Source organism: Dama dama, chromosome 5, assembly GCF_033118175.1.
Source record: "Dama dama isolate Ldn47 chromosome 5, ASM3311817v1, whole genome shotgun sequence".
NCBI classification, from domain to species: domain Eukaryota; kingdom Metazoa; phylum Chordata; class Mammalia; order Artiodactyla; family Cervidae; genus Dama; species Dama dama.
Window position 1 is genome coordinate 57,615,582 of NC_083685.1, and position 72,089 is coordinate 57,687,670.

Sequence of the window (72,089 nt, forward strand, 5' to 3'; positions counted from 1 at the left end):
ACCTGCAATGCAGGAGACCCCGGTTCAATTCCTGGGTTGAGAAGATCCCCTGGAGAAGGGATAGGCTACCCACTCCAGTATTCTTGCGCTTCCCTGGTAGCTCAGAAGGTCCACCTGCAATGCAGGAGATGTGGGTTCAATCCCGGGGATGGGAAGATTCCCAGGGGGAGGGAGGGCATGGCAACCCACTCCAGTATTCTTGGCTGGAGAATCCCCATAGACAGAGGAGCCTGCAAGCTACAGTCCATGGGGTCGCAAAGAGTCAGACACGACTGAGCAACCAAGCATAGCATAGCATAGAAATGAATTTTTCATTTTCTTATAAATAAGCAGAACCAATGCATTTTTAAAAGGTAAGTGCTAGCTACATTTTTTCCCAACTGTTTAAGTGTTAAAAAAAATTTCAAACCTATAGAAAATTTGAAAGAAAGAACCACAATAATTAACATAATGCCGTATTTTCTCCCTGGGCTTCCCTGGTGGCTCAGATGGTAAACAATCTGCCTGCAATTCGGGAGACAGGAGTTTGATCCCTGGGACCGGAAGGTCCCCTGGGGAAGTAATGGCTACCCACTCCAGTATTCTTGCCTGGAGAATTCCATGGACAGAGGAGCTTGGCAGGCTAGTGAATAAAAAAATCCATACTCCTATCCAAATCACAGTTGCCCACTAATGCAGACAAGTACTTCTGTCTTGCTTGTCTTTCATGATACTGACATTATGGAAAAGTCCAAACAAATCACATTCTGAATTAAACTGTTTCTTCACAGATTCAAGCTGTGTTTCTAAATGTTAGAACATCAGAACAGATTCTAAATGTTCTGACAAGAATGCTACACCACTGTACTTCCAATAATTTGTGTTTTACTCAGTATTGATGCTAGAGTTTTTTTTCCATGAAGTAATTATTAACGTTTTGCAAAGTACTAATGTTCCATGAAATATGCTTCAGGGAAAACTTAGATAAGGGAAAAAAAAACTGAAATGCACTAAAATATTTTAGAGTTTGAAGTGAAAAAGCAGGTAAGGATTAAAAATCATTTTAAAATTACAAACTTCATTTCCTTACGGTATGCAAACTGAGCTTTCATAAAGTTTTCCAAAACCCACCACAAAACACTGTCCTAATGCTCAGCTCCTGGCTTAAAGAAAGAAGCTTCTCCCAAATTCTATCGTTATTTTATTCAGTGTGTTCAGGAGCTAAGATCTAAAACCAGATCTGACTGCTTACATGTTCTTTCCATCAGCCTCTCTGCCTTAGCCTTCAGTTTTAGTTTCTGTAATTGACTTTTCTTGGATCTACAATTACTCTGGGATAAAAGTGGCTGTCTTTTAGTCTAAATAAGAATAATAAAAATGATAAGGAAGATTTAACTCATTTTTTATTGTTCCATATTCAGTAAGAATCAACATCAAGTAACAGAGGAAGGTCTAATCCCTCCCACAGACATGCAATTATGCAAATCATATGCGAGGCCTGGGGTCTCGGCTCCAGACGCTAATTATAATATTATAATTAGGAACCTATTTACAACTATTTTTATTCACTGTAATTTGATCCCTGCTATTGCCTAATGATTGTCTTTACTACATTACAGCAAACATATGGGAGATACCAGTATTTCCTAAAAGTCCTAGAACTCAAGCTCAGGTTTTACTACTCTTCCTCCTGAAAGTGAAAAGTGAAAGTCATTCAGTCGAGTCCGACTCTTTGGGACCCCATGGACTATACAGCCCATGGAATTCTCCAGGCCAGAATACTGGAGTGGGTAGCCTTTCCTTTCTCCAGGGGATCTTCCCAACCTAGGGATCAAACCCAGGTCTTCCGCAATGCTGGCAGATTCTTTACCAGCTGAGCCACAAGGGAAGCTCAGTGGTACAGACCCACCTGGCAACGTCAGAAACCAGAGGGAGAAACCAGACCAGAAGGCAGAAACCAGGAGGAGTTCAATCTCTGGGCAGCAAAGATCCCCTGGAGAAGGGAATGGCAGCCCACTCCAGTATTCTTGCCTGGGAAATCCCATGGACAGAGGAGGCTGACAGACTACGATCCATGGGTCCCAGAGTCCACCACGATTTAGCTACTAAACAATAACAACAACAAAGGATCTAACAGGTTTCCAAAAAACTTAGTTACTATTCTGACTCGCAGTGAGGTCGCAAATATTAAGCATGTTCATTTTCACCCCCATTTTAGGCAAGAGCCTTCCCTCTTCGGGTGACTTTCCAGCAGCGGTGAGTGTGGGTCCTTGGTTTTGGCACAAATTAGGAAATAGTAATCCATAATTAAAAGATGCTTACTCCTTGGAAGGGAAGTTATGACCAACCTAGATAGCATATTAAAAAGCAGAGACATTACTTTGCCAACATCTGGTCAAGGCTATGGTTTTTCCAGTGGTCATGTATGGATGTGAGAGTTGGACTGTGAAGAAAGCTGAGCACCGAAAAATTGATGCTTTTGAACTGTGGTGTTGGAGAAGACTCTTGAGAGTCCCTTGGACTGCAAGGAGATCTAACCTGTCCATCCTGAAGGAGATCAGTCCTGGGTGTTCATTGGAAGGACTGATGCTGAAGCTGAAACTCCAATACTTTGGCCACCTGATGCAAAGAGTTGACTCATTGGAAAAGACCTGATGCTGGGAGGGATTGGGGGCAGGAGGAGAAGGGGACGACAAAGGATGAGATGGCTGGATGGCATCACTGACTCGATGGGCATGAGTTTGAGTAAACTCCAGGGGTTTGTGATGGACAGGGAGGCCTGGCGTGCTGCGATTCACGCGGTCGGAAAGAGTCGGACACGACTGAGCAACTGAGCTGAACTGAATCAGTACAAATGGGTAACTTGTAAGAGAAAAAACTGAGAGCCCTTCAGCTGTTACAAACCACGCCATGCTTTAAAAACTCGAGTTCTATTTCAACTAAACACTGAGCATTTACTCCTACAGGTTGGAAATTGTTTGCCGAGCTTTAGTTCCCTGAATTTCACCAGATTATCAAAAGACCCATATCTCACCCTCCACCCATATACTTATTTTTTAATTAGAGGATAATTGCTTTACAATGTTGTCTTAGCCTCTGCCATACATCAATATGAATCAGCCATAGGTGTGTATATATACATATATATATATATATATATATATATATGAATACATATATATATGGGGGAACATATGTACACCCATATACGTTTAAGCTTCCAGGAAGCGTTAGGAAAAGATCTGTGGCTGGGACCGCCGCTGGCTGCACGGATCCGGACCGGATTAGACCTCCATCTCCCCGGCTTCGCGAAGCGCCGAGGCCGGGAGAGGAAGGACTTTACTTTCCGCCTTTGGAGCCGACGGAGAAGGCAATGGCACCCCACTCCAGTACTCTTGTCTGGAAAATCCCATGGGTGGAGGAGCCTGGTAGGCTGCATTCCATGGGGTCGCTAAGAGTCCGACACGACAGAGCGACTTCACTTTCATTTTTCACTTTCATGCATTGGAGATGGAAATGGCAACCCACTCCGGTATTCTTGCCTGGAGAATCCCAGGGACGGGGGAGCCTGGTGGGCTGCCGTCTATGGGGCCGCACAGAGTCGGACACGACTGAAGTGACAGCAGCAGCAGTTTGGAGCCGATGTGAACCTACAGGAGGGCAAAAGCTATCCGTAAAGACCGTCAACCCCCCTTCTCTGCTGCACTTCTCAGACAGATGTCCGACGCCCCATGGGGAGCCCCGCGGACCTCCCCACCCTCGACTACGCCGCCAGGGCTTCAGGCTCCCTGGACCAGCGTCACACACCGGAATCCCGCGGCCACGCCCGCCGGGACCCAGGTCACGCCCCTCGTCACCGCCCGGCCCTGGGTCGCTCCCCGGGGCGCGACACCCGGCAGTGCTGCGCCTGCGCGCGGGAGAGCGCGGGGCGGGGCGAAGCGGCCCGCCGGAAGGGGCGGGGCAGGAGGGCCCTGCACTTTTACGGCCGCGGGCGGGTGAGTACGGGGCGGGGGTTGCGCGCGGCGTCCGGGTTGGGGCCAGGCTCGTGCCTCAGGCCGCCGGGGGCTCAGCTCTGCGTCTGGGGCGCCCCCTGGAGAATTCGGGGAGGGGAAAGGAAGAGGAGACTGGGATTGAGTCCGATGATGATAGGGGTGCGGGAAACGTGTGAACGAGCAAGCGTCGGCAAAATGGATTCACAGGGAAGGTTGGTTGGTTTTCTCCTGAAAAAGGGAGATTCTCTGTGAACAGCGTGTTAAATTTTTCATTAGTTTGGACAAGCTTGTGATTTTACCGTTGTGCCGCGGTAAGACAGTTTTTATAAAGTGACTCCTACTTCGCCGCTGGCAAATGGTTAACCAGACGGTGGCCTCTAAAAAGGCACTGTAGTTCAGTGTAGCAACTACCCAAGAGGGAGGTTAAAACTCGTCTTTAACGGAATAAAAATCAGTAAATAAAAATAGGGCTTAGATGGGAAGTCACAGCATCGAGGTTCGGTGAAATACCGTGCTGGGCGTGGGCTAGATCTCTTCCAGCAGACAGACTGTATTCAAGTAATTTGTGTTTATCATTATGAAAGATAAATACAAATTGTTATTATGAAAGACAGTCTAAGCCAAAATGGCATGAAAATTTTTAATTACCTTGAGAGTTGTGCCCTAACATACTTTGGAAAACAAACACTACTATAGCTTTTCCAAATTGGTAGAAAATCAAGAGTTTCCCAAAAGCCTGTGGACATTTCTGCTTGTTTGGGGGTCTATAATGTCCAGAATATTCTTTTGTATAGTGAAAACCTCACATCGTTTTGTGTTCAAGGTAATGAAAGCCAGGACAGTTCAGTTCCTTTAAGGGCTGTATTCTATTAAGAGAGCCAAAAAACAACACACAAAAAGTTGCATAAGAAATGTAAGTTATGGTTTAAGATATTTGAAGATGTCTAAAAACCTATATTTGGCATGGAAAGAGCTGGTGAGTACTGGAAACATTTGCTCCTCCGCTGATTGTTGCCATGTGGGAATGTGGGTCCCTCATGCACAGATCTGACTTTCCCCATCTCAGGCCAAAAATCTCTATCTTTGTAATATTTCTTGATTTTTATTGTTATTGGCAACCAATTCGTTATGCACTCACATACCCTCTATGGGCCAGGAACAGCCAGTTTGTGACATCTGCAGATTATCACCTGAGTACTCAGAAATAATTGGAATTAAAAGAGAAAAAAGTTCCTGGAAACTGTCAGGAAGGGATTTAAGAAAACAGTGGGATTTAAGCTGGGTTGAGGAGAGGCGTCATGGAGGAGAAGAATGTAACCAGTGAAGACTTCCCTGTTGGTCTAGTGGCTAGGACTCTGGATTCCCAATGTAGGGGTCCCTTGGATTCAATTCCTTGGTGGGGGAACTAAGATCTCACAACTAAAGATTCTGCATGCTGCAGAATCAATGTGACGCAGCTAAGTAAATAAATATTTCAAGAAAGAAAGAAAAGAGAATGTAACCAGTGAGTAAAATCTCAGTTGGGAAAGTGAATAGGAGGTTTGGAAGACATAAGTAAACTCTTCTTAGTAGAAGTCTGAGAAGGCAAGTACAGTAAATGGAGGAAAACTAGTTTGGGAGACCCTTCAATACCAGACTAGACTTTATCCTCAGGCACTGGGTTCTCAAATTTGAGCTTACATCATAATCACCTGGCAGGTTTGTGAGAGAGTGGCAGGCATGGCCCCCACCTCCAGAGTTCTTGCTTCAGAAGTTCTGGGGTGGGGCTTGAGAATTTCGCTCTTATCCATTCTTAGTTGCTGGAGTTGCTGTTGGTTTGGGGACCACACTGAGAACTACTGTCCTAGCATGGGGGAAGCTATTGGAGGAATTTGAGGTGGATTAGTAAGGAGATCACATTCATAGTTCACTATAAGTCTTGCTGTGTCATCCAAGATGGAGGATTGGGGAAGGGAGGAAAGAGAGAGAAGAAAAGACGATTCCTTACAGTTGGTTAACACCTGTTGGTGCCAGGCCCTCTCATGCACACAATTTCATTTCATAGTCTGGCTCTGATGTGTAAGTCTTAATATTTTCATATGGAGAGTAGTAGAGATTGCCCAGGTCCTATAGCTAGTCTCAGAGCCCCTTAAGACTAGTTCAGATTTGAACTAGGGTAATAGCAGTGGAAATGAATCAAAACATTGGCTGGTGATAGAATTTAGAAAAATCGAGACTTCTCCAGAAGACAAACCTTAAAGTAGAAGTTGGGAAATCAGTCCCACCTGGAAAAGTGATAAAAGGTAAAGTGGACAGAGAACTTTTAGAATATTCCCTGCATGAGTTCAGTGCATGTTCTGTATGACTCTTCTATAACAATGACCTAGTTAAAAGTTGCTTATTTAAAAAGCCATTCTGTTCTACCCAGATTTTTCTGAAAATTATTTGAAAAGGAGAAAGTAAAGCCTCCAATGGGGGTGGTGATGGTGGTTTAGTCGCTAAGTCATGTCCAACTTGCAATCCCATGACCTGAGCCCTCCAGGCTCCTCTGTCCATGGAATTCTTAAAGCAAGAATACTGGAATGGGTTGCCATTTCTTTCTCCAGGGGATCTTCCCAACCCAGGGATTGAACCTGGCTCTCCTGCATGAGCGTGGTGGGAGATGGTAAACAGATTGATGGCATCTGATAGCCTAGCTTCACATTAAAAGTAATTAGCATGGAGAAATGGAAACACATGGTGTAACACCACTTTGCCTGTATGAACTGTTGTGCCGCAGACACTGACCTAATGTATTGATTTTGGAAATCCTCTCTGCTTTTTCTTGCCAGAGTAGTTATTGAAATTAAGAATATTCATTGGATCAATTTCAAGACAAATAATCCAAGTCAGACTGGCTGCTGCTGAACAAATTTTTAATGAAGGAAAACATCCATATATTGAAATCAGACTTTAAGAAGGAAGTCCTAAAAATATATTTATACAGTGAAATCTAGAAAAATGTAAGTTTTCAAACATCAATCAACTGAGTAATCAACATAATGGAGTTATACATACAAAATTATAGCATACATTCATTCATTTATTCTGTGACTGATAAACTATGTTGTGGATCCCAATGATAACTCAGCCTAGGAAGACTGACATTTTTTAAAAAATGGTCACAAAATGATGTGATCAGCATTGTAATGCTGATTTCAAGAGTTAGAAATGGTGACTGAAGGAGTGTAGAAAGGAGGCCACAGAAATGTTTTTAGAGGAGACCCTTTTAAGTTAATCTTGAAGGCTGAGGAGGAATTGGTGAGGTGATTAAGGCATTCCAGTTAGAATGGACATCAAGGACAATGGCCACAATGTATAAAAGACTGAATTTTTCTGGGACCTTCTTGAAGATCAGGATAGTTATAGCAATATGATAAGAGTGGAGGAGGGGGATGAATTCAGTTGGAGAGGTGGATAAGAGCACTCATAAAGAATATGAAACTTATTTAATGACTGTCCGGGCTGGATTGTAAACTTCATGTTAGGAGCCATGTTGGATCCGTATACCGGTGTATGCTGAGGCCTTAAAAGGGCACCTAGCATATGGTAGACTCAATAAATAGTTGCTCAATGAATGAGTGGCTAAATCACAGGGAAAAAAAATTTAACAGGTAATACACAACTTTTAAAGTATTTTAAGCATTTTAAAGTATTTTAAGTGAAGTAATATAGTCAGTTTTACATTTTATGAGGATAAGTGGTAGTATGGAAGATGAATTAATAATGGCCATAATTAGCAGTCATTCTAATGGGTGTGGGGTGGTATCTCATTGTAGTTTTAAATTGCATTGTCTTTATGATTGATGATGGTGAATATCTTTTCATGCGCTTATTGATCATTTGTGTATCTTCTTGGAGAATTGTCTGTTCAAGCCCTTGGCACATTTTTGATTTGGGTTGTTTCTGTTGTTGAGTTCCAGAAGTTCTTTATATATTCTGGATATTAATCTCATGTTGGGTATATGATTTGCAAGTATTTTCTCCCATCCTGTGGGTTGCTTTCTACTCTGTTGACATTGTCTTTTGATGCACAAATTTTTAAAATTTCCATAAAGACAAGTTTGTTAAAAATACTGGCCATAGCAATGGATATAATAGGTTGTGCCCATTGGTAGATTACAATCTTCATTTTAAGAAAAATTTGAAAAGTATTAGCATATAGCACATGTAATAGGAATTAAAAGTTTTGTGAAGCTTGTTTCAAGTATATGTCTGTGTATTGACTGGCATAAGTGTGTTTCTTTCTATGAACTTCTATTAAAGTTTGAAAGCCATTATAATAGAGAAATCTGGGCATGATGGTAAGAGAATGGGATGGATGTAAAAGATATTTAGAGGAAAACAAGTGTGAAACCACGCACCTTAAAATTGTGCTGTCCATGTGAACCCTCTTGGAGGCGAGGGGATGTACTTACCCAACCTCTTTCAGTATTTTTGCCTACTTGATGCTTTCATTATATATTAATAAGTAGACTTTCTGGTTTATTAGGAATAGTGGTGCTTTGAGGTATCTTACTGAGTGTTGTAAGTGCTAGAAAATTTCTTTTATTTTCCTGGTGCTCAGTGTAAAATTGTAGGATGAAACCATACTCTTAGGAATTGTGAAAATTCATTCCAACAGTTTGATTATTGGCCAGGGTCTTTGATTTCTTTCCATAAGAAAGCAGGAAAAGGTGCTTAGATACATGAGCAGGTGAGAAGCCCTTTTCCCTGTTTTTGCTTAGTTGCTAAGTCGTGTCAGACTGTTCTGCAACCCTGTGGACTGTAGCCCACCAGGCTTCTCTGTCCATGGGATTTCCCAGGCAAGAATACTGGCGTGGGTTGCCATTCCCTCTTCAGTGGATCTTCCCAGACCAGGATTGAACCCAGGTCTCCTGCATTGGCAGACAGATTCTTTACCCCTGAGCCCCCTGGGCCTGCATGATTTTGCCGCTCTAGTAGACTTAGTCTATTCTGCCTATGACATGTACATACAGGAAGAAGGGTGCTCATAGAAGGCTGAATCATATTGGTGCTTTTTTAAAAATGTGAGCAAGAGCCTTTATTGTGACTTATTTATGTATTATTATTTTTTGATTGCACTTAATCTTCATTGCTGTGTGCGGGCTTTTTAGTTGCAGTGAGCACGGGTTACTCTTCATTGTGGTGCCCAAGCTTCTCATTGCGGTGGCTTCTCTTGTTGCAGAGCTCAGGCTCTATGGCTTGCAGGCTTTGATAGTAATGGCACACGGGCTTTATTTGCTCTAAGGCATGTGGAATCTTTTGGGCTAGGGATTGTTGAACCCATGTCCCTTGTATTGGCAGGCAGATTCTTAACCACTGGACCAATACAGAGGGAAATCCTCTATATTGGCTTTTTAAAAGTTTATGGACTTTAAAATCTGCTTGGTTTTGTGAACTTAATGGGTTTAAGTATATTATGCATTTAGTTATCAAGTGGAATTATTCTGTGTAGAACAAGAAAACATTAAAAATTTTAGAAATTTGGTCTATTCTTTCACCTAATACATTATTAGGATCTCCTACTGATAAGGTTTGCCCAGAAAATGTAAATTAAGTTTTCCTTTTGGCCTAAGCCAAAGAGAGAGAAAGAAAGGAACAACACAAAGATAAACAGCCTGGGCCATAACCAGATAGGATTATTTAGTGTTCCCTTAATGCGACATGACACCACTCCTCTTTTTATACGAGAATCTAGAGTGAATACTCTATAGATCTGGCTCAATGAAATCTGTAGTTTCTCCAGATTCTGCCACTAGTTGTGAGGCATTGGTCAGTCAGCCTTGGCTTACCAGCCTCACCTGTGAAACGGACTCTCGTCTGCTGTTCTGAGGCTTAGCTGAGGGAATGCATACTCAATAGCTCACACATCATCAACATTCAGTAAAAGGTAGCAGCAGCTGCTGCTCTGCCTTTCAGAAGGTCCAGAGAGTTTGGAAGCACCAAGAAAATTAGCCCTCGGGGAGAGAGTTGAAAGTATAAAATTCTGGAATTATATACACGTGGATAGCTTTCTAGTTTTGGCAAAGAATGAACGACCTAAAATGTTATCCTCTTCCTGGCTCTTTCTTTTCATTTAAAGACCTTTTCAGATTTCTGTTGGCATGAAAGGACAGGGAACTTTACAATCCCAAATTGTGATAAATCCTACAATATAAGCCATAAGCTTGTCAGGTAGCTGGCATGGATTTTCTGAGAAAAACTACAGATAGATTGCTGTAAGAAATCACTATTCTAAATGTTAGAGCAAAAAATCTATATTCTATTGATATTTATTATTGTCGTTCAGTCACAAGTTGTGTCCGACTCTTTGCCACCCCATGAACATCAGATCAGGCTTTCCTGTCCTTCACTGTCCTTCCCTGTCTCCTGGAGTTTGCTCAAACTCATGTCCACTGAGTCAGTGATGCCATCCAACCTTGTCATCCTCTGTTGCGCCCTTCTCCTCCTGCCTTCAATCTTTCCCGGCATCAGAGTCAGAGTGAGTCAACTCTTGGCATCAGGTGGCCAAGAATTGGAGCTTCAGCTTCAGCACCAGTCCTTCCAATGAATATTCAGGGGTGATTTCCTTTAGAATTGACTGGTTTGATCTCCTTGCTGTCCAAGAGACTCACAAGAGCCCTTTCCAGCATCACAATTCAAAATCATTAATTCTTCGGTGCTCAGCCCCCTTAATGGTCCAACTCTCACATCCATACATGACTGCTGGAAAAACCATAGCTTTGATTAGACGGACCTTTGTCGGCAAAGTGTGTCTCTACTTTTTAATACTCTGTCTAGGTTTGTCTAGCTTTTCTTCCGAGGAGCAAGTCACCATATGCAGTGATTTTGGAGCCCAAGAAAATTAAATCTGCCACTGTTCGCATTGTTTCCCCATCTAATTACCATAAAGTGATGGGACTGGATTCCATGATCTTAGTTTTTTGAATGTTGAGTTTTAAGCCAGCTTTTTCAATCTCCTCTCTCACCTTTATCAAGAGGCTCTTTAGTTCCTCTTCACTTTGTGCCATTAAAGTGTTATCTGCATTTCTAAGGTGGTTGATACTTCTCCCAACAATCTTGATTCCAGTTTTGATTCATCCAGCCCAGCATTTAGCATGATGTACTCTGCATAGAGGGGGCTTCCCTTATAGCTCAGTTGGTAAAGAATCTGCCTGAAGTGCGGGAGACCTGGGTTCCATTCCTGGGTTGGGAAGATCCCCTGGAGAAGGAAATGGCAACCCATTCCGGTATTCTTGCCTGGAGAGTCCCCTGGATAGAGGAGCCTGACAGGCTACAGTCCCTGGGGTCGCAAGAGTCAGACATGACCTAGTGACTAAACCACCACCACCACTCTGCATAGAAGTTAAATAAGCAGGGTGACAATATACAGCCTTGACGTACTCCTTTCCCAATTTGGAACCAATCTGTTGTTCCATGTCTGGTTCTAACTGTTGCTTCTTAACCTGCATACAGGTTTCTCAGGAGGCAGATCAGGCGGTCTGTTATTCCCATCTCTTTTAAGAATTTCCCACAGTTTGTTGTGATCCTAACAGTCAAAGGCTTTAGCTTACTCAATGAAGCAGAAGGAGACGTTTTTCTGGAATTCCCTTGCTTTTTCTATGATCAGTCGATGTTGGCGCAAGATAAAACCTGTACCTCATCCTTGCGTGTTCTCTTTCTCTCCCATCCATGTCCCATGTGTTACCAGGTCCTCCAGAATTCATCCAGAATCTAACTGCAGCCTACCTGGTCGAGGTCACTGTTACCTCATGTGCATTTTTGCAGTAGTTTTCTTAGCGGCTCTTCTCCTTTCTGTTCTTGCATCTGTATCAGATCCCGTTGATCTGAAGGGAAGTCAGATTGGGTTCTCCTCTGTCCCTTGACTTCTCCTCTCAGGCAAAGTAGAATTCCTTCCAGTCATCTTTACGACCCCCTCTTTGGCCTTCTCCCTTACACTTTCTTGCTCATTCACCTCTGGCCAACTGACCTTGTTATTCATAGCCTGTTGTCTGTTTCCCTTACTTGGATGTTAGCTTCATGGGGGCAAGAACTACTGTTCTGTCAGATCACTGTTGCATCCCCAGTGCTAAACTACTGCATGACACATGGCAGATGATCAGGTACTTGCTGAATGAGTGCTTTATGATCTTGTTTCTCTCTCTTTCTCTTTATATTACTTTGCTCTTTTTGAAGAGCATAGCTCTGCTGGGCAAGAGATTGTCATGGTAAGAATTAACTAAAGAATTAATTTAAAAGATTAAAAAATTAAGTTAATTAAATATTTTAAATGCAGCTTGTTCTTTGGCTCCTCCTAATGCTACCCCATCACTGTACACTGAAAATGCTTCTTACCACTTTGGGAGGCACAGAGTTACTAATATCTATTTTCCAAAGGAGCTCCTTTATTCTCAAACAATTTATGGAGAAAAAAATGCCACAGAGAGTCAAAAACCTGGGTTTGAGTCCACTGGCTATAACTGTAGTCAGCTATCTCACTCTTGATTTCTCTTGTTAAATGAGAATAACTATCCAATTGTCTTCATGGAATTGTCTGGGAGAATAAAGTGAAATAAAGTATTCGAAAATGGTTCATACACTCTTGAGTGACAGGCAAGTGGGAAATGAAATAAGATCAGATTAGCATTCTTTAGAATAATTGCAGTGTGTCAGACTCCACGGCAAGCTTTGAGGCTCCTAACACGGAAGTTCAGTTCAGTTCAGTTGCTCAGTCGTGTCCGACTCTGCGACCCCATGGACTGCAGCACACCAGGCCTCCCTGTCCATCACCAACTCCCAGAGCTTACTCAAACTCATGTCCATTGAGTCGGTGATGCCACGCAACCATCTCATCCTCTGTCATCCCCTTCTCCTCTCGCCTTAAATCTTTCCCAGCATCAGGGTCTTTTCAAATGAATCAGTTCTTTGCATCAGGTGGCCAAGGATTGGAGTTTCAGCTTCAACATCAGTCCTTCCAATGAATATTCAGGACTGATTTCCTTTAGGATGGACTAATTGGATCTCCTTGCAGTCCACGGGACTCTCAAGAGTCTTCTCCAACACCACAGTTCAAAAGCATCAGTTCTTCGGCACTCAGCTGTCTTCATAGTCCAATTCTCACATCAGTACATGGCTACTGGAAAAACCATAGCTTTGACTAGATGGACCTTTGTTGGCAAAGTAATGTCTCTGCTTTTTAATATGCTATCTAGGTTGGTCATATCTTTCCTTCCAAGGAGCAAACATCTTTTAATTTCATGGCTGCAGTCCCCATCTGCAGTGATTTTGGAGCACCCCAAAAATAAAGTCTGTCACTGTTTCCATCATTTCCCCATCTATTTGCCATGAAGTGATGGGACCAGCTGCCATGATCTTCGTTTTCTGAATGTTGAGTTTTAGGGGAACTTTTTCACTCTCCTTTTCCACTTTGATCAAGAAGCTCTTTAGTTCTTCTTTGATTTCTGACATAAGGATGATGTGATTGGCATATCTGAGGTTATTGATATTTATCCCGGCAATCTTGATTCCAACTTGTGCTTCATCCAGCCCAATGTTTCTCATGATGTACTCTGCATATAAGTTAAATAAGCAGAGTGGCAGTATACAGCCTTGATGTGTTCCTTTCCCTATTTGGAACCAGTTTGTTGTTCCATGTCCAGTTCTAACTGTTGATTCCTGACCTCCATACAGATTTCTCAAGAGGCAGGTCAGGTGGTCTGGTATTCCCATCTCTTTCAGAATTTTCCACAGTTTGTTGCGATCCACACAGTCAAAGACTTTGGCATAGTCAATAAAGCAGAAGTAGGTGTTTTTCTGGAACTCGCTTGCTTTTTTGATGATCCAGCAGATGTTGGCAATTTGATCTCTGGTTCCTCTGCCTTTTCTAAAACCAGCTTGAACATCTGGAAGTTCATGGTTCATGTACAGTTGAAGCCTGGCTTGGAGATTTTTGAGCATTACTAGTGTGTGAGATGAGTGCAATTGTGCAGTAGTTTGAGCATTCTTTGGCATTGCCTTTCTTTGTGATTGGAATGAAAACTGACCTTTTCCACCCCTGTGGCCACTGCTGAGTTTTCCAGACTTGCTGGCATGTTGAGGGCAGCACTAACATGGAAAGAAGGTCTTGGATCTGGCTTCTCTTTTCCACCTCTTAATGCCTTGCCTTGGTCCAGGTCCCCATCCTCTCTTTTGTGTCTTTGCTAGGTGGGCTGTATGTTACCAGGGTCTGATCACTCTTGACTTCTCTCCACTGTTCCTAGTGTTATCTCCTTAAAACCAAAGTTGATTAGGTCACTTGCCTCCCCAAAGATTTCTTCTGTAGTTTCTCCTCCAGCAACAAGACAAAATCTACTTCCTGGGTCTCAATTTCCATCCTGATCTGGTCTCATTTTCAATCACTAGTTCCACATATTGGGTTGGCCAAGAAGGTCATTCATGTCTTCCTGTAACAGCTTGAAAAACCCAAACAAACTTTTTGGCCAGCCCAATATATCTGTCCAGTGTCTGCTTCTTTGAGTTCCTCTGTCTCCTCTGATATGGTAGAGACCAAGCTCAGCCTCTGAGCAAATACGTCCTCAGCCTGGAAGGCCTGCCTCGTCCTGCAGCTTTCTTTAACCTTTCAGACCCAGCCCTGGCGTTGACTCCTCGGTGACTTTGAACCTTCTCCTGCCCCAGGAAAGTTCTTTTCCATGACCTTGTCTGTTCTCACAGTGCACTGTTCTTTCTCCGAACACAGTGTTTATCGTTCTGTGAGCTGTTGAAGTGCTGGGTTTAGACCATTTAGAGTAAGATAATGAGGCAGTCCACCAAAGGACGTGTAGTGGATTGAATGGTGGCCTCCAAAAAGATTTGTCCACGTCCTAATCCCTGGAACTGGAGAATGTGATTCTTTTTGGAAAAAGGATCTTTGCAGATGTAAGTAAGTTAAAGACCTTGGGATGAGACCATCTTGGATTATCTGAATGGGCCCAGTTCAGTGACAGATCCCCACACAGAAGAGAGACACAAAGAGTAGGCCATGTGAAGAAGGAGGCGGATATTGGAGTCTTGTAACTGTGAGCTGAGGAGCCCCTGGTGCCCAAGGAGCTGGGAGGAGCAGGGAAGAGTCCCCATCTAGAGCCTTCAGAGGGAGCAACGTCCTCCTAACATCTTGATTTCTGACTTTCCACCTCCAGAACCATGAGATGATAGGTTTCTGTGGTTTTAATCCACCAAGTTTATGGTAATTTGTTACAGCAGCCTTAGGGTGCTAATATAGAAGTTTATAGTACAGTGACTGGAACATAATAAAACATCATTGTCACCACCATCAAAAACATTATCACCACTGTTACTCTTGTAACCTGGCCTGGGACAGGGAGGGTAGAACTGCTCAGAAAATGGCCTTGCCTGTGCAGGTCCAGTTTGGTGGTGCTGACAGTGGGGGGGAGGGGAAGTGTGGTTAACGTGGTCCCGAAGGGAGCTTCCAAAACAGAACCACTCTTAGCTTTTTTTGTTTTAAATGTCTCTTTGTGTATTTCTGCAAAGGGTAGTAGTGGATGTTTTGAAATTGTCTTTTGGATACATTTTTACACATTTTAAATTAAATTGTCCTTTTAGAATAAGACTAATAGAAAAATGATGAGCAGCTCTAACAATAAAAATTTTTTTAATGTTTCTTTTTTCTGCTACTAAAACTGTTATTTAGTTAAAATTAATTTTCTGCTGGCCTTGGAATATAATTTAGAGAGGTACTTTAGAGCAATAAAGTAATTTATTTCATTGTGCTACATGGTATTTGAAAACCAAAAATTTCAAATGATCATGAATGAAGACTTAAGTATTATATGTCATTTGCCTGACATTAAAGTTTTATAAATTGGCATCTCAATAATAAAAGCTTATTAAGGTTATTAAGCTAATAAAGTTTATTAAGCTGTTACTCTGTGCTAGGCACTGTCCCCACCTGTTTATATGAATTAACTCATTTTATTCTCACAGCTTTCCTAGTCCTTGTTCTGTTGTCTTAACTCAAGAGGAAGCTGAGGCACAGAGTGGTTAAGTAACTTGCCCAAGGTCATTATTGCTTAAGTGGCAGAGATGCCGAGTGGCCACGGCCCATAACCTCTGCACTGTCCTGACTCCCAGTGGACCCTGTGAGCCTTCATTGTCTAATACAGTCTGAAGCAGAATATCAGTAAATCTAAGTAAAACACCCTTGTTCACTTCCATAGTTGTTCAGACTTTAGTGTGCTTACCCACAGAGATTCTGATTCTTGGGGCTGGGGTGCGTAGTTTTAATAAGCACCCAAGTGCTTCTTTCCATACAGAGAGCCCTCAGTTCATTGCCAGCAGAGGCTTGTGGGTGGTTGTGCTGGTTTGTGTGGAATGTTAGACCATCTTGGTGTGTGTTCCAGGTGAGTCTGTTGAATGCATGCTGTGCTGCACTCAGTCGTGTCCCACTCTTTGCGACCCCATGGACTGTAGCCCACCAGGCTTCTCTGTCCATGGGATTCTCCAGGCATGAACACTGGAGTGGATTGCCATGCCCTCCTCCACGGGATCTTCCCAACCCAGTGATTGAATCCACGTCTCCTGCATTGTAGGTGGATCCTTTATCATCTCAGCCACCAGGGAAGCCCCAATACTGGAGTGGGTAGCCTATCCCTTTTCCAGCGGATCTTCCCAACCCGGGAATCCCACCGGGGTCTCCTGCCTTGCAGGTGGATTCTTTACCAGCTGAGCTATCAGGATGGCCCATTGAATACGTACATGGATCTAAACTTATGCCTTAATGTCTGTATTACTAGGCACTTTCATTTTGTGGAGATGAATAAAAGAGGGATTTTTTAAATTTAACCTATTGAATGAGTTTCCAAACAGGGTATATTTAATCTGAGGAAATTGTTATGATAAATAAAAGGTTTGTAGACAGAAGGAAATAACCATTATATAAAGTTTCTATCCTAATGGATTGTGGGTTTTTTTTGGCGGGAGGGGGTCAGTTTGGTTTTTGTTTAAAAGAAAATTTTAATGTGCTATGCACTTCACAGCAGAGCAACAGTTTCATGGTTTGGGTTACTCTGAATATTAACTCTGGACGAGGTGGGAGTCTTCGCTTTTAAGTTGGGGAAGAAACTTTTATGCCTTTGTACTATCAAAATCCCTGATTCTCTGTGTTTCAGAATCTAGGGAGGACACTACGCTTGCCGCTTCACCACTTTAATATCTTAGTTGGATGTTGAACTGGCGAAATACGTTTTTTTTTCTCTCTTAGGGAGTCACAAATCACATTGAACCAAAAAACGTCCAGCATTTTCTTCCATTACAAGCGCAATGAACATTCCCATACTGCTCCAGTGTCCTCACCAGCACTTCCTAAAAGGCCTTTTGAGAACACCTTTCCGACGTTACCACTTCGTCTTTCACCCAAGTCCTCACCTCGGCTCTGGAATCCCATGTGCTCAGCTGCTCAGTTCTCCTGGACTCCATTGTGCAAAGTGGATGCTGCCATCGAATGGTTTACCAAGAAAGTTATGTCTGCAAACAACCTTAGAGGGACACACAGAAGGACTTTCTGATAAAGAACAAAGACTTGTGGATAAGCTCTATGCTGGTTTAATCCAAGGCCAAAGGGCCTGTTTAGCGGAGGCCATAACTCTTGTAGAATCAACACACAGCAGGAAAAAGGAGTTAGCCCAGGTGCTTCTTCAGAAAGTATTAGCCCACCACAGAGAACAAGAAAAATTAAATAAAGGAAAACCACTAGCATTTCGAGTAGGTCAGTCTGTTTTTTTTTTTTTTTCAGTACATATTTTTCAAAATTCTCTCTCTTCTTTTAAAATAAGTCTAAATAGCTTATGATTTAAAGGGAATTTTTTTTTTTTCTTGCAGAAGTTTGGAATGAATTTTAGAGGCCTTTTCTTTGCAAATATTAGTCTTGTTATGTTGGTGTGTAGGGGAAATGCCATGACCATTTGAACCAAGGCTCTGTATTTTAAGAGAATAATATGAGATTTCTATTTTGGCAGAGACCTTGCTGTGAACTTTCCTAGTGGTTCAGATGGTAAAGCATCTGCCACCAATGCGGGAGACCCAGGTTCGATCCCTGGGTTGGGAAGATTCCCTGGAGAAGGGAATGGCAACCCACTCCAGTATTCTTGCCTGGAGAATCCATGGCAGATGAGCCCCGAGGGCTGTGGTCTATGGGGTCTCAAAGAGTTGGACACAGCTGAGCGACTAACACTCCTTTGTCGTGACTTCCAGAGTAGAAACAGGTGTAGGAAGAAGTGTTCACCGGTTTCCTCCCTTCTCTCAGCAGAATTTCTGCTTAATAGTCTAAAGTGAATTCTTTGTGGTTGTGGTTATATCGACCATAATTATCCTCATCCCATTTCAAAATTCTGCTTCTTAGGTGTTTCATTAGCCTTTCTCTAGGCAAGTTTCACTTCTGTCAGATACTTTTTTATTAGAGTTTGGAAATGGCTTGGCTCTAAGCATAGTCATCTCAATACCCAAATGTATTTTAAAGGAGACTCCATGTTCACTTGACTTCATGAACAGTTGACCTGTTTCTATAATTGCAAATAAGCTTGTTATATTTTCCAAATTATAGATTCTAGAGCAATGTAGATGTGTTTGACCAGAAGGAATTAAGCAGATCAGTTTTGGGTAGGATGAGTGCTTTTCATGATGGCAGACTAAGTGATTCCAACCAACCCTCCCACTTAAAACAACTAGAAGTGGTGGACAAAGTGCAGAACGTTTTTGAGGAGTGAGTAAATATGCTTAAGAATGGATTGGCATTACATTATACTCATATCTCAGTTTATTTGCAGTATAGAGCCTAAAACCTCCTAGATTTTGGGGGTAATGGGGCCTGAATACTTTAAAGATAATTTCAAAAAGAGCTCACCAACTGCTGTTTATACTAGTCCACATTTTTCCTACGTCTTATTCTTCCGCCCTCACCAAGAGGTGTCTCTTTTTGAAGGTACTACACTGGACATTAATAATCATTATGTACTGTAGATAGATAAAATAGCAAACTCCCATAGAGAAATTCGAGTTATGATCAAGTGTTTACGTATTGGCTGTAGAGAATCTTTGAAGAGAAAATGTCCAGAAATACCTAGAGTTAATGAACAACTCACACATAGCTGCTGTTCAGTTGCTCAGTCGTGTCTGACTCTCTGCAACCCCAGGGACTGTAGCACGCCAGGCTTCCCTGTCCTTCACCATCTCCTGGAGTTTGCTCAAACTCATGTCCATTGGATCGGTGATGCCATCCAACCATCTCATCCTGTGTCGTCCCCTTTCTCCTCCTGCCCTCAGTCTTTCCCAGCATCAGGGTCTTTTCTGATGAGTTGGCTCTGCATCAGGTGGCCAGAGTATTGGAACTTCAGCTTCAGCATCAGTCCCTCCAATGAATATTCAGGGTTGATTTCCTCTAGGATTGTCTGGTTTGATCTCCTTGCTGTCCAAGGGACTCTCAACAGTCTTCTCCAGCTCCACAATTTGAAAGCATCAGTTCTTCTATCTAGACCTTGTTGGCAAAGTAATGTCTCTGCTTTTTAATACGCTGTCTGGGCTTGTTATAGCCTTTCTTCCAAGGAACAAGCGTCTGTTTTAATTTCATGGAAATTTACAGCACTCTTCTGGTTCTTTCTTCTTGATCTTATGAGGCCAAGTAAACCTGGGTCTTTGTTGCAGTTGTTTTATCACCAGCATAAATTAAAGCAGCAAATGTTTATTCAGCACCCATTAAGACAGAGACCTGCCCTGAAAATTATGGTATGGAGCCAAGCATGCCATATGGCATACATCCTTTTGAGTGTAGTTACAATTAAGTGCTTATGTTTTATAGATTTTATTGAACACAGTTATATATCTCTCGACACCATGTGCTGTTCTAAACGTATTGCAAAATTAACTCATCTAATCCTCACAATAACCTGAAGGTGCTCTTATATCCATTTTACGGCAGAGTATACTCAGCGTACACAATGATTAAGTGACTTGCCCGAGATTACACATCTCATACGAGGCAGGGCTAGAAACAGAACTGGCCCACTGACTGCAGTTTGTGTTTGCACCTTCCATGCTCTATGGACCCTCCAAACAGGGGAATTTCTGTCTGTCTTAATGTAATTTTTTCCCCAGGATTCAGTTTATATTATCTCTTTGAGTTATGGGTGAGATGAAAAAATTATCTTTCATAAATAGAAAGTGAGTTTCTCAGTTACTGGGAATTTCTGGAGTAAAGAGTTGTTTTTCAATTGGGAACATGGCATTGGGTGGGTGGAATAATTGCTGATCATGGTGAGAGGTGGGCAGATATTGTAGAAATTGAGCACAGTCACAACATAGGAAATGAAATCGGCCCCCAAAGATCTACATTATAGTAAAACAAGTCACATTTAGTAATTTTTACAAGTGAGTCTGGTGAACATATGGAACTCAGAATCATTTCCTCTGTGTATCCCTGTTACTCAGGGAGTAGATAATAGGTAGATTTTCATCTACTGCTTTAGGAAATGTTAAACTGAACTAATGGTGGTTTTAATAAATTAGGAGAAATAGAAGGTAGCCTAATATTTTAGTCTAATGAAACTTAATATGCTGATTTCATTTATTTCATTAAATTACAAACTCTCCACCGTAGGGTTGTCTGGGCCTCCTGGTGCTGGAAAATCAACCTTCATAGAATATTTTGGAAAAATGCTCACTGAGAGAGGACACAAATTATCTGTGCTGGCTGTGGACCCTTCTTCTTGTACCAGTGGTGGTGAGTATCACAGGTTCTTTATAAATTGCAGAGCAGGGGCATGGACCCTTCTTGTACTAGTGGTGGTGAATGTCACAGGTTCTTTATAAATTGCAGTGCAAGGGCTCATGGGGCCAGCTCTCTGTTAGAGTTTAGGGGCAAACTGAACCAGATTTGAGTTTGGTCTCAGTGAAGGTAGAGAGTTCAGGGGGCAAGGTGGAAACTGAGGGAGATGGTTCAGGTCCTTGGGTTCTCCAGAGGAGGTTAGCTTCCAGGTCACCCAGGAGTAAGCTGGGTACTGAGAGAACTAGGAGAACAAGGGCCAGAGGTTGAAGATAATCAAAAGCAAATGTCAGTGCTTTGTCTGTCACACCTGGGGCTCAGCCCCTTTTCCCTCCTGTTGTCTTTCCTGCCTGCATCAACCCCTACTCACTAACTTCCTCATATTGTAACTTCTCTTAAGCTTAAAGAAAAAAATCTTCATGCTCTATCTAACCTGTCACCTGTTTCTACTACTTGTTCAGTTAAACAGAAAGCTCTTAGAAGGACCGTGTGATATACTGCGGTTCCCCACGGCACTTAGCCTAGTACATTGCACATGGTGCTCTGCAGTTACGTACTGATTTGAGGTCATGCAGTCACTCAAAACTTAATTTGCAGCTCATCAGAGATAAAATGGATAAACTTAGTTCCCAAAAGGATCATTTAAGGGAAACATAAAGCATGCTATATAAATACTCAGGAAAGCTTTTTCTTCCCTTCTCTTTATGATTTAAGCATCTCACGTGGCAGTTACTCATTTAACAAGTATTTTAGCACATACAGTGAGACCCTGGGCAAAGAAGGTGCTGTGTTGTTTAATGGTGAATAAGACACAGTCCTCTTGGCCTTGTGGAACTTTATATCTTATGAGGAAAATAGGTGCACACAGGCCATTACAGGGTAATGCGTATTCTGAAGGGAGAAATTCAGCATGCTTTGTGGAAGGGTTTTATATCCTGTGGGTTTAATGCTAAAAAATTAAAGATATCATCATCATATTTTAGGGCTTTAGATCAGCAGAGAGGTGGATAGCAATTCCTATCACCACCCATTGAGAAATTTAGCTGATAACATTCATAGTTTTTGATTCACTATAATGAAAAGGTTTGCCATAAAATAAAATTTATACTTGGAAAGTTCAAGATTAAATCCATGTCAGTGCATTATCTCTTTTTATAGTCTAAGGACTTTGTTAAAGGTAAGTACCAGCAGGTGTAAAGTACTAAGGTGTAAAGAATTTATTTACAGTGGCCTTTATTTCCATATAGGTGCTAAGGCTTTTCTCCTCACCTTCATAAATACTCTACCATACTTGGAATAGCAAAAGAAAACAGTAGCTTGAGATGAAAGTAGCAGAAATGGTGACATAAGATAATCTGATTGGGACTTCCCTGGTGGTCCAGTGGTGAAGACTCTGCACTTTCATTTCCAGGGGCACAGGTTCAATCCCTGGTTGGGGAGCTAAGATCTCAAATGCTGCATAGTGCAGCCAAAAAAATAAATAAAAATTTTAAAATAGATGTCTTTTTTAAAAAAAGATAGTCTAATTAAAGCTGCATAGCTATGTGGTTCTTGACTTTTCTCAAACCAAAAATGATCCCTTTTTCAGGTGACAATACATAGACTTTGAAAGAAAAAACTACATAAAGATAAACAGGACAGTCCAGTCTTACCTTATCATTGCAACAATACAGAAACATTTGAAAATAGCATTCCACTGAAGTTTGAGAAGCCTATTGTCAATCCTTATTGTGTTTTAGATTCACAGGCCCCCTGCAGTGGAAGTTTGGAGACCTCCCTTAGGGCCTGCAGTCAACAGTTTTGGATTTACTGACAGACAGCTCTATGGGACAGTGATTTCGTAAATGTTTAGTTTGGCGTGTAGGGAATCTATAGGATAATAATTTAAAGTATAGTTTTGACAGATTGTTGACTTACACAGAGATGATTTCACCCAGAAAATTACTTTAGAACAACATTTTCTGTACAGTAAATATGGTAGTTGAGCTCTGTCGTAGGTGTATGCTCTAGAATTAGAACCTATGAGAATTTGAAATTGGACTCATCAGGGAAAAGATCATCTCCTTAAGGAAATCCTCAGTGTTTAGCATCTGCCTTGGAAAAGTCAGCTCTTAAGCTGGAATTAAGATTCAGGTTAGCACAGCACCGGCGCCCTTCAAATGTTGTTGTGTCCTTAGTCGTTCAGTTGTGTCTGACTCTTTGCGACCCCATGGATGGGAGCCCGCCAGAGTCCTCTGGAATTCTCCAGGCAAGAATACTAGAGTCTGCCATTACCTTCCTCAGGGGATTTTCCTGACCCAGGGATCAAACTCGGGAATTGTTACTATGTGACTAACAAAAAGAAGATACAAGGTAATCTCACTAATTCTAGAGCTTTCAGGCTTCTAGAATTTGCAGGTACTGATGTTTGCCAAAATAACTGTAGTAAGCCCTGAAACAGCACCGGTTCTATTCCATAGGTATTGCATTCAATTGCCTACCGTGAACAAGCATTAGGTGTACAAAATATGTAAGACATGATCCTACAGACAATGAACACAGGTTAGAGCAGAGTTTCTCTTTAAACGGCACTCTCTGTTGTGGGCAGTTGTTAATGACATTCTATGTTGTGGGCAGTTGTCCTGCACACTGAAGGATGTTCCATATCCTTAGTCTCTACCTGCCAGATCCCAGGAACACCCAACCCCCCAGGTGTGACAAGTACATGTATCTCTAGATACTGATAAACCTAGACACAACGTTAAGATGTCAGTAAAGAAACCAGCCCAGCTGCAATGGAAGATTTGTTTGGGGACTAGCAGAAGCTGAACTGGACAAGCAATTAGGCGGCAGTTTCAGGGCCTGCAGTGCAGGGCTGGAGAGTCTAGATTTGAACCTCTAGTCAGCGAGCCATTTGAGGGGCTGGAGACGTTACACAGATTAATTTGGCATCATTACAATACACTGTTGGAAAAAAAATTTAATAGTATGAGATATAGTTTGAGGTTTGGGGAGAAATGTCCTAAAGCATTTCCCCTAAGAATTGGCTGATTGATCATTGGCCCTTATAGGTATTCTATGATTGTAAAATGTAACTGTGTGTTTCAGGATCACTCTTGGGTGATAAAACCCGAATGACTGAGTTATCTAGAGATATGAATGCATACATCAGGCCATCCCCTACTAGAGGCACTTTAGGAGGTGTGACGAGGACCACAAATGAAGCTATTCTTCTGTGCGAAGGAGGCGGATATGACATCATTCTTGTTGAAACTGTGGGTGAGTGTGTTTTCTATTTCATAACAATAAAGTACTATTATAATGGATGTTCTATAGAGATGAGTGACGACTAATTTCATTTTGTTCATTCAGCAGATACTTACTAAAGAGATAATTAAATATAAGCTATCTCAGATTCTGTAGGAAATATGAGTATATAGGTTATAATCCTTTGTTGTTGTTGTTCAGTCGCTAAGTTGTGTCCAACTCTTTGCAACCCCATGGACTGTAGCATGCCAGACTCCTGTCTTCTACTGTCTCCCATACTTTGCTCAAACTTCTGTCCATTGAGTCGGTGATGCTATCTAACCATCTCATCCTCTGCCACATTCAGTCTTTCCTGGCATCAGGGTCTTTTCCAATAAGTCGGCTCTTCGCATCAGGTGACTAAAGTATTAGAGATTCAGCTTCAGCATCAGTCCTTCCAATGAATATTCAGGGTTGATGTCCTTTAGGATTGATTGGTTTGATCCCCTTATAGTCCAAGGGACTCTCAAGAGTCTTCTCCAGCACCACAGTTCAAAAGCATCAATTCTTTGGCACTCAGCCTTCTGTATGGTCCAACTCTCACATCCATACATGACTACTGGAAAAACCATAGCTTTGACTAGACAGACCTTTGTTGGCAAAGTGATGCTCTGCTTTTTAATACACTTGTCTAGGTTTGTCACAGCTTTCCTTTCAAGGAGCAAGTGTCTTTTAATATTATGGCTGCAGTCAACTATCCACAGTGATTTTGGAGCCCAAGAAAAGAAAATCTGTCACTGCTTCCACTTTTTACCCTATTTACCTGAAGTGATGGGACTGGATTCCATGGTCTTAGTTTTTTGATTGTTGAGTTTCAAGCCAACTTTTTCACTTTCTGCTTTTATCCTCATTAAGAGGCTCTTTAGTTCCTCTTCACTTTCTGCCTCTAGAATGGTATCATCTGCATATCTGAAGTTGTTGATATTTCTCCCGGCAGTCTTGATTCCTGCTTGTGATTCATCCAGTCCAGCAAAGAAAAGGATAAGCCTCATGTCCGGGTAGTGATGACACGAGGTGGTATGTTTTCAGTGCCAGAGAACTGTCAGCATTAGGATGACCTATGGAAACGCTGCTTTACACCCAATTTGGGAATTCCCTGCTGGTCTAGTGGCTAGGACTCAGCACTTTCACGTCCATGGCCCTGTTTCAATCGCTGGACAGGGAACTAAGATCCCACAAGCCTTGTGGCATGGCCAGTAAAAAAACACAACCAACCAAACAAAAAGCATAACACCCCATTTTCTTAAAGCGGTCAAAAACAATATGTTTTCATTAAGAAAACTAATGTACTTGGGGACATCATGTTTTATTTTATCTTTATATCCCTAGGACATAGTTATACCCAGGGGATATATTGAAAAGGAAACACTGAGAACCTCGCATTCCTATGGAGAGACAGTCTGTTGTATTACTGTGTGATCAGCGTTTGTGACACAACGTCTGTCAGATTTAGGGGATGGGGAAGACTTTGGGGAGGAGGTGACAGATGGACTCAGTTTTAAAGGGAGAGTTAGAGTTAAGTATAGAGGGGCTAAAGGACCTTCCACTGAGACTCAGCAGTGATTGCACGTGGCCCCAGCGGGGCACTGCAGTTTGGGAAATGGGAAGGAAGCTGCCTGAGGGCATCGAGGGGCGTTGGCTTTTTCCTGGACCACGAGGAAGAAGTAGCTGGTGTTGGAGCCCGCGACCCTCTGGCGGCGCCTGTGCACACAGTTGAGGGATTTCTCTGGGAGAGATGCAGACAGTAGGACAGATCCGTGGTGGGGTTTGCAGGGCTAGTAGAAGGATGAGAAGGCAAGAAAGCTGCCCTGTTGACAGGCCTGGTCTAAGGTTAGAATCAAGTGCTCCCGCTGTTCACCCACAAAAGGGAAGCTGAGAAGGAGCATTGCGAGCGAGGAGAAAGCGCAGGTCTCCACGTTCTCTGTTCAGAGACTGACCTGGTGGGAATGGGGGCGTGGGCGAGGTGGGGAGAACAGCTTTGCCCATCAGGTGAGGCAGCGGCATTTAATACACTGTTCACAGGTGGGTGTTGAAAGTGGGATCAGGTTGAGCATGTTATGCTGAGTGATTCATGAACTGGAATGGAAGTGATGGTCAGGGCAGTCGGGAAAGTCAGATTTTTGTGAGTGTTTTAGTAGACAGTTGTGACTTACAATTTCAGGTGTGGGACAGTCAGAGTTTGCTGTCACTGACATGGTTGACATGTTCATTTTACTCCTACCGCCAGCAGGAGGAGATGAATTACAGGTAATTATTTTGACTTTTTCACCCCCCCTCCCCAAAACACAAAGTATACATCTCTGAAAGTACGAGTTCCCAGTGTTGTGAGTTTTTGTCAATTAAGTTGATATTAGTGTAGGGGAAGCAATATCATTCTCTTTGGCTAAAATACCTAAGTCAGGCACAGTCTTCATGTTTTATTTTCCCGACTTACAGTTGTAGAACTTATGACCTTGAGCTAATCATGCAACTTAGACTTTTCTACCTGTAACATGCGAGTGTGCCAATTTAGCAGTAGCTCCAGCCAAGACACTACTGTTCATGGTTGTTTGTGCTACAGTCGGTTGAAATACTCCGCATGAGATATTCCTTTGATGTTAAACTGGGATCCCACTGATATAGTTTGTGTATTATAGAATAGAATTCTTCCTCTGGCCTGCAGTGCATGTCTGGAACTGACTCCCTGAGTTAGCACAGCCTTCACAGAGTGGGGGCCCCAGCCTTCACAAGACTGGCTTCTCTCCAGATTCCAGCAGCAAGCCTGGGGTTCCCAGGCTCCCCATGCCTCTCACTGGCTGCAAAGGTGGGGGTTTGCACTACCCCTTGGGTTCAGTAGTTCACTAGAAGGGTTCCCAGATCTCAGGGAAGCACTAAGTTACCAGTTAGAGTTTTATTATAAAGGAGACAAGTCAAGACCAGCCAAATGAAGAGACACAGAGAGACAGGTCTGGAAGGGTCACAGCCTCGAAGATTCTCTGTCCTCAGGACACATTTGCCTCTTGGCACACTCGTGTGTCACCACCCAGGGAGTTCTATGCTTCAGGGCCTGTCGTTTTTGTTGGGGTTTGTTATGGAGGTGTGATTGACCAAATTGCCATCCACATGATGAAACTCGATCTGCAACCCCCACCCCCAGAGGCCATCAGGCTGCTATCACGTGGCTCAGAGCCCCTGCCCCCTAATCATGTGGTTGACTTTCTGGTGCAGTTAGCCCCCATTCCGAATGATCTCTTTGCATAAATGCAGGTACCATCCTGGGCACTCACTGTGAATAATGGAGTTGCTCCTGTCACTCAGGAGACAACAGGCTCTAGAGGTTACCTCCCAGGAACCTTGGACAAAGACCAGTTGTGGCTGTTGTTGTTCAGTTGCTAAGTCACGTCCTGCGCTTTGTGATCCCGTGGACTGTAGCCCACCAGGCTCCTCTGTCCTCCACTAAGTTCTCTATTATACAACACCTCACTTTCAATTGAAAAATTCTGAAAAACTAGTGACATCAGACTCTGGTTGCTGCAGTTTAGAAACATTAGTAGAATTTAATCATTGAAAGTTATGTTTAAAATGCTTGAAAAGGAATTTTAATCTTAGATAGCAAAATATTCATTTTCCATATAAGGTTTAGCCTTAGGATTTTTCTAGTGTTTTCATGCAATGTAATTTAAATCAAGAGATTGAGACATTTTTAGCCATCAGGTTATTTTTTCCTCAGATGCAAATAGGAAAAAAAAAATGCATCTATTTAAGGGAAACTTCAAAGACTTTGTTTCTGGAAATGCATATGTTAGTGACAGGGTGTTTTCTTCTTTAGAAGCACCTGAGCGATGATGATTTTGCTTCCTGCAGGGTGAGCTCTGGGAGAAGTGGAATCCATCATGAGACCGTGTGAACTGTCTCCTGTCATTCAATCACATTGTGTCTGAATGATACATTTACTCTAATTCTGAATGTATTCCAGCATGTTAGTCTCCACGTTTGAAAGAGATATTACAAATGACTTTCATAATCCTGAGACTATGCTTTTGAGTAAATTCCATCAAATAATTGTGATTCCTAGTAGAAGATGCAGAGAAAAAGTTATAGTATTTGACTTTAAAAACCCTAGCATGAACTGGTGTCCCATTGTTTTCTAGCATTAAATATTTGGGATAAGTCACTTTCCTCTCTTTTTCTCATGAGGGCATCAAAAGAGGAATAGTGGAGATGGCAGATCTGGTGGCTATCACCAAATCCGACGGAGACTTGATCGTGCCAGCTCGAAGGATACAAGCAGAGTATGTGAGTGCGCTGAAATTACTGCGCAGGCGTTCAGGAGTGTGGAAACCAAAGGTTAGCTTGCGTTCCGTTCTGCATTTTTCTCCCCGAGTAGACTGTGCACATCAGAAGAGAGGATGTAAGTCCCAAGCTAGACATATAATCAATCTTTGCTTGTATGTGAGATCACAGTTTTAAAAATTATGACAAAGCCAGAGCTCATAGTTATGATTTTAAGTACAGTCCGTCAACCACCAGATGTCAAAAACTGGATGTGAGGTGATAGATTAGATTGCTTCATGCTGGGCTCGCGCTGTTTGGAAGTGATGGCAAATCCATTCCGAAAAGATCCACCCTTAAGATTATGGCACAATTAATGACTTGATTATCTATATTAGAGTTTGAGTAAGAGAGAGAAGTCTTTTGATATGGTATCTTTCCTTCCCATTATGTTTGTTGGGTGATGTTTTTAATAAGGAAAAAAAATCCGGTAGGAAGTGATGCAGTAATATTGATGGGGGCACTTTATCTGCAGAAGGACACCGTGTTGTTAAAGAATAAGCTGCCATCGCTCTGATGAGAACGATGGTGACGTCTCTTGCCGTTGGCTCCCAGAATGTTGTCTGGAGCCGCCTTGTCTGTGTGGGCACTGTTGCTCGGTTCACAGCACCTGCTGGGCCAGGCAGTTTGACGGAACAGCGCTGTGCTCTCTACTCGCTTTCATTGTGCGGCACTCAGGCCGCAGGGAGACCCGCGTAGCATTGCCTGTCTCATCCGAGACCCTCCCACTGTTCACCTCTGTGACCTTTAAAGACCGTGCAAGCAATCCTTGGTCAAAATAAACCTCTGAGCTAAAAACTTGACCTAGAATCCATGTCTGATTTCTGCCTTGCACTGAGTAATCTTAGTAAGTTATCTTAGTATATTTTTCAGCATATTTACTTTGACACAGTGATAAAATATCTTATTTTTGTCATGTACCTCTTTCCATAGACTGTAAATATTAACTGGCAAATGCCAGAGTCCCCACGAAAGTGTTTTCTATCATTGTGAGTAAATAATTCTGGTTCTTCCCTTTTCAACAGGTAATTCGTATTTCTGCCCGAAGTGGAGAGGGGATCACCGAAATGTGGGATAAAATGAAAGAATTCCGGGAGGTGATGCTCGTCAGTGGGGAGCTGGCCGCCAAGCGGCAGAAGCAGCAAAAGGTCTGGATGTGGAGCCTCATCCAGGAGAATGTGGTAGAGCATTTCCGGACCCACCCCGCAGTCCGGGAACAGATCCCTCTTCTGGAAGAGAGGGTTCTCAGTGGGGGCCTATCCCCGGGACTAGCAGCAGACCTGTTGTTGAAAGCTTTTAAAAGCAGACACTAATGAAGTGCATCCTACACAGTGATTTTAATGTATCTTTGAATAAAGTATTTTAATATTAAAAGTCACCCGTGTGCTTGTCTTTCCAGCAATTCTCTTGTGGTGCCCCTCGGCCTCCTTACTTGTGAACCATGCTTGGAAAGTTGACGCGCGTTAGATACAGATGTCAAAGATCAGGCGGTCAGCAGCATTTGCAAGGAACCTGCGGTGTGTTTCTCAGCCCCACTTCTTCCTGTTCTCACACCCTGCCACGGTGGCCTGTAGGACGGCATCTTCTCAGCAGTCACAGGCAGAGACAGCTGAGAACCGAAAAAGATCATGTACCTTAAGATGCTTTCTTTGGTTCTCTGTTCTCTTGAGTTTCCAGGGAAAATGTAAGCCAGAGTGACTGCATTTTTGAAGTCTTCCTTGAAGCTTGAATAATATACACTCGGTTTCTAAGAGCTGGAGGTCATGTCATTCAGCATACCAGACTATCCTAGGAATTTCTGCAGTGGCCGTGTACATGAGTAGCACGGCAGTTGGAATGGGTAGGGCTGTGAACACAACTTTCAAGTCTGCTTGTCTAGACTTGAGGATCCCCCACCTGGAGAAATCAGCTGCAGATAACGCGGGTCCAGTCATCCCCAGGAATCAAAAGTGCATCATGCAAAGGCCCAAGTGAGGCCAAAACGATTGAAGGGTTATTCAGTTTGAATGTTATCAGAGTTTTTGCTTCTCTTCCTTCTGGGCCATTTGACTTCATATTAGCATCTTAAAAATCTACTTGATTCTTGATTATGAGGATCAAGTTTTGTCTTCTGGAGGAAGCCTGGCACAGTGATTAAGACCTTGGGTTCTGGTATTGGGAGTGGTGAGTTTAGATCCAGATCAGTTACCTACTGGCTGTGTCAGTTTGGACAAATGACCTACTTTTCTTTTTATTTATCATCATTTTTATTGGACTACAATTGCTTTACCGTGTCGTGTTTCTGCTATCAGCCATACATTTACACACCTGCCTTTCTGAGTTTCCTAGTTTCTTCCCTGGTAAACATGCTGGTTCAGACGATAAAAGAATCTGCCTGTGATGCAGGAGATCCAAGTTTGATGCCTGGGTTGGGAGGATCCCCTGGAGAAGGGAATGGCTACCCAGTTTCGAATTCTTCCCTGGAAAATTCCATGGACAGAGGAGCCTGGTGTGCTGTAGTCCATGAAGTGGCAGAGTCAGACACGACTGAGCAAATAACACACCAAACGGAACTGACATGGTAACTTTATAGGGTTGGTGAGGATCAATGAGCTAATAGGAAAGTCATTTTGCTGTCGTGATGGATGGAAATGCTCAGAGTCTGCTTGACATTATCATCCTGTTAAAGTTACAGTACATGAAGCTGTGCAGACCGTATAAAATGTTCAGTTTTTTCCCGTGGTCTTATTACTACCATCACACTCTCATGATATTTTATGATAGTCTTTAAAGTACCTGCTCTAGTTAATTCTTTGAGTATATTTTATAGTATTTGATGGTAGTTATGACTGTACATTTAAGTAAAATTATTTCTAGCCATAAAATTTCTCCATTATTAATATTTTAGCAAACATTGTTTTACTTTTTTTTTTTCTTAAGGTTAGTGTTATTGGCATACCTACCTGATATTTTAGGATTAGGAGAAAATTGAAAAGGTCACAGTCAATTTACCTAACTTTAAAAAGGACCACTTATCAGACCACCCTATCAGATGAAAAACCGTTTCTAGAATCTTCCAGAGAAAGAATTCCATGATTTCCCTTGGTAAGCAAGCTGTTACAGGGAATAGCAACCCTGTCACTTGTGGTCCAGTGGAAGCAACAGACACACTGTTACGAACAAGACAGAGAAAGGCTGGCATTTGTTAGTCCTAAATCTTCCTATGCGTTTATTTCTCAGCTTGAACTGCCTTTATATGTTATATATGCAGCCATAAAAAGCATTGGAAAACCTTCCTTGTGTTTCTTGGGTGGTTTTTACACAATTGGCCATGATACAGAGACCAATTTCCAAGGTTCACATTTCTGTTATTTGCTATACTAGAAGCTATATAATACATAAAGTATATATGTACTGTATAATATAGTAAAATATTCGTGACCTTTAAAAAGAATTCATGTTCCCTTTTATTAAATGCCATCACTCCTCCCCACCTCTGATTTTAGCATGCTGGACCCCTGACCTGGTCAAAAACAGAGGTTTTGACTTAGATACCCAGAGTGAAGTATCAGCTCTGTCACTAACCAGCTATATGATTGGAGGCAAGTTATTACTCCTCTGTACGCACCAACCTCATCTGTAAAATTGGGGCAAGAATAGCTACTTTATGGGCTTAGGTGACTCAGTGGTAAAGAATCCACCTGCCAACGCAAGAGACACAGGAGACACGGGTTCGATCCCTAGGTCCGGAAGATTCCCTAGAGGAGGAAATGGCAACCCACTCCAGCATTCTTGCCTGGAAAATCCCAATGGACAGAGGAGCCTGGCGGGCTATAGTCAGTGGGGTCACAAAGAGTAAGGCTTGACTGAGCAGACACATGCATAGCTACTTAGAGTGGCTGGAATAATTCAAATGAGATATTGTATTTAAATTGCTTGGCACTCAGTAATTAGTGTGTGCTGCATGCTAGTGCTTCAGTCCTGTCCGATCCTATGGACTAGTCGCCAGGCTCCTCTGTCCATGGGATTCTCTAGGCAGGAATACTGGAGTGGGTTACCGTGCCCTCCTCCAGGGGATCCTCTTGACCCAGGGACTGAAGCTTTGTCTCTTAAGTCTCCTGCATTGGCAGGCAAGTTCTTTACCATTAGCACCACCTGGGAAGCCCACAGTAATTGGTAGGTGTTGTTAGAGATGTTACAGTTGACACTTTATTTTACAAAACAGATTCACATCATCTAATTTTAGTTTGGCCAAACTACTTAATCTCACTGTGCCTCAGTTAATGAATGGGATTGATAATAGTATTCACCCGGAGTTGTTGAAAGGACTGTCTTGCAACTTCCCTGGTGGTTCAATGGCTGAGACTCTACACTCCCAATGCAGGGGGCTCAGGTTTGATCCCTGGTCAGGGAACTAGATCACTCATGCCACAATTAAGAGTTTGCATATGCAGCAATGAAGACCCGACGTGCCAAATAAATAACTATTAAAAAAGAGAGAGGATTGTGTTAGCTAATATACATACAGTACCTGGATATAATAAGTGCTAAATAAATATTTAACAATGGAGAGTTGCTGCCTGTTAGGGTTGTTGTAAGAATTAAATGAGCTCATCTCTCTCTATCTCAAATGGATAATTCTTTTCTGGAAAAAAAATAACAAACCTGACTTCACTTTTGTCAAAAGCAAAATTATCATTAATTTCTGTAGACGGGTAAAAATGTGCTGTGTTCCAAACTGAGCTCCAAAATTGACAGGCATTTTGCTAAAACGATACCAAATTTCATTAAAATGTCTGGACTTTTCTTGTAGAGGTATAGCCGTAGTTAATAGTGGCTGCCACAATACAACCTAGCAGGAAATTTTCTCCATAATCACTAGGCTGGCTGTTTACCTCTTTTCCTAAGCCTTTGTCACTATTACCCAGTATACCCTGGAGACAAAAGATCAGGAACAGTGAGCTTGTCTACGTAATGTTTACATAATTCAGTGTTTAACGCAGCAAATAACAGGAAGAATCAGTGAGAACAGTTCTGACATTGTACTCACCCAGTAGATTGCCATCATAGGAGTCAAAATGCTACTGCCAAGAACGGTCAACTGCAAGGACTTTGAGAAGCAAAGATGACTGATCCATGCAGACGGTGGAGCCCAGCTGCCCCTAGAACTTGAGAAATCCACATGGGGCTTCATAAACACAAACGCTTTCCAAGTCAGACTTTCTGAAACTCTTTATAAAGTCTAAGTCTTATCTAGGGTTATAGCGTGACTCATATAATGTGTTAGAATACTCACTAAATGTCACCATCATTATTCAGGTAAGACAGACAATGATGAACAAGTGGAAATTTTCCTTGAAAAAGAACCATCAGAATGAAACTGTAGACTCTTTGGTTTTCTTTCCTTCATTGTAGTATTTTGGTTACTAAATTTAACACCCATGTGACATGAATATATGTTGATAGTTCTGCCCTGTGACATTTTTAGAAGTTCACTTTTTGGGGTCATCAGGGACATGTTTGGTAATAGAGTATTGGAATGGCACAAAAGCAGTTATATAATATTGGATGCTTTTTTTTTCCCCCAAGAAAAAATTCACCTTCATCATGTAAAATGTAGATGATCCTATTGTGAGTCAAAGTACATGAATATTTACCTGAGAGTTTGATGCATAGAGGTAACCTGGAGGTTATTAACTTTGCTGAGGCACCTCAACTTCTTGACAGAATGAGGTGTGGGCACATCCAAGTCAGTAAACGTTTCCACTCTCAGCAAGTCCAAATGCTTCATCTCAATTAACGCTGCTGTTACCTAACACAGACGCAGTCAGGCAGCCTTGTCCTCAGGGCCCTGTACCATCCACCTGGCCAGTCTGAGTTGTGGTGAGAATTCCACAAAGGGATGTCTTAGGGCGACAGTAAAGCCATTTACTAAAAGTAAGGCTCACGAAAATCGAAAGTGTCAGTCGCTCAGTCATGTCCGACTTTTTGCGACCCCATGGACTGCAGCCCACCATACTCCTCTATCCATGGGATTCTCCAAGCAAGAGTACTGGAGTGGGTTGCCATTCTCTTCTCCTAGGGATCTTCCTGACCCAGGGATCAAACCTGGGGCTTCTGCATTGCAGGCGGATTCTTTACCATCTGAGCCACCAGGGAAGCCCATACTTCAGTGTCAAATCTTACATATCAAACCCAGGATCGACACCCTCTTCTTATGAGTAAAGTTGCTTTTACACCTGAATTTTGATGACTCAGGATTCCATCACATCAGGCAGGACCACGGTCCCCTCAAGTATGTTGGACGTCCTAGGGATTCCTCACTGAGTCACAAACAAGCTCAGCTCTCATGTGCAGCTTACTCCCACGGGCTTCTGTTGGGCTCCCCTGTTTCAGCTGGGGCTCCTCCTGCAGGAGAATGCTGCCTGCTTAAATGTTCCTGAACTGTGAAGCTCGTAAGTTGCCAAGATAGTGCTGTTCCCAGAGCATAGAATCCTTGCCTCTCCTTTCACGGGGACTGGTCCATCAGGCTGGGGTCGGGACCAACTACCATAGCAACTCTCACTGACCTTACCTCTCCTGTCTCTTCCCCAGCACACAAGCCCACAGTCTCTGCAGAAAACTTCCTCCACACCAGCCCCCTTTTTAAAATGTCTATCAGCTCCTGCAAGGATGGTGGGTAGTTGGCAATCTCTCCTTGTCTGGAAGTATCACCTTCAGTTGAATCATATCACCCAGGTTCACATATACAGTATGTCCCCTATGTACGAGGGAATTCAAGAGTGCATCCATAAGTCCAGTTTGTTCCTAAGTCCAACAAAGTTAGCCTAGGTTCCCAACTAACAATCACCTATATAGCACTGTACTGAAATAGGTTTATAATACTTTTTACACAAATAATACATAAAAAGCAAACAAAAAAACAAAACCCTTTTAAATCTTACAGTACAGAACCTAGAAAAGTACAGTAGTACAGAACAACAGCTGGCGTACAGGGGCTGGCCTCGAGTGAACAGGCAAGAAGAATCACTCTAAGTGGAGGAGGGAGAAGAGGCGGGAGATGGCAGAGCTGGATCGTCGGCAGTAGCAGACGAAGGGCACGCTCCAGTTGCACCCAGGTCTCATGCTGACGGCACAGGTTCTGGTTCCTTGTTGGAACCAGGTGCATGTTCACGTCTTTGAAAGCTTGTAACTTGAAGGTTCACATGTAGGGGACTTACTGTGTATGATTGCCAATACTGTCAGCAACCCTTTAAAGGTATCATGGCCCCGTTTTACAGAAAAACAAATTGAGCAATAGGAATATTAAGAAATTTATCTAAATTCACTATCCCTAAATGTGATATATATATTTATTTTAAAATAAATTTATTTTTAATTATTAATCATTTAATTAATTATTTTAATTAATTAAAATTAATTATTATATTTATTTAATTATTAATTATAATTTTATTTTAAAATATATTTAAAAATACATTTTAAATACATTTAAATGTATCTAAATACATTTAATTTAATTAATGTAATTATTGATTTTTAATAATTAATCATGAACTAATTATTTATTAAATATTAAATAATTATTTATTAATTAATTATTATTTGCATTATTAATAATGTTATAATTAATTATTAATATAAAAATTAATTAATGTAATTAATTAATGTGAAGATACATTAATTTAATTTTTTAAATTAAAATTTTTGAAAAATTAAAAAAATTTTTTTTTAAATTTGAGCAACAATTTCCAGTTGCTCAAAGTATTTTATGAACCTCATTTCATACTTTCTGTAAGATGGTTCAGATATTATCTTTTGTCATGGATACCTCTGTTGTACAGAATGAGCAAGAGATTTGTACATAATTCAGATGGTAAGATCCTGCTTAGTATGTTATCTTTAAGACCTTTCTTCACTGTAACCTAACATCTTATATTTAACTCTTTTGGAGAATGGTGCCTCATGGCATTTCTTTTCCAGTTGATTTTTCTGCTTATGGTTGAAGATAATATTGTAGACATTAAAAACCAAGCCTCCCAAAATTTAATACCAGCTTCTGTATTAGCCAGCACTCTTGTCTAGAAATGACAGAAACCTATTAGCTTGGGCAAAAAGAGGAGTTTATTGGCTCATCTAATCATTCAGGGAGAGGGACAGGGGTACAGCGAGCTTCAGGGCCACGAGTGATACTAGGATTCTCCATCTCTTCTTCTCTGTGTTTTGAGACCATTGTCTAGCTTCCTCCACCTAGCTGGAGAAATGGCAAGCAGCAGCACCCAGGTCCAGAGGAAGGACTGCCCTATCTCCAGAGATTCAATTCTGAGAGTCTTGAAAAAGCACCAGACTGGTCTGCCTGACAAGTCATATGTCTGTCTCCAAGGCCAGTGGTGTGGGCTATTACAATTGATTGGAACTATTTGAGGTTAGATCTGCCTGCCAGTGCAGGAGTTGCTGGAGATGCAAGTTCGATTCCTGGGTTGGGAGGATCCCCTGGCGGAAGAAATGGCAACCTATTCCAGTGTTCTTGCCTGGGAAATCCCATGGACGGGGAGTCTAGGAGGCTACAGTCCATGGGGCAGCAGAGAGTCAGACACCACTGAGCATGCATGCACATTTGGGGTTGGGGGAAGACCGATTCTCCCAAGACACGTGAGTCATTAGTTGCAGAACGAAGTAGAATGCCAGGCAGACAAAACACATGTCTACTGAACATACTTTAATCTGTTTTGGAATAAGGTGGGATGTAAATAAATGTGATTGATGTACTATTATAAAGTGTGATCCTGCAGTGTTGCAGATGTGATTAGCCAAGACGAGGTGATATTGGATTTGGATGGGCCCCCATCCAGTGTGACTGGTATTGTTACAAGAAGACAGTCACACGGGGGCTAAGACACAGAGTGAATGCCGCTGATGAGGCAGGCAGAGATTGGACTGATGCAGCCACAAGCCAGGGAATGCTGGAGATGGCCGGGAAGCCACCAGCAGCTAGAAGAGGCAAGGAAGGATCCTCCTCTGAGACGCCTGAGCCTTGCTGATACCTTGATTTCAGACTCATAGCCTGCAGACCTGAGGCATTACATTTGTTTTTCAAACAACACATTTACTTATCTACTTCTTTATTATGCCAGGTCTTGTTGAGGCATGCAGAATCTTTTACTTGTGGCATGTAGGATCCTGCCCAGGGATGGAACCTGGGCCCCCTGCATTGCGAGTGTGGAGTCCTAACCACTGGGCCACCAGGCAAGTCCCCATTTCTGTTGTTTTAAGCCACTGAGTTTGTGGTACTTTCTTAAGGCAGCCCTAGCAAACTCATATAATCATCAATTTCTGTCTGAGCCTAATTCAAACAGGGAAACTTATGCAAAGATTTTACTGCATTCCACCCCCCACTTCAAATAAGAACATAGTCTTGACCTCCCAGTTCTGCCTTCCCTCAGTACCTTGAAAACCCATAAAATAAAAGGAGCACGAGAGACTTCTGCTATTTCTCTTGTCAAGGTACCAGGCTTCTGTTTACATTCACAGTTTCTACCATACCTTGGTGTTGAACTCAGCATCCGGCTTTGACTATCCCAAAGGACAGGGTGCAAGCCTGGGAGATGGGGTTCCTGTGAGAGGGGTGGGGACATCACAGGAAGCACTTGGCCATGAGCAGCAGAAAAGCCATGGGGAAATGTCCGGCTGCTCCAGGCTGTCCTGCCAGGAAACAAGAGAGAGTGAAACCCCCGAAGAGTGCGGGAAGGCTGGCGTGTACTACCGTGCTCTGCCCTCCTAAACTCACTCCGGTTCTTTCAAAGCTGTATCACGTGCATTAAGCTTCTCTAGCATCCAGCCCTCTCATTTGACTTTGGATTGGCCAAAAAGTTTCTTTGGATTTTTTTCATACTGTCTTATGGAAAAACCCAAATGAAACTTTTGGCCAACCCAATATTTGCAATATGAACATTTAACTCAAACTAATTTTTCTCAAATAATCTGTTGGAGAAACAGAACATCTTAGAACAACAATAAAAGTGACTTCACTGTACATGGTTTGCCTACTTCCCAATATTTAGAAAGTGTGCCCCATTAAATTTGCATGGTGTTTGTTGCCTTTTAACACAGTTCTCTACTTAAATAGGTCTTCATTAGTGAACAAATCCTAATCAGGGTGACAGGAAAAATGCCGCTGGTAGAACATATATCACTGTGTTTGTAGGAGGTAGGCTATATGGTGCAAAATAGTAGGTGGTGTTGCTCAATGGCCCAGAGTAGGTTCACAATAAATGTTTATTCAGTGAGTGGATGAGTGAACAAATTTTGAATAAAGCTCATACATAACCACAGAGATAAAGCTACATAGTGAACAGTCCTTACAAAGACTGGTACATCACAGGGCAGGAATACATTGAGTTAGTCCAATTCCCCAGAGCACCCTAACATTGCGTCTATTGGAATACTCAAAATTCTGTAGCACAAAATACTGTTGAGTGTCTCTTGGTTCAAAACATAACCTCAGAATTGCTAACAGAGGCCTGTAAATACCTGTGCACATTATAAGCCTGTTATTGTCATATTGTATACAAAGGAGGTGGGATGAAGTATCAACCTTGATCGTTCCAGGGTGGCCTTTTCCCAGGCCTTGTGCAAATCCCTAAACCTGTGGCCCCCAAATCAGCACTCGGCGCAACTAACAGGAAAAAGGGAGGAGACCTTAGATTCCCATTTGACTAAGCCAACAGCATAGGCAAATAACCCCGCCTCAGTGAACAAAGAGAGGATGAAGGGTCAGTTAAATCTCAAGAGGATTCCTCTTCTGGTCTTTGCTCACCAACAAACATGCATTGACTGATGATTTAACAACCGTATCTTGTGCCTTCCACCTACTCCCACTGCGATATCCATATAGGAGTCCACTTGGTTAAAGCTGTGAGGAGTTTATCACCTTTTATTTGTCTTCAAGCATTTAGCAACTAATCCACTAGGATCAATCCCTTCTTTTAAAAAAAATGTTGATTTATTTTTAATTGAAGGATAATTGCTTGGGGTCCATTATATACCTGATCTTTTTCTACTTCCCTATTCCCTCTTCCCCCACCAGTACACAAACACACACACACACACACAATGGAAGAGAAAAATAAATGTAAACTCAAAAGAGACCCTTTGAAGGATTAGAGAGATTGATTATATATGGATGTATTCCATTTGCCTGCATTTTTGTAGTATAACATGTTGACTCTGTGAATTACATATATTCATCGCAAAACATTTAGAAAATAAAGGAATGTAAAATATAAAATCACATGTGATCCTGCTACTCAGCTGTGATAAGTATTAACATTTGTGTATATAGCCCACTAGGCCTTTTCTTATATATACATATACTTTTCATTAAACAAAATTTGGATCACAGTATCTACACATTGTAATCAATTTCAGTTTTCAAATGGTAAATATAACTAATAAATTTCAGGAAAGGAAAGAAAAAGATCCTTCCTTTAGGCTTCTCTTCACTAATTGTATCAATTTCTGTTTCCTGTTCTTTTGTATTTTACCCTCTTTTATTTCCATCCAATTCTGGTTGCAACTAGCTCCTTGTTTTCTATGTCTTGTAGACCACCTACCACACAGTTTTTGATAAGTTACTAAAATTTCCAAATCACCCAGTGGGTAAGTTTGAAGAAATTATTACAAGATCAAGGACTGAAAATTAATATTATTGTAACTGACAGACTCAAACAGTTATTAACTATAACGCATTCCATATGCTCAGTCAGCTGCTGGCAGTGTTTACCCAAATATCAGAATGTGGCACCTTATGGGCAGGAGACAGATTCTTGTTGAGATGGAAGCTCAAGCTTCATATGGGTCTTTTTTCTCAAGAGAATCCTGCTGGGTTTGGCCCTTTCTATAACTTGGTTTCTTCCTGGGTTTCATTTTGGAATCATATGGGTTTCATCAGTAGGTTTCTGCCTGACGTATCTAGTCTGTGTGATGAAAATCAAAAAGTAGTGACCTGTGTGTGTTTGTTGAACTCCATGCAAACTACTGTATGAACACACACATAGGTCACTTCTATTTTGATTTCTATCAAACTACCATACAATTGTGCTCATTTCACATGCTAGCAAGGCAATACTCAAAATTCTTCAAGTTAGGCTTCAACAGTATGTGAACCGAGAACTTCCAGATGTTCAAGCTGGTTTTAGAAAAGGAAGAGGAACCAGAGACCAAATTGCCAACATCCGCTGGATCATTGAAAAAGCAAGAGAGTCCCAGAAAAACATCTATTTCTGCTTTATTGACTAAGCCAAAGCCTTTGACTGTGTGGATCACAATAAACTGTGGAAAATTCTGAAAGAGATGGGAATACCAGACCACCTGACCTGCCTCTTGAGAAACCTATATGCAGGTCAGGAAGCAACAGTTAGAACTGGACATGGAACAACAGACTGGTTCCAAATAGGAAAAGGAGTACGTCAAGGCTGTATATTGTCACCCTGCTTATTTAACTTATATGCAGAGTACATCATGAGAAATGCTGGGCTGGAAGAAGCACAAGCTGGAATCAAGATTGCCGGAAGAAATATCAATAACCTCAGATATGCAGATGACACCACCCTTATGGCAGAGAGTGAAGAGGAACTAAAAAGCCTCTTGATGAAAGTGAAAGAGGAGAGTGAAAAAGTTGCCTTAAAGCTCAACATTCAGAAAATAAGATCATGGCATCCGGTCCCATCACTTCATGGCAAATAGATGGGGAGACAGTGGAAACAGTGTCAGACTTTATTTTTGGGGGCTCCAAAATCACTGCAGATGGTGATTGCAGCCATGAAATTAAAAGATGCTTACTCCTTGGAAGGGAAGTTATGACCAACCCAGACAGCATATTAAAAAGCAGAGACATTACTTTGCCAACAAAGGTCCACCTAGTCAAGGCTATGGTTTTTCCAGTGGTCATGTATGGATGTGAGAGTTGGACTGTGAAGAAAGCTGAGCACCAAAGAATTGATGCTTTTGAACTGTGGTGTTGGAGAAGACTCTTGAGAGTCCCTTGGACTGCAAGGAGATCCAACCAGTCCATCCTAAAGGAGATTAGTCCTGGGTGTTCATTGGAAAGACTGATGTTGAAACTGAAACCCCAATACTTTGGCCACCTGATGTGAAGAGTTAACTCTTTGGAAAAGACCTTGATGCTGGGAGGGATTGAGGGCAGGAGGAGAAGGGGACGACAGAGGATAAGATGGTTGGATGGCATCACCGACTCAATGGACATGAGTTTGCGTAAACTCCAGGAGTTTGTGATGGACAGGGAGGCCTGGCGTGCTGTGATTCATGGGGCAGCAAAGAGTCGGACACGACTGAGCCACTGAACTGAAGTTTAGAAAAGCCGGCCCCTTTGATAGATTCACAAGGCACATGGAAATGTTAAAGGCCCTAAAGTTCTGCAGCAAAGAATCATGTTTATCCCAACTTGTTCTAAACTTACTTAACCATGAAACTCCTAGTTAATACCTATTAACAGCTCATTAAAATAATCAGCCTTTTAAGACAAAAGCCTGGTCAAGACCTGCCGATTAATACCCCACCCCTACATCAGGTGACACGGGCGCCACCTGCTGGTTATGTGGGGTATGAGGTCACTCACTTGGGAAGCTTCTACTAAATTGCACTCAAAATCCAGAATTCATTGTCACAGTGCGCTTAATTATGTCTTTTCACATTTAACAAACCAGAGACTGAACAACATAGCTTGCCATAATTTAGTCACAAAAGGAAGTTTTTCACGCAGATCATCAACATGGAAGTCAAATGATACAAATCAGTACTGAATACCAGTGTCCAGGAAAAGTGAAGCATCTGATACAATGGGAACAAAGAATTCTAGGGTTTTATAGACTAAATACTTGTGATAATAAACTCAATTAGTCCATTCTATTTATCCTCTAATTTCAGGTCCAACTGATTTTTAGCCGACTTAGCCAACGTCTAATAGACTGATGAACCAAGCTACAATCCTATCAAATCTGATATTAGACCTTTTCACTTACATTGTTAAGTTTCACTACTCTTGGTTCTCAAGGTTTTAATTGTTAAAATGATATCATAATTGATTTGGGGAGAAGAAAAGAAATAAATAAAAATAAAGGACAAGAATGTGATCATAAAGTATATTTATACCATAATCATTTGTTGAAGAGTTTACATTTGTTTAATCATACATTTGTATAATCATACATTTGTTTATAGACAACCACACAGTCTAAGGAGAAAAATTTTAAATGTTTTCTACAAATAATGTTTCACAATCTGTTCTATTTATTTTCCTGCCTCAAAAAATATTTAACTAGCAGAGTTTGTTTTTTTTTTACCAGAACATCACATCAGTTTATTTCAGATGTAACAGCAATTTAAAAATCAACAAGTTTAAATCTTAACTGCACCAAGTAAACTTAGCTAGTTAAGTATTTTTAAAGTTATCCCCTCCAAAAAAACTGAGGGAGCTTTTCTTTTCCACCTCACATCCCACAGTTTCCCAGTAGTTCTATTTTTAGAGGACTTTCAGTTGATGAGTAAATGCTAGCAGAGGCTTCTAAACCACAATTTTTACTAGAATGGCTAAAGGTTTAAGCATCAAAGCAGTTGCTACGTGACACTGGGTGAATTGAAAAGCATTGGGTGGCCTGGTTTCCGCTTCCCTCCTTCCCTCTATCTCCATCTTCCTCGTGTTTCATCGGGGTTTCTCCAAGAAACCTTCAACTCCCCGAGAAAAAGCAGCATGCTCTGCGACCATGTGCCTAATCCTTCTACAGCAAAGATGCTTATGTTCCAAGTTTCAAATTTTTAAAGAAAGATACTCCTACTTTGACATGCTAACAAGTATCTGCAAGTAATTTTACCCTCAAAGAAGCACAGCTTGTGTCATGTCAGCCTCACCTTAAAAGACTGTTGAGATTCAGCTCTTGGAGCCGTCTTCCCAGCATTGAAAGTCAACAGCCCCACCCTCATGTAACCACAGAAATACTGGATTGGCCAAAAGTTCATTTGGATTATTCCGTAAACTGGTAAGGAAAACCTGAACGACCTTTTTGGCCAACCCAAGATGATGATTCCAGGGCTTTATTCCTATAGTCTGTGCAGGGCAGGTGAGCCTCTGCATGTTTAAGGCGCCCAATGGGTGCTGATCCAGCCACCTATGGAGACTCTTTCTTTAAGGCTGATGATGGATCCACCCCTGGAGGTGCCGATCAAGGTGAGGAAGGACCCCTGTTTCTACAGAGCATCCCACAGGTCACGTGAATGAGCGCAGAGGGCTGAGAATTTCTGCTCCAAGAAGTGCTAAGAGCAAGGACACATGTGGAAAGATCTATTTTGATTTGCCAGTGAATTGTTTGTGCAGAGAAGGAGAGGCAGGTGTACTAACCACCTTTAGAGTAATTATTAGTGAAGGATGCAGGGAATCAGCTAAACAGAAGATAGGATGCTATGACTTCTCAATCTAAAACAGGTTCACAGTGGCATTTCAATGACCTTAATTCTTAACCCCAGCTGCTCTCTAGAAGCTTCCAGGAGTAAGCTTTTAAAAATTACCTTTGCTGTTCACTTGAAACTACCACAACATTGTTAGTCTGCTATACCCTGATACAAAATAAAAAGTTTAAAATATAAAATAAAATGAGCCAAGTCAAGGCCCTACTCCAGACCAATTAAATCAGAATCTATGGCTGGGGGTGGGGTCTTATTTTACCAGCCCCTGGGGCGACTCCAGAGGGCCACCAGCTTCAGTCCCATTGCTCTATGACACATGAGAAGCCATTCGCGTCACCTGCTATTGTTGACATCACAAACAGGACACATTTGCCTCCAGACCCTTGAAGGTCAGTCTTTAGAAGAAATGAATGTTTGGCACTGTCCTCTCGCTCCACGTCTTAAACCATCATGAGTAGGACTCACTTATTTATAAAAGCAGTGGCCACCTGCTTTCTTTCCAGGATTCGTAACTGTGTATCACTTAAAGCAAAAGCCAGAAAGTTCTAAATTTGCTAGTTAAAATTGGAGGGAGGTAGGAATTAGAACTTGTGGAATTATGTGACCTGTTGCTTGGCAACTTTGAGTTCAGCTTCTGCATTCTCTGAGCCGTCAGAGTCACAAAGTTTGCTGGGCTGGGTTGATTACTTCCCACTACAAAAAGGAAATTAATTCTGCATGACAGAGAGGGCTCGAAAAGCTGTCCTTCAAAGCGGGCCATGTCACATTTCTTCTACTTGACACCACAGATTCTTCTGCCTTTCAGCCCTCTCACTTCTCAAGAGTTTGACGTGATCAGACAGAAGGCTGCAGCATCTTGGCAGGATGAAGCGAGGTGGTCAGATTTGTCAGTGACAACGTACACGGGCAGTTACAGGAAAAAGCGGCTGGACGAGTCCACGGGCGGCTGGCTCAGAGCAGGACAGCCCTGGCCTGACCGTCGCAAGTAAGATCACCTTGTGATTTGCCCCTGGCTATGTCTCTCTGGCTAGATGAGAAGAATACTAGAAGGAGGAGGGTGTTGTCAACCCCAAAACACTTCCCGGACTTCCACTCTGTAAATTTTCCTGGGTAAATGTCAGGGGGCGTGCATGCGAAGTTGCTTCAGTCCATGTCTGACTCTTTGCAACCCCATGGACTGTAGCCTGCAAAGCTCCTCTGTTGATGGGATTTCCCAGGCAAGCATACTGGAGTGGGTTGCCATTTCCTTCTGCAGGGAATCTTCCTGACCCGGGAAGAAGAGCTAAATATCAGTTACCAGCTGAAACTATGAGTGTTATTCTGTTTAGTCCTTCTAAAATTGATGCACAACTGCCTTTCCTCTTGACAAGGTAAAATGTGAGTATTTGGTTAAGATGGGCTTCCCAGGTGGCACAAGAGGGAAAGAACCCACCTGCCAATGCAGGAGACAAAAGAGATGCAGGTTCGATCCCTGGGTCAGGAAGATCCCCTGGAGCAGGGAATGGCTACCCACTCCAGTGTTCTTGCCTGGGAAATCCCATGGACAGAGGAGCCTGGTGGGGCTGCAGTCTACAGGGCTGCACGGAGTCAGACACGCCTGAGTGACTAACCCTAATAAATGTTAGTTATTTTGCCTTCCAGGGCTTTCCAAACTGTCGAAACAATACTTAAAGCTGAAATGTCCCAGGGGTACTTTCCAATTGGATACCTTGTCTGGTGTATTCCAATGAACTACACAGTCTGCATTTTCAATAGCTCTCAAGTTTGTTTGGAGAAGGCAATGGCACCCCACCTCCAGCCTGGAGGATCCCATGGACGGAGGAGCCTAGTAGGCTGCAGTCCATGGTGTCGCTAAGAGTCGGACACGACTGAGTGACTTGACTTTCACTTTTCACTTTCACGAACTGGAGAAGGAAATGGCAACACACTCCAGTGTTCTTGCCTGGAGAATCCCAGGGACGGGGCAGCCTGGTGGGCTGCCGTCTATGGGATCGCACAGAGTCGGACACGACTGAAACAACTTAGCAGCAGCAGCAAGTTTGTTGGCACCTCAATTAACTTTGGAAGCCCCTTTGCTAATTCTGTGAATTTTGAGGCATCTCTGGGCCACCTGGGGGAATCTTCAAGGCAATACTTGCCTCCCCATCTCAACTTTGGACTCTCTGAGGTATACAAACCCAGAAGAGATGAAAACTGTGAGAGCCCTGACTGGGCCTTTCAGAAGCATCCCAAATTATTTGAAAAGCAGTGATTTCCTTTCTGGATTAGTACTAATAGAGACAAATCCCTGAGTGAAAAAGCATCGTCATGTTGGATCATGCTTCTGAAATAAAGAGGCACTGTGCCCAGGGCTTACTAAAAAGCCACAGGACAAATAGGGAGCATTTGTTTGTTATAGCAGAAACAGGAAAGTACAGGTAGACCTTGGAGATACTGTGGGTTTGGTCTAATAAAGTGGGTATCCCAATAAAGCAAGTCACACAAATTTTTTGGTTTCCCAGTACATAAAAAGTTATACATACACTATACTGTAGCCTGTTAGGTGGGCAATAACATTATGTCTAAAAAACAATGTTCATGCCTTAATTAAAAAATATTTGGTTGCTAAAAAAATAAAATGTAACCATCATCTAACAACACAGGCTTGCCACACACTTTGAATTTGTAAAACACACAGTATCTGCAAAGTGCAATAAAGTCAAGTGCAATAAAACAAGGTATGCCTGTAACACAGGTAGAACAGAGATCAGAAACATGTTTATAATAAAGTGAAAAGTTTATAATAAAGGAAAGCACACAATACAAAATTTTCATGAATGTTAAAAACAGGAACTATAAAACAAAATTAAAAAAAAAAAAAAAAACAAAAAAATAAAACAAAATTAGTGCTTACCGGTAAGTTTTCAAATGAAATTTTTTAAAAATGACACTTTGCTAAAATAGTCAAGATTTTAGAATAAAGACAGTCAAAGATATGTAAGATCTCCAAACAGAAAACTATAAGACCTTAGTGAGAGAATATAAAGATCTAAGTCAATAGAGAGGTGAACCATGTTCATGGATTGGAAGACTGAATATTATAAAAATATTACTTCTCCCCAAATTGATTTACAGATTCTATACAATTCCAACAGATGTTTTTGTGGAACTTGATAAGATGGTTCAAGGCCAGGAAACAGTCAGGACACTCTTAAGAAGAACAAAGTAAGAGTGTTTGCTCTACAGATGACAAAACTTACCATAAAGCCTCAGTGATTAAGGCAGAATGGCACTGTGGCACCAAGATAGCCAAGAGATGACTGGAACAGAAAAAAGGGCTCAGAAACAGAACCTTGCATACATGGGCTCTGATTTATGTAAAAAGTGGCAGAACAGTGGAGAAAAGTCGTGTTTGCAGTTCCAGGTAGATTCCTTCCAGATGAATTAGAGGCCAAAGTGTGAAAGGCACAATAGCAAAAACCCATTAGATAATGACACCAGGAATATCTTGATGATCTTGAGGTTGGCAATGATTTCCCAAACAGAACACAAAAAGTCCTAACCACAAAGAAACAAGGAAGTAAATGAGACTAGCCTAAAGTAGCTCTGTTTAACAAAATACACCCTTAAAAGTATGAAAGTTGAGCTACAGTTAGGAAGGTGAGATTCTCAACTCAGTGACTGACCAAGGGCTCATTACATACATATTAAAAGAAAAAACAAAAGACAAAAAACTCCCGGGGACTTCCCTGGTGGCTCAGTGGCTAAGACTCCGTGCTCCCAGTGCTGGGTGTCTGGGTTTGATCCCTGGTCAGAGCCACAATCTGCAACTAAGAGTTCACGTGCTGCAATTAACAGTTTGCATGCCATAACGAAGACCTGGCACAGCTAAATAAATAAATAAAAATATTTTAAAAAGAAAAACTCACACAAATTAGTATGAAAAAGACAACCTACTAGAAAAATAAGAAAGAGACTTTGAAATGAAATTCATAAACCAAGATAGCCATGTGATCAATAAAATGTATCAAAAGTTCCTTAACCACATTAATAGTCAGGACATGCAAATTAAACCCACAATGAGCTTACTCATGTAAACTTCCAGAATGGTTAAAATTTAAAAAGTGATTAATACAAAGTGCTGGTGAAAGTATAAAACAATGAGGTCTCTCATGTACATCTGGTGGGTATATGCATTGAATTGTTTTCTTGAGGAAAAGAGTTTGGTCTTGTTTTCTAAAGTTGATACTATAGATATCCTAGGACTTAGCAATTTTAAGTATATATCCAGCTGAAAAGTGTTGTCACATGTGCACCAAGAGATATGTACAAGTAGTTCATAGCAGCACTTTTCACAATAGCCAAAAAGCTAAAAAACAAGCCTAACGTAGAATACATACTATTCAAATATAAAAGAACGAATAGACAGTGGTGTGATTGTACAATGCCAGTGTAAATGAACAAACTATGGTTGCACCCTGTAATGCCACAAACACTGTATGCAGCATTTGAGCCAGATGCAAAACATATGTGTATTATTCTATTTATGTAAAAGTTTTAAGAAACTGTGCATGCCAAGTCACTTCAGTTGTGTCTGACTCCTTATGACGCTATGGACTGTGGCCTGCCAGGCTCCTCTGTCCATGGAATTCTCCAGGCAAGAATACTGGAGTGGGTTGCCACGCCCTTCTCCAGGGGATCTTTCTGACCCGGGGACTGAACCCAAGTCTCTTAGGTCTCCTGCATTGGCAGCTGTGTTCTTTACCACTCGCGCCACCTGGGAAGCCCTCTTCAAACAAACAGCCCAAGCCAAACTGCGGTGTTTGGTGTATCTGCTTGGGTGATAAAAAAATAAATAAATAAAAGGAGAAGCTAAGAAATGATTCCCATAGAAGTCAGAAAACTGGCCCACTGACTATCTGACTTTCTGCTCCAAACCTAATGGAAAAATAATTACTGGGGTTGGGCTTAGAAATATGCATTTGGTGGTCTTCCCTGGTGGTCCAGTGGTTAGGAATCTGCCTGCCACTGCAGGGCACATGGGTTCGATCCCTGGTCTGGGAAGATCTCACATACCATGGAACAAATGATCCCATGCACCATGAAAGGAAAAAAAAAAATCAGAAATGTGCATTGAAAAATTAATACCCCCTGGTGATTCAGTTGCTGCTGTAGGTAAGGAGAAGAAAGATGCAGGGTGGGCCACCAGCCCCTGTCTCAGGGATGATGAGGGCTAGTCTGTGGGCTCAGTACATGTCCGGGAGCATTTTAGAACTCTTTTTCTTTTTACATTTTTTTCAAATTTATTTTTTGAAGTATAGTTGATTTACAGTGTTGTGTTAATTTCTGCTGTGTGGCAAAGTGATTCAGTTATCCATATGTATACATTCTTTTTCATATCCTTTTCCATTATGGTTTATCACAGGGTATTAAATACAGTTCCCTGTGCTATATACAGCAGAACCTTGTTGTTTATCTATTTCTATATATGATAGTTTGCATCTACTAATTCCAAACTCCCAATCCATCTGTCCCCCAAATCCTCCCTCTGTCCCACCTCTGCACTAGGACTCTAGGCTGACATAATTCCACTTTACCCTAACACACACATATAGTTCCAGGTCCCCGGAGCTTGAAAACCCTCCTCTCCTCAATGAGAGGCCCTAAAACAACAGTCATCCTCTAGAAATTCATGACTGCGCTTCCCACCAAGCCAACTGCTTGCCTGAAATGAGCATTATATCTGGATTCAGAGACACTGAGAAACAGATACATTTTGAAGGATAGACACAGCATCTGCTAGTCCCCAAGTTACCCCGCCGCTATTAAGTTCTAAGTTTTCCTGGGAAACCAACATAATTACTGTAATATTTCCTATTCCATTCATAGCACTTATTTTATTTTGAAAACAGCTCCCTAGAGAAAGTCTCATAAATTCTGTGAAAACAATTATGAACTTAATATTTAAGCTTTTCATGTACAAAAGTTGAACAGTTTACCCTGTTATGACAAATTGGGGAACAAACAAATCACTAAAGACAATGAGAAAGTCCAACTTGGGTTGATTTAATGGGGTTTTACTGTTGGGAGAGTGGAAAGGGGGAAGAAAAGAAGCCAAAGTTTAAGAAATCAAATGAAAGCATGAGTGAAAATCCCCGCAAGCCCACAGGCTGTGGCTTATAAACCCCATAAGCTCAAAGCTTGTTTGTCGCACTTGCTTTCTGCAGGATGGCATTCCCAAACTGCTTTGCTGGCAGGGCTGAGCTCCACGGGACCACAGATGCTAAAGGTGAGTGCGCTGTGATCAGTTCTGAGCACAGCCACTGTGCCAAGGTGGCTGCCTTGATAACTTTTATGTTCGAGATTGTCATCCAAATAGTTTCCATATGCCTACTAAAGGCAAGCCGCCTCTAGCAAGAAACTGAGCATGTTCCACTCTGGATCAGTCCCTCTTAAAAATAATAGTTATTCCAGGGCAAAAAACTTCCTCCTCAGAAGGTACCTCCTCCCAGAGCTTGAAGCCCTAAGTAACAGAAGGTGAGCTTTACTGGGTATGTCAAAGAATTAGGAAGAGAAACCAAACCATTATAAACCACCAATTAGGAAACTCCATTTACTAATTGATACCACCTCCACCCCATGTCAGTTAAATCAGGATAACACTTGCTGCTATAATAGATAAACCTCCAAATTCCAGTTGCTTAACATGATAATGGGCTTCCCAGGTGGTGCTAGTGGTAAAGAACCCACCTGCTAATGCAGGAGACATAAGAGACGCAGGTTCGATCCCTGGGTGGGGAAGATCCCCTGGAGGCAGGCATGGCAACCTACTCCAATATTCTTGCCTGGCGAATCCCATGGACAGAGGAGCCTGGGGGGCTACTGTCCATACGGTCACAAAGAGTCAGACATGACTAAAGCAACTGAGAATGCAGGCAAAATGATAAAAGATAGCTTTTTTCTTCATATAAAGGCCCAGGAAGGTGTTTTGCAGGCAGACCTTAGATCTAAGGACACAGATGTCATTCATCTGGGAGTTCCACCATCTCCTGGGGCCCCAGAATCTCCATCTGGCAGGTGGGGGAGGATAAAGGGTCGGGATGGCATGTAGCTTTTCTACCATTTCAGCCTGGAAGCGACTCACGTCTCATGTGCTCACATTCCAGTAGGGGAAGCGGTCACAAGGCCCCACCTAAGGAGAGTTCAGATTCCTGGGCTGGGCAGCCCCTGCCAAGTAACAACTGCGCTCGGCGAAGGGGGACAGCCAGCCCTCCTACCCCACACTCTGATTTTGAGGAAGAAACACAGTAGGTTTTTCCCATTTAATTTCCCAGAGAAGGCAATGGCACCCCACTCCAGTACTCTTGCCTGGACAATCCCATGGACAGAGGAGCCTGGTAGGCTGCAGTCCATGGGGTCACTACAAGTTGGACACGACTGAGCGTCTTCACTTTCACTTTTCACTTTCATGCATTGGAGAAGGAACTGGCAACACACTCCAGTGTTCTTGCCTGGAGAATCCCAGGGACGGGGGAGCCTGGTGGGCTGCCGTCTGTGGGGTTGCACAGAGTCGGACACGACTGAAGCGACTTAGCAGCGGTAGCAGCATATAATTTCCATCTCTCTGGGTTCAATCTTTGAAGGTTTAATAAGACCAATGAGAGTCATCTCAGGTGAGGATATTAAAGCACTTTGTAAAATATTCTATTAATACTTTCTGTTACATTTGTTATTCAGTATGTGCCCGTGCGTTGTCAGTATGGTGCCTCAGGGGGTTCTCCTGAAAAACGGAGTCAAGGTTTTTAACCACTGCCTTGGACGGTCACTATTCTTGCTGGCTTTCCTAATGACATTGGACTGTATGGGAATAGTACATTTGAAATGGGTTTGATGCATCCCTCTATGGTTTGTTGGGGCAAGAAGACAGGACGGTAAACCGTTTGCGCTATTGTTAAAATCGAGAAAGACTTTCTTTCTCTCTTCGCAGTAATAAACATAAAATTGAAACACTCTACCTAGCTTGGCTGGAGAAGGGACTGGCTACCCACCCCAGTGTTCTTGCCTGGAAAATTCCATGGACAGAGGAGCCTGGAGGGCTGCAGTCCATGGGGTTACAAGAGTCAGACATGACTGAACACACACACACACACACACACACACACACACACACACGCCTGGCCTGGAGACAAGTCTAGGGCAGGGGAAATTAATTTACCACTGTCTGATAGGTATTGCTTTTTTCCTATCTTCTCCTGTCTTTATGGTAAAGTATGGTAGGAGAAATGTAGAAAAGACATAAATGTACGGATGTATTCATAATGATGATTTACTAGTGGAGACTTTGCCCATGTTGCTTTTCTCATTTTCCTCAAATGGTCATTTTAGTTTAACTGATGCCTACTTTCATCATTAAGAGGTGAAAGTATATCAAGGTCAGTCAGTCAGTTCAGTGGCTCAGTCGTGTCCGACTCTTTGCTACCCCATGAATCGCAGTACACCAGGCCTCCCTGTCCATCACAAACTCCAGGAGTTTACACAAACTCATGTCCATTGAGTCAGTGATGCCATCCAACCATCTCATCCTCTGTCGTCCCCTTCTCCTCCTGCCTTCAATCTTTCCTTTTCAAATGAGTCAGCTCTTCACATCAGGTGGCCAAAGTATTGGGCTTTCAGTTTCAACATCAGTCCTTCCAATGAACACCCAGGACTAATCTCCTTTAGGATGGACTGGTTGGATCTCCTTGCAGTCCAAGGGACTCTCAAGAGTCTTCTCCAACACCACAGTTCAAAAGCATCAATTCTTCAGCACTCAGCTTTCTTTATAGTCCAATTCTCACATTCATACATGACCACTGGAAAAACCATAGCCTTGACTAGACGGACCTTTGTTGGCAAAGTAATGTCTCTGCTTTTTAATATCCTGTCTAGGTTGGTCATAACTTTCCTTCCAAGGAGCAAGCGTCTTTTAATTTCATGGCTGCAATCACCATCTGCAGTGATTTTGGAGCCCAAAAAAATAAAGTCAGCCACTGTTTCCACTGTTTTCCCATCTATTTGCCATGAAGTGATGGGACCGGATACCATGATCTTATTTTCTGAATGTTGAGCTTTAAGGCAACTTTTTCACTCTCCTCTTTCACTTTCATCAAGAGGCTCTTTAGTTCTTCTTCACTTTCTGCCACAGGGTGGTGCCATCTGCATATCTGAGGTTATTGATATTTCTCCCAGCAATCTTGATTCCAGCTTGTGCTTCCTCCAGCCCAGCGTTTCTCATGATGTACTCTGCATATAAGTTAAATAAGCAAGGTGACAATATACAGCCTTGACGTACTCCTTTTCCTATTTGGAACCAGTCTGTTGTTCCATGTCCAGTTCTAACTATTGCTTCCTGACCTGCATACAGATTTCTCAACTTTGTGCTAGAAGCATCTAATGAAGGGAGTTAAAATGTGAAGCCAAATCCATACAAGCCCACTGGATAAATTTGCTCACCACTCGTGGACATGGGTCTGTTGATGGTCTCCTTGTAGAATGTGTCCCTCCCTAGATATGCAAATCAGATGGGCTGTTCCTAACTGTGATTCACAAGCATCAGAGGAAAAACGTTCTCAGATTTTTTCAAGACTGCCTTTCGAAGAATTCGGTCTTATTCTGCCTGCGCTAAGGTGGGTTTCCCTTTGGAGTTACTGTTAATTTTCTTTCCAAGTGACGTGGCTGTGGCTTTTCCCTTCTTGGGCGCCCCCCATCTGCTCCTTTCTCAAGTTCAAAGAACAAAGCAATGACTAAGAAAAACTAAAATCAAGGGTCTTAAAACTGCAATACAGACAGAAATTGGTCAGCAATTCCTCCCTCTTTACATTCTGCTAAGACAGATTCCAGCAAGCTTTATCCTCTCCAGCAGAAGCAGTTTACGAAGAGCGAGGTGGATGTGGGCCCCGCTGCCTCCGGGGCTGCGCTTAAGGCAGTCCCTGTCCCTTCTCTCCTTCTTGGTGCCTCTGTACGTCCCTCCAGGATGAGCCTGAGTTACTCTTGCAAAAGGGCACACGGGCCTCTTTGATTCTAGCTGTTCTAAGAGATGTAATATGTACTCTGGAAGAGGTTATCTACAGACTGACATCATCAGAGCCCAGATGTGACAGAATGTATGAGAATGTGCATTCTTTCTTGGGATATTCCCTAGTCACACATAACAAATTCCAAGTCCCTAAAGGGCAACCTGGAATCGTCTTTATGGCATATAGCCTTTTTTTTTTTTAAACTCATTATTTATTTATTTGGCTGCACCAGGTCTTAGCTGATGCATGCGGGATCTAGTTCCCTGACCAGTGATTGAACCTGGGACCCCTGCACTGGGAGCATAGAGTCTTCGCCACCGAACCACCAAAGAAGTCCCATGGTATTATGGCCTTTTACAAGGATGACAGCATCCAGGAGAATACTTATAGGACCCAAATAATATTCTAAGAGGGCAACATGAAGATGATCTGTCGTGTTCCTTCAAGAGTGTGTTCATTTTCAACATCATCTTTTTCTCCTGTTCTTTCACTCTCACGTCTCCAAACCTCAAAAGACTTCTAAAAGTAAAAGGAACAACCAGAATACCCATGAGTCCTGTCTTCACACAGGGAGATCTTCAAGCATAAACAAGATGATATCACTTTGTTTCCTGTGACGCTTGCAATAAAATCCTCCACTCCCATTTCATGCCTTTGCTTTTTGATCACTCTGTTCCAGTTAATTGGCTTCTTTCAAGAACTTGAAACTGCAAAGCCATTTCCTACCTCAGGACCTTTACACACATACTCTCTTTGCTGGAATCCAATTATCCCAGCTCCGCTGAACTGTATGCTTCAGGTTTGAACTTAAATGTCACTTCTTCAGAGAAGTTTTCCCTGGCCACTATATTTAAAGTCAGTTCTTCACACATTTTCCATTTTTAGTTTTCACCTTAATGCCTAGTTTGCTATGTATTATTATATTTGTTTACTCATTTATTATCTTTCCTCTTCTAGAACATAAGCCTGAAGAGAGCAGGAATTTGTCTGCCTTGTTGGGGTCTGTATCTCCAGCACCCAGGACAGGGCTAAACACAATCCAGGTGTCCTTTAATTGAATGTTGAACAGTGGTTTTTATGGTCCTTCTATGGTTGACTTTTTCTTTCCCACAATATATTTCCTTATGGAGACAATTTCTTACATAGAATTTCTCTTTCCAAAGGAAATTTATAAAAGTACTTTTAAAAATTAGAATGTAGTTTTTATAGAAGCAACCTTTCAAAAACTTGTGTTTCCAGTGGCAGGATTTAGTGTGTTCAGTGGCAGGATTTTGAAGTATTACATATAAAATACCTTAAAAATTGAGTAAAAATAGCATATAGCACTGCTGCATTTTGTATGTGGTTTTAGTTGTATAGGGCTTCCCAGGTGGCGCTAGTGGTAAAGAACCCACCTGCTAATGCAGGAGACGTGAGACACAGGTTCGATCCCTGGGTGGGGACGATTCCCTGGAGGAGGGCACGGCAACCCACTCCAGTATTCTTGCCTGGAGAATCCCATGGACAGAGGAGCTTCGTGGGCTACAGTCCAGGGGTCGAAAAGAGTCGGACAGGACTGAGGCAACTTAGCATGCACGCACCCACCTTAGTTTTATACACTCCTCCACCCTGCACCCAGGTTCTGTAATGAGCAGAAGGAAGCACAGCCAGGCAAACCCCAAATCAGAAACAGACACAGCCCTGTAAGCAAGGGCTGGCGAGTGTGATCTGGGGTGAGCGGCAGAGAGGAAAGAGAGCAGAAACATTGGTGTCCAAGGGCCTGCCCTTTCTTAGTGATGTGGGTGTCTTGCTTCCAAAGCTTTGTCCACCTTCTTTCCGTAACATCACAGGGATGTGCGTCCTTGTGCTGTTTTGGGATCATTCCCCAAGCTTTTTGCTCCTGGAGGCTGGGGCCCCAGAGTGAAGGTGGGAGCAGATGGGCTAGGGCATGCCTGAAGAGAGGGGCTTATCCAGTTCGCTGGATCCGGCAATCCTTAGCAGGTTTACTAGAACCAGCAATCCTTAGCAGGTTTGCTGGGAAGGATTATCCGGTTTGCTGGTAAGGTAAGGGCTTATCAGATTTGCTTATCCAGCAATCCTTAGCAGGTATGCTGGTCTGCCTGGGGACGGAGCAGTAGGCTGGCCCCCGGATGGCACGGTAAGTGGGTAGATGCCCATCAAGCCAGGCAGCCTTCCCCAGCCGTCCTGTCAGAGACTTCCGGCTCCCCGTCCAGGCTCCCGGACACCCAAGCTATCATTTCCCAGGCAGAGGCACGGGGGAGCTTCCCCTCCCCGGAATGAAGCTCCCCCCATACACACCCACCACCTTCTCGCCCTCACAGAAACCTAATTTCTGCCTCCTCCTGCCTGTGACTCCACGCCATCCTGCGCCTAGCACCTGGGTCGTCTCCCCTGAGTTTCCACACTTTCCACTCCTACCATCTGCGCTGATCATGTTCTAGCGCTTTCTCCACCCATCCCTCCCCTCCCCTGCCTCACCACACACCGGTGGCCTGACCGGACTGACGTGAGTACTCCCCTCCCTGGAGGCACAAGCCTTCGGGGTCCACTGTGTTGGGGGAGAAGAGGGGTGACGCCTGCGGCTTCCGCACGCATGTCCTCCCTCGCTCCTCTCAGGGCGGCTCCGTGTGCCTGCCCTTGTTAACCTGATCCCTGCCCTCCGCCTCCTCCCATGGACAGCGCGGCTGCCCACGGGTACGAGGAAGCGAGGAAGATGCCTTAGAACCAGCCTTGCCCGCCACGGGTCCCCCAGCTCACTCCCGGCGTGGGCGGCCACAGGCAGAGAACCTGCTAATGCCAGGACTTCATTTATCTGGCTAATTCGTATGCCTGGCCGTGGCAAGTGCATATGCTTCTTTTAAACTACAGAAAGAACAAAGCTTGTGTTGCTACCCTGTAAATCTAGACAGCCTGGAAAGCAGTTTGCTGGGACTGAGGTCCTCCCCACCCTAAAAAATGCCAGGTACATCAGCTGATGGCCAGCACACCCCAGCGAGTCCCAGGACAGGCCCCCAGACCCAGGAACTACCACCGTCCCTTCAGGTGTTTGGGAATTTTGTTTTGCTCAATTTGAAATTAGAAAACAGTCTAATAAATGGTTAAAAGTGTTTGCCAGGAAATATTCAAGTGTAAGGCAACGGCGTCCAAATTCCCTGCAGAGACTGGACACAAGGGAACGTTGGCAGCTAAGCCTGTTATTAAGAAGGTCACAGAATGCCATCTGTTACCCTGCATACTTTACTGTTCAAGCATATCCTCCACTAGGAAAAGAAAGCACAACAGTAGGCTTCCCAGGTGGCGCAGTGGGAAAGAACCTGCCTGCCAAGGCAGGAGATGCAGAAGACGCTGGTTTGATCCCTGGGTTGGGGAAGATCTCCTGGAGAAGGAAATGGCAACCCAGTCCAGTATTCTTGCCTGGAGCATCCCGTGGACAGAGGAGCCTGATGGGCTACAGTCCATGGGGTCACAAGAGAGTTGGACATGACTCAGCACTGAACGCACGGGCATTGCCGTGATTTCAGTGGGCTTCTCTGAACAAACCACCATCTCCCTATGGGGTGGGCTACAGGGATGTGGGGAGAAGATGGGAAGAAGGCGTCGTTTTTAGGTCTGTTCTTGGTTATGGCTTTAGTGTAATTTGCGATGCTGCCTGGTTTTCCGAATCTTTTTCTACCTGGTTTTAGTCATCTATGAAATATGATAATAGCACTTTGTCTATCATTATGAAATTGAGGCAGATAAATGAATGCCTTATTCCTTTATCAATAATTTTTTAATTCATAGAAAAGTTGAAGGAATAGTAGAACCAGTATTTGCCTACTCCCTGCCTAGATTCACCAATTGTTAACATTTTGCCACATTTGTTAACATATAGTTTTATCTCAGTCTCTCTTTATTGATACTTGTATGTAATACTCTGCAGAACTACTGAGAGTAGATTTACAGGCATAGTAACAGTATATCCTTAAATACTTCAGCATGTACCTCTAGGAGCAACAATGTTTGCTTATAACCATAATACTATTTGCTAATAACCATAATATTATTATCTTATATAACCATGATACTGTTATTACATGCAAGAAACTTCATATTGATAGGATATTCTCACCTAATGTTCAGACCATTAAATGTCTCATTCTTAACAGTCTGTCAGAAAAAGATTCACTCTGTCATCTATCCCCATGGTTAGCAATTCTCTCTTTAAGACATCTCCTATTTTTTGAGACACTTTGAAAAGTCTGATGAAAGCTCTATCTTCAGAAAAATATCCATCAAGACACTTCTACAAGCCACCAATGCATACATCTTAGATCCCTCCAGGGTGTCCATGGACTCTTGGTTAAGGGCTGTTAATCTTTTATCTAAATTCTCCTCTTTTGTATGCATATAGTTTAAGAAAAGGTTAAAAGGTACTCATAAAAGGTTAAAAACAATTTTTTCTTTACTTTCCAACATTAAGTTTTTGTGTTTATGAAGCTTCATTTTAAGGAACTCGAAGTTCAAGGAACATGGGGATGGGTAGGTCAAAGATCACATGATCCCCAAATCTAAGAAAACAGAATCACAAATACAGCTGAGAATTGTACTATCACAGCACCTAGTAGTGGACTCCATGATTAGAAGACCCAGAATATTTCCAAACTTGAGATTCTGCTAGAGCAGGTGCTTACAAACCCACACTTGCTTTCTTGGTAACTTATTTTTAAAACCATATACCTGTAGCATTCCATCAGGATTGGCACAAGATTTATGGACCTAATATGTAAGAGAGAATTTGCTGGCAGTTACTGACACTGTTAGTTTCATCAACAAAACTGCCCAATTTGGTTACAGTTCTAGGACTAGAAAGTGGAAGCAGGGAGGCGGATACACGCTGGCAATTTAGGGGAATGTTAAATGTCCTTAATTGAAAGGCCAGCTGAAACTGCCAGGATAATGTTGAACTGTGGGCTCTATTTTGTCAACTGTTAACTTGCAAAGAAAAAAATCAACAGACCATGCACCAGCATATGCAAGCTTGTTGGTATTCTCCACAAACAGACTGAAGAAAATGAGAGCTGTTTCTAGCTCAATGAGAAAAATGTACAAGTTTGGCTAAAAGATGGGCATAAAATCCCAACATATCCCTCATACAGTGGTTCAGCACAAATTCTAATCCCTATTTCCCCCCATAATCTATCAAATGCCTCAAAATCACTTTCTATAAAATTTTTATATTCTAAAATCATATGATTTGCTAATTAATGATTCCCTTACATAATTTTTGAAAGGAAGGGTGACAAAAAACTAGTGAAAGCCTCTGGCAGGCCTATGGGATTTATAAAAGTCTTATAGAGCTTTGAAAGGCTAAAGATTTACAGGAATAATCAGAGCTAATTGTGCAGGATAAACTGTATTTACCTGCTCTAACCGTCACTGTGAAAAAGTGGTTTTTTCTTGAATTTAGGTAAATAATTATTGAACTCATCGATTTTAGCTTAAGATACCCTGCTTTTAAAAGTTTATCAGCATAAAACAGCACAGATAATGAGTATCTGCCAAATGCGATTCCTCTCCCTTGTCTCATCCCTGCTGACCAAACCCCATCATATTATGCCAAACTAGACACTCTTCTCCTTTTTAAATCAATTTAAATTTAATTTTTTCCTTACTTTTTTAATCAAAATAGTCAAGAGAAACTAACATGATTAGTCATTAGCAAAATGCAAATTAAAACACAATGACATATTTCCTTACATCTGTTGAGTTGAGTTCAGTCTCTCAGTCGTGTCCGACTCTCTGCAACCCCATGAATCAGCACGCCAGGCCTCCCTGTCCATCACCAACTCCCGGAGTCACCCAAACCCATGTCCACTGAGTTGGTGATGCCATCCAGCCATCTCATCCTCTGTCGTCCCCTTCTCCTCCTGCCCTCAATCCCTCCCAGCATCAGGGTCTTTTCAAATGAGTCAGCTCTTCGCATGAGGTGGCCAAAGTATTGGAGTTTCAGCTTCAACACCAGTCCTTCCAATGAACACCCAGGACCGATCTCCTTTAGGATGGACTGGTTGGATCTCCTTGCAGTCCAGCAATGGCTATAATCACAAAGACAGAAAATAACAAATGTGGGCCAGGATGTGGAGAAACCAGAACCTTCATTCATTGCTGGTGAGAATGTAAAGTTAGCACAGATACTTTGGAAAACACCTTGACAGTTTCTTTAAAAGTTAAACATAAATTTACAAAAGGATCCAGCAATTCCATACCGAGGTACACACTTCTGTGTGTGCTAAGTCGCTTCAGTTGTGTCCAACTCTCTGCAACTCCATGAACTGTAGCCCACTGGGCTTCTCTGTCCATGGGATTCTCCAGACAAGAATACTAGAGTGGGTTGCCACGCCCTCCTCCAGGGGATCTCCCTAACTCAGGGATCAAACCTGCATCTATTGTGTCTCCTGCATTGGCAGGGGTTCTTTATCATTAGCACCACCTGGGAAACCCAAGTACTCACTTAAGAGAAATGAAAACATATGTCTAAAACAAAGATTTGCACATGAATATTCACTACAGTACTATCTCTAATAGTGAGAATTGGAAAGAATCCTGACATCCATCAATTGGTGAATGGATAACAAAATTTGTTTTATTTATACAATGGAGTACTACCCATCAATGAAAAGTACAAAATATGGAATGTGGGTCAATCTCAAAAACATTATGCTACATAAAAGAAGGTGGACATATAAGACCATATAGTGTATGATTCCATTTACATGAAATATCCAATAAAGGCAAACCTATAGATAGAGCAAGCTAGTAGTTTTCTGTGTCTGAAGGTAGGAAAGGACATTAGCCATAAATGGGCATGAGGGATCTTATTGGGGTAATGTAAATGCTCTAATACTAATTTATAGTATGATGGCTGTATAACTTGATAAGTTTACTTGAAATCATTGAACTGTTTGGGTTGGTTTTATGACATGTAAGTTATACCTCAAGAAAATTATTAAAAGTACTCTAGAGCTTCTTCAGACCTTGAGAAGAATTTATAGCTTTAGAATCTTAGCATAGTCTTGGTGTTCCCTCTGATTCTAAGAGTATAAGTTGTGTGGAAATAGAAGGATGTTCCACGCATACGTTTACCCTGAATTCTGGCTTCCATTTCTGTACCCAAGGTACTTGAAAGAGTCTACTCCATCCTAACAAAAGGTAAAAAGATGAAAAGACTGAAAAATCAACAACTGTCTTGGATCTATAAGAGAGGTAATGACCCAGAGCAAACCACCAGTTCCAGGATTGAAGAGAGAGATGAATACAAAGAGCGACAGCTTTCCAGAGCAGAAGCTCACAGGTGAAAACCACCGCAGGAACCAGTGCTAGGGTTGGACTATCTGAACAGTAATTGACAAACTGCTGAAGGCTCAATGTAGCAAACAGTCCACAAGATTGAGCATGCAGCAATGCAATGCAACAATCTGTCAACAAAGTAGACAAATCCGAGAGTTACAAATTCTAGAAAGACCCAGGAGTAGGGTAATCCCAACAATGTGTGACTTTTACCTCCAGGAACTTGACCAGGTACCCACAGTGAACATCAGAGAGCAACTCCCTCCTGCTTCCCGCAGGGGGAGGGGGAAAAGAACCATTTTGAAATACTCCAGAGTATTCTTTACTCTAGTGGTAAAGAATCCACCTGGGTCAGGAAGATCCCCTGGAGGAGGGTATCACTACCCACTCCAGTATTCTTGCCTGGAGAATTCCCTGGATAGAGGAGACTGGTGGGCTACAGTCCACGGGGCTGCAAAGAGTTGGACAATATTAAGTGACTGTACACACACACACACACACACACACACACACACACCCTCAGGAGAAGATAGTTAACCGAGCCTAATCTGCCAGGGTATTAGCATGGCCTAACTGAGCTGGGAGAAGGGAAACTGACAACTCCAGTCTAGTCTACCCTTCTATATGGGAAAACAGAAATACCCAGCCCACTTCAGCCATGCTGTTCCATCTAAGATGGGAGGAAAAACCTTAGAAAAACGTGTGAAGTTCACAGCCCGGGGGCACAGGCTCCCCAAAAGGCTGATACCTAACCATAGGACGACAGAATGCTTCTCTTCCCCCACAACTCACCACCACATTATTAAGGTCCTTTTACAGCAAGTCCTGTTACCTGGTACATCATGTCCTTCTATCAAGAGAAAAAAAAAATCACAAAGCATGCTAAAAGGCAAAAACACAATTTGAAGATTAAGAGCATCAGAACCAGATATAGCAGGATGTTGGAATTATCAGCTCAGGAATTTAAAACAACTATGGTTAATATTCTAAAGGTTCTGATAGATAAAATAGGATAGATGAGCAATTATGTGCATATAGGGGCTTCCCCGGAGGCACTGGTGGTAAAGGACCCGCCTGCCAATGAGGAGACATAGGAGACGTGGGTTCGATTCCTGGGTCAGGAAGATCACCTGGAGGGGGGCATGGCAACCCACTCCAGTATTCTTGCCTGGAGAATCCCATGGACAGAGGACCCTGGTGGACTACAGTCCATAGGGTCGCAAAGAATTGGACACAACTGAAGTAACTTAGTGTGTGCGTGTGTGTGCGTGTGCATACACACACATGCACATAAATGGAAGTCTTACGAAAGAACCGGAAAGAAACGCTAGAGATCAAAAACAGTATAATATAAATGAAGAATGGCTTTGTTGGACTTATTAGTAAACTGCTCACAGATTGAGGAAAAAGACTCTAACTTGAGGCTACCTCAGTATAAACCTACAAAACTTAAAGACAAGGAGAACAAAGACGAAAAATACAGAACACACCATGAGACAAGTATAAAAGACGTCATGAGAACACCAGAAGAAGAAGAAAGACATACAAAAAATATGTAAAACAGTAATGACTGAGAATTTTCACAGATTAATGTCAGACACCAAACCACAGATCCAGGAAGTTCAGGGAAAATCAAGAAGAATAAATGTAAAACAAACAAAACAAGCAAAGAAGCCCTATACCTAGATATACAATTTTCAAACTACAGAAAGTAAAAGATAGAGAAAAAAATTCTGAAAGAAGCCACAGGGGAAAACCTTACCTATAGAGAAACAAGATTAGAATTATATTCCACTTCTCCTGAGAAACCATGGAAGCTAGCAGAGAGTAGAGTGATATGTTTAATGTTGCTGAGAGGGAAAAACCCACTAACCTAGAATTCTGTGCCCTGTGAAATTATCCTTGAAAAGTGAAGGAGAAAGAAATACTTTCCCAGACAAACAAAAACTGAGAGAATTTGTTGCCAGTAAGTCTGCCTTGCAAGAAATGTTAAAAGTTCTTTACAGAGAAGGAAATAATATGGGTCAGAAATTGGATCTGCATAAAAAGGAAGAGCACTGAAGAAGGAATAAGTGAATGAAACTTTGTTTTCTTATTGTTAAAAAATAATGTAACAATGTATTCAATAATATACGCTTATGTGTATGTCTAATGTATATATGTGTGCAAATGTATGCTTATATAACTGAGATGAATGACAGAAATGATACAAGTAACAGGAAGGAGGAATATTTTATTATTATAAGGTATACCTACGTCATGCTATAGTGTAAATGTACCTGCTAGTGCTAAGTCGCTCAGTTGTGTCCAACTCTTTGTGACCCTGTGGATGGTAGCCCGCCAGGCCCCTCTATCCATGCGGATTCTCCAGGCAAGAATATTGGAGTGGGTTGCCATGTCCTTCTCCAAGTGTAACTGTATAGTTGTAAACATATGTTGAAAACTCCAGGGCAGCTACTAAAAAAGCTTTTTAAAAAGCTGAATAAATATACTAAGAAAGGAGAGAGAGAGAATCACATAAAATTAAAGCAACAGAAGGCAGAAAAAGTGGAAGACATAAATAGAAATAAGGGCAACAAACAAAACAGTAACAAATATGGTAGATGTTAATCCAGCTGTACCAATAGTCATTTTGAACATCAATGGTTTAAATACACTAGTTAAAAGACGGAGGTCAGTGGATCTGAATACAAGATCCTATATGTTATCTACAAGAAACCCACCTTAAACATAAAGACACAAATAGATTAACAGTAAATAAATGGAAAAAATATACTATGTTAATACCAATTAAAAATAAAGCAGGAATAGTTATATTTCACACAGAACAGACTTCAGAGCAAGGAAACTTATCAGAGATAAAGAAGGGCATTTAATAATAATGATGATATAATAATAATGATTAATAATAATAATGATAAAGGGGTTAATTCTCCAAGAAGACATAATAATCCTTAACACATATATACCAAACAACAGAGTATCAAACTATATGAGGTGACAACTGATAAAACTTTAAGGAGAAATAGATGAACCCACTATCATGTTTGGAAATTTCAACATCTTTCTATCAGAAGTAGACAGATCTAGAAGGCAAAAAGTGAGTAAGGACATAGTTGAACTCAACCACATATCAACTGGATATAACTTCATCCAACAGCAGAAAATACATTCTTCTCAAGCTCACATGGAACATTCACCAATATAGGCCACATTCTGGCTCATAAAATACACCTTAATAAATTTAAAAGAATAGCATTCATAGAATATCTGCTCGTAGACCACAGTGGAATTAAATTAGAAATCAATAACAAATATTACTGGAAAATTCCCAAATACCTGGAGATTACACAATACACTTCTAAATAACACATGGATCAAAGAAGAAATCTCAAGAGAAATTTTAAAAATAGCTTGAACTAAATGAAAATACAATGTAAAATTTGTGTAACACAGTAAAAGCAGTGCTTAGACAGAAATTTATAGCATTTCATTGATTTATCAGAAAAATCTAAAATCAATTTACTTTCCATCTTAGGAAACTAGGAGAGAAAGAGCACATTAAACCCACAGTAAGCAATAGAAAATAAATTAGTAGTAGAGGAGAAATCAATGAAACTGAAAATAGGAAATCAAGAGAGAAAATCAAGGAAACAAAAAGCTGGTTCTTTGAAAAATATCAAGAAAAATCAGTAAGACTCTAGAAAGGCTAAGAAAAAAGTAGAGAAAGGACATAAATTACTATCAGAAATAAATCAAAGAAGGAAAATCACTACAGAGTTCACAGACATTAAAAGGATACTAAAGGAATACTATGAAAAATTCTATACTGACAAATTTGATAACCAAGATGAAATGGACCAATTCATTGAAGACACAAACTGTCAAAACTCAATAAGAAAAAATAGACAATCTGAATATGCTTATATCTATTAAAGAAACTGAATCAATAACCTTCCCAGGCAGAAAGCAATAGGCCCAGATGGGTTCACTGGTGAATTTTATCAAACATTTAAGGAAGAACTTATACCAATTCTCTACAATTTCTTTCAGAGGTTAAAAGGTGAAGGAAGTCTTCCTAATTCATTCTATGAGGTCAGCATTACCCTAATACCAAAGCCAGACAAAGAGATTACAAGAGATATTACAGATAAATACATTTCATAAACACAGATTCATAAATCCTCAGCTAAATATCAGCAAATAAAAGAATTATACACCACATCTATGAGGAATTTATGCCAGGCAAACAAGGCTAGTTCAACATTCAGAAATCAGTGTATCCATCACATCAACAGGCTAAATAAAAAATCACATGATCATATCAATACATTCAGAAAAAGCTTTTGACAAAATTTAATACCCATTCATGATAAAAAAAAAAAAGTCTTAGTAAACTAGGGAAAGATGGGAACTTCCTCAACTTGATAAAGAAAATCTACAAAAAACCTATAGGTAACATCATATTTAATGACAGAAGCTCAAAGCTTTCCCACTAAGATCAGGTACAAGGCAAGGATTCTCTCACCACTCCTTTCAACATAATACTGAAAGTACTAGCTAACGCATTAAGACAAGAAAAGGAAATAAAAGGTATGGAGATTGAGGAGGAAAAAATGAAACTCTCTTCGTTCACATATGAGTCAATTTCCTATGTAGGCAATCTAAAAGAATTGACCAAAAAGAAAAGAAAGTCCTGGAACTAATACGTGATGATAGGAAGATGGCAAGATACAAGGTTAATGTACAAAACTTGATTGCTGTCCTATATACCAGCAAAGAACAAGTAGAAATTGAAATTAGATTCAGTGCAATCCCAATCAAAACCACAACAAGCTATTTTGTGGATATCAACAAAGTGATTCTAAAGTTTACATAGGGGTGGATAAATAGAGCACAGAGGACTTTTAGGACAGTGAAAAAACTGTGTAATAGTATAATGATGGGTACATGCCTTTATACATTTGTCCAAACCCATAGAATGTACTGGCTTTCCTGGTGGCTCAGTGATTAAAGAATCCACCTGCCAATGCAGGAGACGTGGGTTCCATGCCTGGGTTGGGAAGATCCCCCAGAGAAGGAAATGGCAACGCACTCCAGTATTCAGCTGGAGGATTCCACGGACAGAGGAGCCTGATGGGGTCACGTGGGGTCACAAAAGAGTCAGACACAACTTAGTGACTAAACAATAACAGAATGTACAACAGCGACAGTGAACTGTAATGCAAACTGTGGACTTCAGGAGATTATGAGGTTATTAATACATTGTAGGTGTACCAGTTGCAACAATGGTTACTACTCTGGTGGGGGAATGCCAATAATGGGAAAGCTATGCCTGTGTTGGGGCAGGGAGTACATTGGAACTCTGTATCTTTCTCTGTTTTGTTGTGATGTTAAAATTGCTCTAAAAAATTAAAATCTTGAAAAAAGAGGAACACTTAAAAAAGGTTAATTTTTCTTTCTCATGGGGGAGAGGGGACATAAAGAAGTATTTTGTAGCTAAATTAAACTTTAAGAAAATTAATACTGAAACACAGGCCCTATTTTAGACTTACTTCAGGAAAATTTTATAGAGAAAGACAAAGACATGTAAAACTGAATTACTGATAACATTTTAAAGCTGTAAATTCAAATAATTTCAATGTCTTCTTGGCTGTTGCCAATATGATTTTCTTTTAAAAATAATGTTAAAGTGGTTAAAAAAAAATAAAAACATTTTTACCCACTCACCCTGGGAGCTCCAGAATGTTTACTATATGAGTTAACTTTTAGTCACAGCTTTGTCTTACTTCTTCTTTTTCTGTTGATCAGATTCTAAAGGGAAATAAGTGATGTATGTAAAATTTGCTGGTATAGCCTAATTGGGAATGTAAGGAATTTTATCCTGACACTGGGTTTGATCCTGGTTTTTCTTCTTCATTTGCATGCAGGACTGTTACCGTATATAACCAGTTCCTTTAAAAATTCATTTATTGTCAAGCATGGAGTGGTAAGCCCAACATTTCTCAGTGATTGTTTACATGGAGAGCTTAAATGATTGCATGCTGCTTTGTTGTTATTAACTAGGAAACAAACAAACTGGAGCGGAATGAAGTTGTTAATATATTCATTCACAGAACATTTATTTTTGAGTGCTTATTATACATTTAGCTTTCTTCTAGGTGATGGAGATATAAGATTACCAGCATTAGTTGTGAGATGATGATTCTCTGCTTCTTTCACAGTCATGAATTTTTCCTCTTTCCCGTGTGTGACAATAACTATACATACTACATGGACAGTTAAAAACAAAAGCAGCTCTCCTCTGATTGAAAACTTTCAAACAATCTAGAAAAACAGAGACACAGTAAAAGTTACTTGAACCCTTCCCCTCCTCCCAGGGATAAACCACCATTAATGTTTTAGTGATCTTCCTTAGAAATAGCCCTCTGTACTTAGGTGTACATAAAGACGCTCACGGGGGCCTCCCTCGTGGCTCAGCGGTAAAGAAAACAGCAGTCAGGGCAGGAGACAAGGGTTCGATCCTAGATTCGGGAAGACTCCACATGCTGCAGAGCAACAAAGGCCCTGTGCCACACCTACTGAGCCTGCGCTCCAGAACCCGGGAGCTGCAAGCACTGAAGCTCTCAGGCCGAGAGCTGGTGCTCCTCAACAAGAGAGGCCAGGGCAGTGAGAAGCCTTGGCGCCCGACTGGAGAGGAGCCCCTGCTCACCACAGCTAGAGAAAAGCCCACGCAGCAACGGAGGCCCAGCACCGCCAGAACAAGTGAAAAGTTTTTTAAAGATGCATACAGTCATACACATAGAATACACAGATGGGGTCCATTGTCCTCTGTAATCTGCTTTCATCATTTAAGGTTTTCATGGACCTCTTTCAGTGTTAACATAATCATTATTTTAATAGATACATAATATTCTATTGACTGGATCTATCCTCTTAAAAATATGCCATAATGCTGGGCATTTAGGCTTTTCAAATTTGTAACTTACAAATTACGCGAGAATCAGTTAATGTGAATGTAAGTTTTTTATAATTGTTCCATCATCATCTCAGAGTCCTTTCCCATAGGCAGAATTCTTGGGTCAGAAGGGATACTTATTTTAAATTCTGATATATGGCCAAATTGCCTTTCAGAACACTGGTTTTATGAAACAGCAGCCCACAAGAGTGCCTGTTTTCCTATATTTTCTCTAATGCTGGCTTTAAAAATAATTTTAATATTTTCTAGTTTGATAAAAATAGTTCAATCTTCTTTTGATTTTCATTTCTTTATCACTGAGGTTGAGCATCTTCTGTTTACTAGTTATTCATACTCTTTTCGTGAATTATAGTCAGTTCTCATTATTCAAGGTAGTTATCTTTTTTAAAGTCTCTACTCACATGACTCAGGGAATACAGAACTATTGCTCCTAAGAGAAATATAGGGTCTGTTTCCTGTGAGCCTCTGGTCATACGATTTTCACCAATTGATCAATACGTAAGTTTGTTTTCCATGTGTTTCTGTTTAATGGCACCTTATTTAACATATATTGTTGGTTCATTAACATTGATCCTCCAGCACTATAACTTGTGCCTAAACAAAGCTTATCTAAACAACCTCATTTTCTCTGGAAGGCACTTCAGCCTTCTCACACTTAGGAACGTTAAGCAGCATATCAGCAGTGCACCTGGGGGCCGTTTGGAACAGTGAGATCATTAACAAAAGACAGGAAAATACAGGTGTGGCACTAGATAGGCTGCAAAAAGGGCACTTGTTTACAGGACCAGAACCCAAACAAGAAGGCAGAGTGTGTTCTTGTTGGGCCTCCACCAAGAACATGCATGCCAAGTGACTCAAACTTTGCCACTTTGGGCACGTCCTTGAATGATCTCAAAAGCACTGAGTATTGATTTTGAATGGAACCCATGAACAATGAGGATCGACTGTATTCACTTCCTTTGACCACCTTTCTATTGGGGTGTTTAGCTTTTTCTTAACTACTTTGTATAAGCTATTTGCATATAAGGATAGTTATGTTATATTTGCATATAAGGATAGCTATATTTGCATATAAGGATAGCTGTCCAATTTTATAAGTATTTTCTCCAATTTTGTCTTTTCATTTTAGTATTAGTATTCTACTATGGTGGCTTTTGACAGCAGTATCAAAGTATCTTTTGAATGGGGAGGACAACAGTGGAAAAAGAATGTTATTAAATTTCTGTTGTTGTGAAATTGGTTGATATTTATTTTCATCTCTTCTTCATAGGCACACCAAATTCTGTCTGGGGATTCTCCTCCAGCACCTCCACCTCCAGGTTATGAAAGACCATGTAAGTCTGATCCAAAACTACCACTTTTCATCCACATTTTGCTTTTAGTTATGACCTTTATCAGATATTTTCATACATTCCAGAGTCTGAAGCCATTTAAGGCCTTTCGCATTTCTGCCTCCTTCCTCCCATCACACACTTTATTACTTCATTGTACATACCTCTCCTTGGAGAAGGGAATGGCAACCCACTCCAGTCAGTGTTCTTGCCTGGAGAACCCCATGGACGGAGAAGCCTGGCAGGCTACAGTCTATGGGGTCACGAAGAGTCAGACACAACTGAGCGACTAACACACACACAAATACCTCTCCTAACCTAAATGGAAGGATGGTAGGATGCAGACATAAAAGGGAAACTCCCACAGAGGCACTTGACGGCGGCAGCTCCGAAAAAGACTGTACTTGTGAGGAGGTTGTGATGGTGGCAGAAGCTGGGGATGGGGGTCAGTGGGTAGTGTGTGTGCAACTATTGATTAAAAAATGGCTTAGGAATGTCAGTACAGTTCAACTATTCATATTGTAATAGACTTTACCATGAGTACTTAACCCACTAGCAGTCTGTCTGTTTACACTAGATGTCAGACTTAAAAAGCCAGCACCAAAGAACCTGATGAAGTACAGTCTTCTAAGGAGAGAGCTCCTGAAACATGTAAGAATCTTTTTGCTTGTCACCCAACAGTGGCTCCTTGGGAGTGTCAACAATTCTGCACAGTGTATCCTCGAGGGTGGAGGTGTGTGTATGTTTAGAGTCGGTGTGAAGGTAATCCAACATTTATAATCATGTGACACATAGAAACAACTCTGGAAATAGACTGTTTTGAATCTTCCCAAAAGTATCATGAACATTTCTTGTGTAGGTCTCTCCAGTTATTTTGGAAACAAGCCTCAAAACAGGCTTAGAGCGACTGGAACTTCTCTTGTACCGTCTGAATGCTCATCAGTGATGGCAGGGATCTGTGGGATTCCACCTCATGAGAAAAAGGCAATAAGTTCTCAGACTGTCCTTCCCTTTTGGGGACCCACTCTGGGTGCCCAGTATCCTGGATTCACCCTCCTTACATGTCCATTCTGCTACCCGCTATCTACTGGCCCTGTTCCCCCTGACATGGCCCTCTAGAGCCCAGGCTTTGTCTTGCCTGCTCAGACTTTCTCCAAACCAGTAATTTTAAGAAGGAGGTGACAATGGGATCCTTCCTTTATCTTAAGAGTTCTGGCAGAGACTTCTAGAGAAAGAATAAAAACTGGTTTCTACAAGCACCCTACTGACTTTACTTCATTTAATATAAAAGTTACAGGGATTTCCCTGGTATCCAGTGTTCCCAATGTATAGGGCATAGGTTCCATACCTGGTTGGGGAACTAAGATCCAACATGCCTCACAGTGCGGCCTAAAAAAAAAAAAAAAAGATTAAAAAAAAGTTACAATGACTTTTGCTATCTTATTACTTTTGCTTATTAAGATTTCTCTTTAAATTGACTTTAAAAAATGTGGCCTCACCCTAAGTAATTATATTTACAGCACCATGGGTTTGGTATGCTAGTTATGTGCATTAGAAAAAAAAAATACTCTGACCATTAAAATAAAAAATGTTATTCAAGTACCACCTAACATTATCACAAGAACTACCAGTACAGACAGTATAGATAGATATCACTTAAGAAAATGCTAGTCTATGGGCACCAACTAGCTTATCTGATACATTTAGCTAAGGGGACAGGGTTGAACAGCCCACTTCGGTTCCCAGGTAACTAGAATGGTGGTATTCCAGAAATGGCGTATTTGTCTTCATTTTTTTTTTTTTTTTTTGGCTTAGGACTTGGTAACTTTCCTAGCTCAGGAGGGCAGGGCTGGGGTAGGCTGTGGAAGGAATTACTCCGGGGCATTTGAAGCTGGGCAGTCCACTGAATGTTGTATTATGCAGATAGCCAGGGACCTCCCTTCACTGTAGGGTTGGTGCAGGCTTCTAGGAAGGGTAGCTGATTTCCTGAAAGTGTATTTACTGCTAGCTGGCCTCCTGGGAGTTGCCTGGGCGAATCATTAACTATTGTTAAATAAATAAGTCCCTCACGCTGCACAGAGCTGTACCCGTGCCAAGCCATTCCATGGCCAGTGTCCGCAGCTGTTCTGGGGAACAGTTGTCTGTCTCTCCGAGGGGCTTCCCCGCCCTCCCTCCCCTAAAGTGAATGTTCTATACTCACAGTAGCCTCTTTTAAGTCAACAATTCCGGACAAATTAATGACATTACATCCTGCTCTTGTTTTTTTTTTTTTTTTCCTGCTCTTGTTTTTATGGTACAAGAAGCTGAAAGTACAACACACACAGACACACCCCACACAGTTCACACGGGCTCCTTGTTTGGGAAACCCTGGGCCTAAAATTCTGAATAAAGGAAATCACGATTTTTAATTTATATGATAAAGCAGAATCAATTTTTATATTATATTCTATACCAGTAGCAAGTAGGGACTGAATGAAGTTTTTAGTAACAAGTAAGGACTGAATGAAAATTTTAACCATCATTAACGATATTCTCATTTTAAAAAGTATTTGCTTGATGTCTAATGCCTTTGGTAACCATCTTCTA

General features: G+C 41.7%; 1 protein-coding gene and 1 long non-coding RNA gene across 6 annotated transcripts in view; one reads left to right on the forward strand and one right to left on the reverse strand.

Annotated features, from left to right (window-relative positions):
• The first annotated feature begins 3,911 nt into the window (after nucleotides 1-3,911).
• Nucleotides 3,912-29,752, forward strand: MMAA (metabolism of cobalamin associated A). 5 transcript variants are annotated; one of them, XM_061142434.1, is made up of 8 exons: nucleotides 4,098-4,183; nucleotides 6,782-6,952; nucleotides 17,227-17,730; nucleotides 20,614-20,736; nucleotides 23,866-24,036; nucleotides 26,291-26,310; nucleotides 28,240-28,389; nucleotides 29,400-29,752. In XM_061142434.1, the coding sequence occupies exons 3-8, from the start codon at nucleotides 17,286-17,288 to the stop codon at nucleotides 29,685-29,687; spliced, it is 1,197 nt and encodes a 398-aa protein (XP_060998417.1). In that variant the 5' UTR covers nucleotides 4,098-4,183; nucleotides 6,782-6,952; nucleotides 17,227-17,285; the 3' UTR covers nucleotides 29,688-29,752. The 5 variants fall into 5 exon arrangements, with proteins under 5 accessions (XP_060998415.1, XP_060998416.1, XP_060998417.1 ...); XM_061142431.1 differs by having other exon boundaries at nucleotides 4,100-4,183; nucleotides 17,135-17,730; nucleotides 26,225-26,310; XM_061142430.1 differs by having other exon boundaries at nucleotides 4,100-4,183; nucleotides 26,225-26,310.
• A 28,492-nt stretch (nucleotides 29,753-58,244) lies between these two features.
• LOC133055805 (uncharacterized) overlaps nucleotides 58,245-72,089 on the reverse strand; it is a 14,884-nt gene continuing 1,039 nt past the window's right edge. The window contains exons 2-4 of the long non-coding RNA XR_009692703.1: nucleotides 70,852-70,892; nucleotides 67,376-67,520; nucleotides 58,245-59,941 (exon numbers count right to left, since the gene is read on the reverse strand). This is a non-coding gene — a long non-coding RNA (uncharacterized LOC133055805). The remainder of the gene's footprint in view (nucleotides 59,942-67,375; nucleotides 67,521-70,851; nucleotides 70,893-72,089) is intronic.

What these genes read in the sequence shown, in the direction of transcription:
- MMAA (XM_061142432.1), top strand. Translation starts at nt 17,286, where the DNA reads ATGAACATTCCCATACTGCTCCAGTGTCCTCACCAGCACTTCCTAAAA. An exon ending in CATTCTTGTTGAAACTGTGG is followed by an intron (nt 24,037 to 26,224) that starts GTGAGTGTGTTT and finishes TTACAATTTCAG; the next exon opens with GTGTGGGACAGTCAGAGTTT. An exon ending in CAGGAGTGTGGAAACCAAAG is followed by an intron (nt 28,390 to 29,399) that starts GTTAGCTTGCGT and finishes CCTTTTCAACAG; the next exon opens with GTAATTCGTATTTCTGCCCG.